Source organism: Pseudopodoces humilis, chromosome 1 (assembly GCF_049639895.1).
Source record: "Pseudopodoces humilis isolate 2021_Gansu_Grassland_sample_001 chromosome 1, ASM4963989v1, whole genome shotgun sequence".
NCBI classification, from domain to species: Eukaryota; Metazoa; Chordata; class Aves; order Passeriformes; family Paridae; genus Pseudopodoces; species Pseudopodoces humilis.
This window is the reverse complement of record NC_142200.1, coordinates 82,501,185-82,572,374: the sequence shown is the minus strand read 5'-3', so window position 1 is coordinate 82,572,374 and position 71,190 is coordinate 82,501,185. Positions and strand designations below refer to the sequence as shown.

The following is a 71,190-nucleotide window of genomic DNA, read 5'->3' as shown; positions in this document are numbered from 1 at the left end:
GAATTGAATTTTGTTCAAGAAGATGCCCATCTCTAACTGAATTAATGGTGAGCTGGATTAACACCTAAGTATCAGAAAACTTGCCTCACCTGCATGGGACAGCAGTTGCTTCCTTGGTTTGACATTTTAAAGAAGCAGCCCCAATGTCACCCTAAACCCTAATTTCTATTTCAGAAAGCCTAGGCAAAGAAAGAGGTAGGCAGCTGTACAAGAGAAGGACTGGCTATTTATCACTATACACCATATTAAAAATCCTTCCCCAAAAGAGGGTTCCATGGATTTTGTTTCCTGGCAGAAAAGAGTGTACCCTATTGCCCGCCCCTGTCCCCCCCAAACACTATGGGAATATAAAGAATTATTTATCAGAGGAGGTTTCTGGATCAAAGCCCTGCTGCAGCCTGAGCTCAGTGAGCTTCATGTTTAGATCTTGATTCCCACCCTTGCATTTCTCTGCTTGGCTTAACCTGCTCCTTCAAAACTGCTGAGTAAATTGTATGAATGCAGAAGCACTTTATTACGTGCCTTTGCAGTCCATATTCTCAGTCCACCTTAGATTCTGTGTATAAAATACAAATTGAGGACTTAGACCTACAGTGGCATAGCATGTATGATGCCCCTGTACGAAACAGCCTTTCATAAAGTCTGATGGGCACTTTTGCTGTCTGTAAACCATCACAATTTTCAAAGCTCTGCTCTCCAGGTTTCCTACCCAGGTCGTTGGAACACGGCAACCCTGTTTGGTTACCAGTCAGAAGTGGATGACCTGCTTGTTTATGGGGTTGAGGAAGACCCAGCAGCCTGATGATTAATGGAGTCCTGGGAGCAGCTCCTTTAAAGCCACTTTAAACTAGCTTTTGTTTTCTGCCTGAGCTGGCCCAAAGAACTGGGAACAGTTTGGGCTGGTTGTACTTAGCCTGGTGCATCCTGACAGTAATATGCTATATCCTGTCCTGCTGGGCACTGGAGGCAATGCAAAGCCAGTCTCTCAGGAAACAGCCTGGTGCAGCCGTGATGCAAACAGCACAATACACATTAGCTCTGAGCAAGCAACACTGGCTGAAAAGAGCTTTTTAAAAAAAATCTTCTTCCAGTATTTATAGTATGGCCATGACTTACTGCAAATGATGAAAATGTAAAGGAGTTGAATTCAACATGTTTGTATTTGCCAATCTTTTTGCATGGTTGTTTCTAACTAATCTGGGGGTTGTTCGGTGAAATTTAGCTTCTTTTTTTCTTTTCTACCCACCAGTTTTGCTTTCAGGACTTAGGACAAAAAGGAAAATTTAAAAATATTTTCCTTTATAGTGTTGGGTTTGAGGAAAGAACCACAAGCATTAGTGGTATTTTTTTCTTTAATGTATGTTTGTGTATGCATTTATTGTTTGTATAATATGTGTCTTGATTATAATATGTATGTTGAACCAAGTTTGTCCCTCTGGTGCCTCTTTCATCCTGTTTAGTCAAACTTGTTTTTTTTTTTTTCTGGATTATTCTTGTGGTTATTTAAGTGTGAGTGGTCTGATATTTGAAAAATATTAGTCCTTTAGCTGGACACAAATACCACAATTTTACATAGTCATGGGTATTTCTGCATGAATGGGCTCAGTCTAAGACACTTAAAAGAGGTTTGAGCAATTTAAGGAAGTGATGAGAATTGTCCCTCTGTTATTTAAAGATGGGTTGGATCAGATGCTGGGGAACTAATGAATCCCTTGTGCTCACATCTCAAAACCCCTGGCTTTCCATAAGTGACATGTGGTTGTCCCTAACAACAGCCAGATAAAATCTGAGTTAATGGTGTAAGAGGCAATTTAGCTTACAGTTATGTGCATTTTATTTAGATAATTGTAGGAGCTGCAATATGCTCACTAAGAAATGTGGAGACAGCTTACATTTACAGGCTCATATGTTCATGTAAAGAAAAAACTGGGGATATGGTGTTTAATTTCCTGAGAAACAAGCACATGAGTCAGAAGCTGAACACCAGCACAGCTCATGAAGGGTTTCAAAAGGGAAAACAAATGTCCCAAGGTACAAATATTCTGGTGGGTTTTTTTTAAGTGGAGCTTTTACTTAAGCTTCTCTTCATATCCTAGTTACTTCACTCAACAACACCAAAGTGGATTTTAAGATTATACTCTTTTATGAAAACAACTAGCTTAATTTTACTCCTGATGTCTTTGATGTATAAAGCACCAGACTTTTAGGTGATAGTTCTCCCTTAGGGTAACAGAAGTGTGCAAGAGCTTTAAAGGCCTTTAACCAAAGCCAGTGTGGGGAATCCCTGCATCACCAAAGTGTTTTGCTAGCACAGAATGTCTACATAGAACACCTTACCCCAGTCTACCTGAAGGAGAAGTTTCTCAGAATCATCAGAAAAAGAAAACCCTTGTCCTGCTGACCTATCTGGGGGATTTTTTCCCATATGCTGGCTTCACAGAAAGCAGTGCAGTTGGGATGCTGGTTCTCCCTGGAGTGGTGCTGGTGCTGGCAGCCCATGAGCACTTCCATGGATACCACCCTACAAGTGCTCCTCTCTGCAGCCATCCCTCCCCTCCCTGCCCTCCTCCCTGCAACCTCACCACTGCTGCTGCCTTGTCGCTAGAGGACATGAAGCATGAAGCAAGGGTTTGACTCACTCAGCAGTCAGAGATTTATTTCATGAGGCAAAAGCCTTTATTTTGGGGTTTTCAACCCTTTTTGTAAGGTGTTCTGATACAGGTTAAGCTGATTGGTACAAGGAACAACACTTCCCTCATCCCATTGGTGGGACAAGAGAAAAACACCCTCAGAACATCCGTGTCTTTGTTTTGGGAAACCAAACCTTGTTTTTCACAACAGTCCTTGAGAGAGGAAAAGGTCCCCAAAAGACTTTCCCTTGGGAACAGATCAGCCCCTGAGAGCTTGAAACTCTCTCAGGTTCAGAAAATCATGTCCACACTGCCTCCCCTCTCTGAGGTACCACTGTTGTTGGTGAGGCACATGAGGTGATGACAGTATCACTCGTGACTTTCAGGCTCTTGGATTTTGGGCTGGAGGTGAATTCTTGCTGTCAGTGTCACACATTGCCAGTGTACGAAGGAATGGGGGCATGTGGGCAGCCCTTCTGGCACAGCTCTGTGGGTTCCCTTCCCTGCCACAAAGAGAAAGGCATATTTATTCTCATAGGTTACTCCCAGAAAACCATAATGTTGGTATTGAAAATACCATTTATCTCCACAAAACCTGAAATGGCCGCTATTACATACTTTGCCTGCCATAAAATGCTGTTCACCTCCATTTATCAAGGTTTATAAGTCAATGATACTGTTGTTGGCTGTTGCTGGTGCTTTGCTCCTCTGTTGTGTGACTTGTGTAAAGGCAGCTACATGGCCTGGGAGGCAGATGCAAAGGACAGGTCCATGCAACCCAAAATCATGTGCATCCATGTGACTCGGGGTGATGCCTAAGCCTGGACACGTTTTAGTATGATATGTATCATGCCTTTGCTTATATGTGTGTTTTATTCTTTGAGGCTTCTGTGGAAAAGGGCCATGAGCTGGACCATCACACCGGTTTTGGGACAGCTGATATACCCCATGGTGTCCATTGGGTCTGGGAATGTGTTTATTCCCAGCATGAGGCAGGGACCAGACAGACAGGGACTGTGGGGTTGGGAGAGGAGGAAGGAACAGTTCTTTACCCCACTAGTAACTTCACAGCCATGTGTGTGGCAAGCTTTTGATCCTTAGTGGTGTCTCCATTGATTTTCTGATGTATGAGTGAGCCAGTATCATAAACGTGTTTTTTCTGTTTATTTTTTTTATTTGGTTGCTTTTTTTCCCCACCCCAAAAGAACATGTATAGGACATTCCTTTCTCACTAAACAGGCAGAAGGGACAGTAAGGTCTATCTTCTTTTAGTAGAGTCTAGGCTAGACAAAAACACTTTGTATATTTTCTTGACTGTATTCCCAAGACCCTGAGATTATAATAATTATAATAATAATTATAATAATAATAGTAATAACAGTAATAATAATAGTCTCAGATGTGGTCTATTATAGGATACCATGTCATTCACTATCAGACTCATCCAAATGCTGGTCAGATGAAGCCCCTCCTTGAGATGCAGTTTATTAGAAACATTTCACAATTCAAATGCCAGTTTAGCACAGAGCAAGGTTTTCCTCTGTCTCTTGAGCCTTTCACTTCAATCAAAACACCCTAGGAGCAGAGGTGGGGCCTGGCTGTGTGCTGCTGGTGGGTCCCTGCAGAGTGCTCCAGCTGCCTGGGGCAGGGGAATTTTTCCCCTCACCCTGCCTGACTCCGTGCCACTGACCCCAAAACAGAGAGAGAGAACAGCCTCAAAAGTCAAGCCTCCTCACCCAGCTGATGGAGTCTCACATTTTTTTGTTCCCCTTGGAGGGATGACCCTAGCCATCACACCTGCCTTTCTGCACCTCTTTGTACAGGGTGGACTGTTACCTGATGACTACAGCAGTCAGTCCAGGTGACCCCAGTCTCACAGGGCTTCTCTGGGGCTAGTTTCTGCACACTGGTGCTGGTTCACCCACAGAGTTTGGGTTGGATGCTGGTGGCTCCCAGTCACCTTTGCACTGCCTGGCCCAAAGTGATGCCTCCTGCACTGCAGAACCCGAGGTGATGCCTCTGCCTGCAGATCATCCAGATCATCACAAGCTAAAGCCCACTGGCTTCACCAACAGCATAACTGAGTCATTGGCAGCCAATTTAAAAAAGAAACAGCAACAAAATAAAATAGGCATGAGGCTTCTGTGCCAGCTGAGGCCAGAGAGCTAATTAGAGTAGCTTCCTCAAGGAGCTTCTTCAATGAGCTCTGCAGAGACATCAGTCATGGTACTTCATGTCTACAGCCAAATCTTCCTCTGGGCTTCCCTGGCTCTGCCTCAATTCACCTTAATATGGGCTGGCATAAATGAGAAGAGAATTTGGCCTTTGCTGTCAATTGCATTTTTTATCTACGAAGTATCTTAAGGCCACTAATGAGCTCACACTAAGGCCTGTGAGGGAAGTGAGGTGTTATCACACTATCTTTTTAGGGGAGCCAAAGAGGCTAAAAGAATTGCTCAAGGCCAAAGACTATCAATGCCTGACTATGTATGAGTTCTGAGCCTCCTAAAGCTTTGTCCCAATGGCAGGGTCTCAGTTCATTTTCGTAGTGTCTTTACCCACAAATTTTGCATGAATGAAAGCACCTGGGTTCTTCAACATCCTTTACTTCCACTCCAAATGCAGCCTGATGCTTCCTGTAACATCCTCCTTAACTGCAAGCAAGAGCTTGAAACTTGCCCATGATCAAAGGCTGCATTTCGACAGCTCAGGTGCAATTAAATGTGAGTATCAAGTAGGGTGCCTGCAGTTTATTATTAAATCTATGCTGAAGTGCTGGCAAAACACTAGAGCCACAGCACTTCCTTGCAGATCAAGAAGTTAGATATCTAAATGGGTGCACTTGCAGGCAGGAAATTGTGCTTGAGCCATTGGAGGCTCGGGTACATCCCAGCTGACACTGAATAGCCAGCCACTCCTAAAACAATGTATTTCATCACACATATAGGTCTCTCACCCTGCTGAAAGAGAGCCGGGGCAAGCATTCAACAAAAAATTTTCTTTAATCATGGACCAAATATAAAGGAGCAGAGAGCTGCTGGCTTTAAAGCAATTTTGAATTAAGAACATTTGCTGTATCCTTGGTATTTACCCTCAAAGGCTTCTCTTGGAGCAAATATCTGCAAATATCTGAACGTTGAAAAGCAAGATCACATATGCTGTTGAAATCTGTTCTCTGGTGGATTAAAATCATAAATGTTTAATCAACTTAAAAAAAAAAAAGTGGAGAAACTTATATTAAGCAAAATGTCCAGTGGGATCCAGATAGAATGAATACCAGAAACCTCAAATGTTTGTTAAGGTAGAGGAGAAAAGCAGTTGTTCTTTAATTTCCTCAGCTCCTGAAAAAAGCACTCTTGGCTTCTGTTCTTCTTTTGTAAGGCATCTTTAAACATGTTCAACTACAAGAGAGAATTGATGATGACTCTGTGAATCCAGATCAGTGTTTCTGTGGGGTTTACAAGACATGCTCGGACACCGGAGTGACAGGTAAGGTTCCCTCTGAAAGAAATACCTCATGGTTGTCCTGTCCACTATTGTTTCTCCTTGTCTCTCACCAGAAAATAATAATTTGTACTCTCTCATGAAAGTAATGAAAACCTTTTTTCTTTTGCTGTCACCTTTCTTCCTGGCTGGATTGGGGCTGTTACAGCCGCTGCTGATGTACTGAGGTTAAAACTCAATAGCAAGCTCAAGTCAGATTTAAGGAAATTAGTCAATAAGCAGAACAGGAAGTAAGAACACCAATTTAAGCCTAGAAAACCACTAATACATTTCTTTGTACTGTGAAACTGGGGGCATAAACTTTCAGGTGCAGTGGCTGTGACGGGCAGGTTCCCACTCTGCCTCAAATCAAAACATATTCATTACAAAAAGATCAAATTGGCACGAGGCAATTGCTCGTGATGAGGTAACATGAATGTTAAAATGTGATCGAAAGAAAAACTGTCCTGAAGGGCTGGAGGAGACAGGGGAAGGGAAGATGGCATCAGTACAGAAAGAGTGAAATGCCAATCCCATGCATGGATCATGTGGCTAGAGGATCCTGTGCTGGAAGCTTCCACCTGAAGGTATAAAAAGGTATTCATTTAAAACCTGGAAGTTTTTAAATATAAATTTGTGCTCAGCCCACTGCCCAAGTGGTGAAGTGCTGTCTGTAAATATTGAAATAATAAATTGCCTGAATGGGCTCACTGAAACGCTACCATGAGCAATGTGTTTGTCAACATTACTGCAGGGGAAAGTGAGCCAAATTAATGACAACTGCCAGAAAAGTAGAGCAAAAAAGGTATACTTTCCCCTGTGTGTCAGAAGCTGAATTTATGCCAGGGTCTGTCAGGATGTGAAAGAAAATGTGCTCAGAGGCAGCAGAGTCCCACAAGAAATCTTAGTTTCCTGCTCTAAGTATTTTCCCCTTTATATTTATATTTGGCCGTGTGTAAGGGATGCTGATAAGGACAGCTTCATTATTTTGTGCAACAAGGAGGAAGACAGGACTGCTAGCAACATCTGTTAATTTGTATTTGGTGCCTTGATGCCACTTCCTCGTCTCATTGTACCAGAACCAGCCATGGGAGCTGAAGAAAACTTCACTGCACTTCATGCCCCAGTGGTACCTTCCATGCAGGGGTTGAAGAAAGCTTGGAAGACTATAAACAAGTTTTTGAATGCACCAGAAGGTAGCTTTTATTCTCTCTGGTTTGCATATTGTGAAACTGGAGCACTGAAAAGTTGATTTTCAGAGTCTTACTGCTCAGTACCTGCATGAAAGGTCAGCATTTCAGAAGCACCACGACTGCCTGGGAGGAACCAAGCTCTTTCTCATGACTTTTGAACAACAGCCACCTCTTTGTTAAATTTGCTAGTATGCAAATGCTGCAGAAAGTCAGCAGTGATGTTGATTAAAGCAGAGTTTGCAATCTGTTTGCAGCACCTGATAGCACCTCTCGTTATCACTGTGGTTTTACCCTCCCTAATGACTTAATGTGCTAGGAATAAATCAGCGACATGTAAACTGGCACATTTTTCAGCAAGAACAATCACCCAAGAAACTTGCATAATTTTTCTCCTTCTCCCATTCTGCCCATCTTTCCCTAGGAAACTGATTCTTAGTGGGGAGGATAATTGAAGGTGCTGGCAAATGACTCAAATAAAGTATTATGGACAGAGATGTCTCCAAAGGCCAGCTTCTGGCACCCTACTGCTTGGGCAGTGGGGTGAACAGGAATTTGTATTTAAAGGCTTGGTCTGTGAATAAGAGACACGGTTGCTGACATCAGTGTTTTGTCTCATGACATCTCTGGGCAGGGAAGAAGCAGTGTTTCTGTGACCCATGATCATGCCATAATTACTCCAGGTGTAAATGAAGAGCTGGAGCCACAGTAATTGAAATTGAGTCAGTGGCAGCAAATTTCACCTGACGTGTCTGGTATTATTTTAGAACCAGTGACCCAAATTGAAGCATACAAACTGCTATGTATTTATTGCATAAGCATATATAAATTTTGGACAGCTGCAATACGGTGTGTACTCCTGCTGTTGTTTTGACAGTCTTAGCTCAGTGAAACTACTAACTGAACTTGCAGTGCTGAAAATAATACAGCCATATGTGTAACTGCAGTGTGTACTTCATAAATGAGATGGTGCCACCATAAACTGTGAAAATAATGCAGCTGTATAAAATTAGAGTGATGAATGTGCATTGGCCTGCAATTCTACTGTGCCAGCCAAAGATGGTACCAAGCTGCTCCCTCAAAACCGCGGGTGTTTAAACAAGCTTTATAGGGCAGCAGTTGCTTACTCTGCACTTTCACGGGTGAGATACAATGCTGGTTTGTTTTTTTTTTTTCCTCCCTTTCATCCAAATTTTTCTGCTTTGGTAACATTTCTATTATGATGGCTGTCCACCAATGTAGTTGGGCTCTGCTTCAGTTTTGGAGAAAAACACTCGTTTCAGGTGCTCCGGATGGAGGGAAGATGAGAAATGGGACAAAGCAAAGTATGGCAATGGGGGATTTTGGTTTTGCTGTATTGTCCTTCTAAGGACAGAGAAAATCCTCAGTTTAGAGGGTTGTCACCATCACAGGCTCCTCCCGTCCCGCTCACACATCTCCTCGAACAAAGGACAAACAGAACAAGGGACAAACAAAGACCGAGGCCATCAAGGGCTGAGAGCAGAAAGACAAGGAACATGAATAGAGTCAATGACACCCAAGTAAAGAGACAAAGGACCGGGAGTGAATTCTGGTGACTCACAGAGGAGGGAGAGGATGAGGAGGCAAAGACCGTGATTGCTATCAGCTCCTGGAGGGAACATCCCAGGCACATCCCAGGCTATCACATGGTGCCCGGAGGGAAGAAGCCAGGAGAGTTGTTGAGGACTGGTTAGTGAGTGAAACACCTCTTTGTGATCAGAGGCAAGCCTGGCCGAGACTGCTGGGACCTTATCTGGAGAAGACAGTGGTGATGAAACAGAATCAGGTTAGGGGTAGTTGTGGTGTGGGGTTTTTTGGTAGGTTTTTTGTGTGTGGTTTTTTTTTATGTATATATTTTATTATTTTTTTTTTTAATAAAACAGTCTGCAGCTGCTACAGCATTGCAACATTAAAAGACGAAGATTTAGCCCAGTAAAATCCCTGGCCAGTATGAGTACTCTGCTGGATGTTTCCTGAAAGAGGCACACTCAGGATAAGGGGAGTCAAGCCATCAGCAGATAAACAGAGATTTGTCAGCTTCCAGATCCAGAGCAATCGCTGCAGGCGAGGGTGCATCACTGGCGGGTGACTGTCGCTGCTTATCGATCTTGATAAACATGCAGAAACCTCTGTGGACAAGCAGCAGCCATGGCTCTTATCACTAGAGCCACAAACCGAGACTCTCCCTCTGATACTACTCCACAGAAAAAACCCCAAACCTCTACATCCCAGAAGTGATTAGCAGCATGTGAGAGATGTGTAGGAAGCACCGGTGAGTCCGTATGCAGAGCCCTATGCCATAGCGCGCTTTTCTTGCCTAAGCTTACAGGTGGCAGAATGAAATGAGATGGTGCACTACGTGTACTCAGCAGAAAAAGATCACGCCTCACAGACAGTCCGAATAACCTTGCTCTGTAAATATTCACTATTATAAATTTCATTTTTCATGCTGTGGCAACACCACTGCACCCTCTCTGCCTTAAAACACAAGAACACAAGAACCTGCCTAAAATTAATTCACAAGAACCAACCCGCTGGTGAGACTGTGTCGGGGCTTCAGCTGCAGACATGACTACGTAGCATCAGCTCCAAAGAGAGGTTTGTCATGCTGCCATCAGCACTTTCTTGTTATATGGGATGTCTGGACAGGTAGGACTTTGGCATTAGGCTCTGGCAAGTAGCAACCTGCAACTGAAGCTTTTTCCAGAGCTCAAAAGTAATTCAGTGTGAGGCAGGAATTGGCTGCACTGAGAGAAGCAGGACCAAGGCATCAGAGGTGGGCTCCTCCTCACCTCAGATTTGTAGCTTGGTCCTCCTTGTCCAGTCAAGCACTTCTGCCAAAAGCCACCTGGCAGTCTCCTGGAGCCACCATTGCACATCAGAGAAGTTTTCTTCATAAATTAAAGGATAGAACAAACTGGCTGGGGCTGGATCTGGATCTGGATGGATCTGGATGCTGTCATTTTTAAGATTGCAAGGATGAGGAATGTGGTTAAGGAGTTCAGGCCGAAGAATACACTTCATAGCAGCAGGGAAGGAATTAATGGGCCATGAGGTGGAAAGAATAAAATAAAATCCTAGCATTGAGAACTATGCTTCTTGATATAGCTTTGATAAAGCCACAGTGAACAAGACTGAAACTATCTGGGCCAACGAATGTCCTGTGGTGAGCAGCCTAATTTGCCCAAGGCAGCTATGATGAGTAGGAAAGGTGACATCCCAAGCAAGAAAAGGATTTGCTGGAGTTGGTATCTCTCACGAGTCTGTTCAGGCATTGCCTGAAATATACCGATCCTGAGTTCAGAGCCTGCAGACCACTTGATTTTTCCACTTCGGATATAGTGCAGTAGATAATCTGTGTTTTCTTATCTGTCACTAGCACCACTGGTGTAAAAACACATTCAGAGAAAGCAAAATACTTCTGATTTTAAAATGGAATTGAGTTCTGCCACACATAAGCAAATCTTCATTAAAGTTGGGAAGATGATGATGAAAGGAAACATTAGCAGAGAAAAGAGTAAGATAAAAGAGGCTTGGAGGTCTGCAAAGAGTTACATCAGAATGGTTTTAAAAGATCAAAAGAGAGAAAGTATTAGGAAATTAAAAAATGGAGAGGGCAAACTTGCAGGTAAGGAGAAAACTGCAGTTTAGGCTTTAAAGGAAGAGAGATAGGAAGAGAACTCATGATAAAAACTAAAACCAGAGATGGCTGGAAGGGAATTACAGCATTAGAGGGAGAGCATGAAGAAAGTTGTGTAATATCAGGCCTAGCAAAATGTATTTTCTTTATTCATGGTTCTTCTGGATTATTTTTTGCTGGCAGCTGCTGAGGGTCCCATTGCTGCACATTCCCCTCTCTCCATGGAGGGCAGCCAAGCACTTTTCTTTTGAGGATGATGAATGTGCAAAACAGTTTTGAACGCTTCAGCTTTAAACAAAGCACTCTCCAAAGACCCCTTCTGCCTTGGGCAGCCAACCACAAGTCTCCCTGGTGGAAACCTGGCAGCTTCCATGAGCTCCTTTTGCAGGTTGGTCCGTTATTAATAGTGAAATATAGATACTGGGATTAAAATAAATGAGAATCAGGCAAACTTCCCTTGCAAAAAAGAGAGATGTAATTTACTCCCTCATTGCATGTGCTGTGCTCACTCCTTGCAGACAGGTGGGCGGGGATGTCAGGTCCCCCAGATCTAGAGCAGCTTCTGTATGAGACCCTCCAAATCCGGTTGTAGTCAATGGAAACTCCACCACACACTTTAATGGGACTTGGCTGCCAGGCTCACAGCCCACCTGCACCCAGTGGCCTCTTCAGAGAATCTGGAAAAATTGGGAGAGGTGTGAAGTTGAAAAACAGCCTAATCCTTTTAATTCTTTTCCTGAGTAGGGGAAAGCCTTTTCCAAGCCAAACAGAGTGTTGAAAAGAAAAGCCTTTCTCACAGGAAATTTTTTTGCAGCCCAAACAGTAATACTGTAAAATTTTCAAAAGCTTTAAGGGTGTAAGTCCCATCCGACTTCAGAAATAAGACTTAGGCAGTTTTTTGCCTTTCAGCCACATCTCTAAGGAGGTTGGTACTCCTTTAAGGAAGGTATGAAAATAGGGTTATGAACACCTCTTTTAAAATCAGAGTTACATGTGTAAGGGCTGCCATGTTACAGGAGTGACGTTAGACATGGATTTAAGCAAACCTTGCAGCCCACAGGTCTGAACTGGGAACTCTGCACTTATTTTCTGGCAGCAGTCTTACATGAGATACAAGCACCGCTGTTCTAGAAAACATGAACACACTTGACTGGATCTCTAGAAGAGTGAGTATTAATGAGACTCATCTATGAACTTAATAAGAAATTGATTCTCTCAGACCATAAGCAAGTTGTTTGAAAAAACAACTACTAAATGAGTGAGGCAAGGAAAAGACTGTTTTGAAGCTCTTCCACTGCAGAAATTCCCTCAGAATCATCTTATATTTGGCAGGGCAGGAGGTGGGAGCCCATGTGGACATTGAGCAGCAGCTGTAGTCCCCCAGACTCTGGACACACTGACATAGGTTTGAATGTGTCTGACTTGGCTGGTATGTCCTGAAGACACTTGCTTGCATAAATAAATTTCAAATTAGACACCACTGAAATTCACCAAGCTTCTTCCAGGGGTGTAAGGACTGCAGGATGAAGCCCTGAATGAAAGACTGCTATGCAAGGTTATCATCAACCAGTGTAGTTTCACCAGGTACCTCTGTCAGGGACAGCACTGTTTTTGATGTATTTCATGCCTACCATCAATGCCCTCCCCTCTGCAAGGCACAGACAGGATGCTTTCATTTTCAGAAGCCTCAAAAAACAACAAAAAAATTTACTTCATATATGCATGTACTTAACTAGCCACAGTGTCTATCCCAGGAAATCTGTGGGGTTTCCTAAGGAGCTCTGCTGCTTAATTCATTGTAAATGGTGAGGAATCTGCAGCTGCAGTGTTAGTTATAAATGATGTAATTTTCAGGAAGTGTCAGGATGAAGTGCAGTCACTGCCATGCCAGCACCCAGCACATAAATATCCCAGTGTGCTTGTTTATCCATGTGTGCTTCAGAATTGACTCTGAAATTCCAGGCCTTGGTTCTCATTCTGGTAACAGTTTGAGTAAAGTTACTCAGCTTTAGGATGCTTCAGATTAGCTTGTCCTGGAGGTAAGAGCTGGAAAGATCAGCCAGTGGCTTGGAAATGTACGGTGTAAACAAGTCAAGAAAACAAGTCTGCATAAATCTAGAGACTTGCATACCTGACTATTTTCTCTGCTAAAGTACGTGATGACAGACACGACGTCTGGATGATTGCTGGACTTTGTTGGACAGGGGCCTGGCATTCTGCCTGGGGTAACCATAGGGTTTATAACACCAGTCACAAGGTGTAAAGCACCCTGAACCTGGTGAATGGTTCTAATGGTCCTAATGAACTATATTTAAAGTGTTTACACAGTGCAATTTCATCTTCTCAAGGCCCGTAGTGTGAACTGTGGACTCTTACTATCCTAAGGATAATATACCTGGTATTTCTGCTAGGCTAGAGAAAATAACCTTTCTTCTGCTCAGTTTGCTTTAATTAATACCAGAGTTGAATTGTTGAATTGCACCACTTTTTTTCTTTTTTTTCATATTCTGTAACTTGTTTAAACCCTAATTTCTTTTGGGTTAACATTTTCTGTGCCAGATGAATACCTCAGTCTGATTCTGGAGGGATGTTTCTGGCTGTTCGGCTCCTTCTATGACATTTTTTTTCTGTGAAAGACATAGCACCACTGAATGCTTGAAACCAGATTTTCTACATAATATTTATCACTACCTGGTTCTGACTCCCTTTCCAAAATGCAAGAGAAAAAAAACCAGTGGTGCAACTCAACCGTGGCTCCTGTGAAAAATACCCAGATTCAGCTAAATTATAAATCCTTGGAAAATTATGGTTTGCACACTCCTAGCAGAAGCTTCTGAGTGTGGCTGCTGATCTCTTTGATGTTTCAGTCTGTGGACACTTGTGCTCTGGTCCATCTAAGGCTGCAGGGACTGAGTAGGAGGTTTCTGGCAATGCTCTTCTTAGTGCCTCCTGGTACAGCCATGGAGACTTGTGCTCTATGTCAATGACCTCCAAGAGATGAGGAGGAAGGGACCTGACCTTTATTTGTAGAGCTGGCATAAACAGGTGGACTAAAGCAGCCTGCAGTGAAAGACTGGAACTGGGGACTTGGAGTGGAGAAGGTACTTGGGCCTTACTGTAAGAAATCTGGTCTTGGAGCTGGGGTTGGAAACTGAGGCTGGAAACTACTGGGATGAAATGTGGGTGCCAGCTGGACCAGGAAAATGGGGAAGATGGTGCTGAAGAGTAGAAAGTGGCCTATCAGGGCTGGAGACCAGGAATGAGGGAACAAGGGAGCCTGTGACATGGAACTTGGGTGGTACAGGAGAAAATGACAGAGGAGGTTGGCACTGGGGAGCAGGAAGCTGGGGCCGTGCTTCTGAGATCCCATGCAACTGAAGGGAAGCCCAGGGTACTGTGAAAAGCAGAATGCACTCATGTAACGGAAGCATGTGGTTATGGCAGGAAGGACCTGCACAGTCAGCCTTAATTTGGGTGTTTTCTAATTTTAAATGCACATGTTTGCAACCTCAGTTTTCTTTTTAATTGAGCTTTTTGTCAGTGATAGGACTACCTGTATTTACTCTGTAGAGCTGGTGCCAAAGGGCTATCATGATGCTTTAGTATGCAAGTCCTGAACAGTGAAGTAGTTGTTATACTTAGTAAATTATGATGAAATATCTTCATGCTGTGGTGCTGTTTGTATATGAGGACTGTAATTCTCTTAAAATTCATCTACTTCAGAGGAGAATGAATTAACATGGATGATTGAGGGGCTGTCTAACTAATGGACTTCCAATATAGTTAGTGCCCAGCAACAAATTCAGTGTTGCTTTGGATAACGAAAGAGTTAGGGTTTTTAAAATAATGGGGCTTTGGTAATTGAAATTCACTGATGTGAAAATATTTTTCACATATATGTTTTCTCTTTTGTTTAATATACAGTGAAGTATTAATCATTAAGAAGATACAGGCATGACTCAGTACAGTAAAAAACAAAGACTTGATTCGTATATTTTTCTAAATATCGCCTTGTGATGGGATAAGGGGAGAGAAAAGTGCAGCTCTGGAGATAATTGCCAGAGATTATAAACCACCCCTCCCTTTCATTTTGTGACAGCTGCAGCAGCAGAGACAATATCCAGGAGTGTACAGAGAGCAACTGCTGCGGTAGCACCCCTGGTGTGTTTATCCAGCTCTCTGTACTGGCAGTAAATGTTCAAAACGCAGCAGGAGACAGCCCTGAGTGCCCGGCTGATGCTGCCCCTGCTTTGAGCAGGGGGATGGACAGGAGGATCTGCAGGGGTCCCCTTCTGCCTCAGCCGTGCTGTGCTGATGTGGGTAACACGTCTCAGGCACATCCACACGTGGTGACACTGTGCCAGAGGTGGGACCCTGGCTGGTGGGATACAGGGTTTGTGGCTCTTCCAAGGTGACTCACTGAGCGGAGTCCCGGCTGCCCCTGTAAAAGAAGCAAAGGGATGTGTCAGCAGACCCAGGTGGTCCCCAAGATTGGGAGCCTCAGGGGGCTTTTTGCACTGCCCCCTTTTTTTAGTACTGGGTGCTAAACTTCAGTGCAGGAAGCTTTCCTCCCTATCTTATCTGTGGAGGGAGATTAGCCCAGGCAGCAAGAAGGTGACTCAGAGTATGGATTTCTGCTCTGAATCACCTCCAGGGACATCTCCCCTTTGAGTGTAAAGGCAGTCAGCTGGTACTGAAGGAGCAACTTCCCTACATTTTGTACTTACAGATGTCAAATCACCTGACATGTCAATGCAGGATGAGAGAGTTGGGATTGTTTGCCTTGGAAAAGAGAAGGCTTCAGGATGACCTACCCTTCCAGTACCTGAAAGGAGCCTACTAGAAAGAAGAAGAAGGGTTTTTACAAGAGCATGTAGTTACAGGACAAGGGGGAATTGATTCAAATTAAAAAAAGAGTAGGTTTAGATTGGAAATTAGGAGGATGTTCTTTGCTGTGAGGATGTTGAGTCACTGTAACAGGTTGCCCAGACATGCTGTGGAAACCCTAGAAATGTTCAAGGCCAGGCTGGATGGGGCTCTGAGAACCTGATTAAGTGAAAGGTGTCCCAGCCAATGGCAGGTGGAGTTTGGACAAGATGATCTTTAAGGTCCCTTCCAACTCAAAGCATTCTATGGTTCTATGATTCACTATGAAAGTTATGATTAACTGATAAGCATTTACAAACTATTGCTATCAGGAGAAAATTATTGATCAAATTTCTGCAACCCAACCCAAGGACAAAAAGTGGGCAAAATGGCACACAGGTAAATAGAGACTTTGTTACTCTCTTAAGGCAGGCACATTGACCATCTTCTCCTTCTTGAAGCTTTTAATCTTAATGAAGGGGTGAGGGCTCTCATTAACTTTAGGGTGGAGTTTTTTTCTTTTTCGAGGGAGACTGGGATTTCACAGCAATTTATAAAATGGAGTTACCACAAATATGCATCCTTTTTACGTGCCTGTTTTCAGGTTAGTGACCTATAAAAATACTCACTCTCTTGAATCTTTTAAAGCACACAATAAAGCAGAGTTTTATGGAAGAGAACAAGGGAATGTGTATGAGCCTGTCAGATTTCAACGAGCCAAATTGTTCATCGTAATTTTATCACCAGGTATCAATATGAGAAGTGACAATTACCTGTGATCAGCGGGGCTTGAAGCTGTTTCCACCAATAGGTGCTTTTTAAATCACTTTTGTCTCGCAGCTTTAGGCAACAGCCTTCTGCAAAGCTTTTGTGCAAGGTGTGGGGTTTGACAGGCCTTGACTCAGTAGCAATTTTAATGCTCAATGTAATTTTCCCCCCTTAGTCCCAGAGCTCTGAGATCATAGAAGTCTTCATTTTTTTCCACTGAAAGATGTTACCTGAGCAGGGGATATTATGAAGTTTGGTGAGGTACTGCTGTCTCATGCATGTCTGCTCACTGGCTGCTGGACTGAAGGGAAAAGCACTGAACTCTCCCTGCCTCTTGCTTGGGGAGGGTTCAAAGAAGCTTCTTTACCCCATTCCCTCAAAGAAGATTTCTTTGTCTCATTGATTTAATAAACAACAACAAAAATTAGGGACATTACTGTTTCATTTCTTCTCCTCTGACAGTTTGGTCAACTGTTTCAAAAGCAGCTGAAAGAAAACAGGAAGATAGAAGGATACACAGTGAGGTTATATAAACTTTATTTCTCTAGGAAACTGGGCTACAATGAGTTCCTAGGCTTTTTAATGACAGAATAAACATTGGAAATATTATTTAAACCTCCAGTGTTGACTCAGAAATGAGAAGGAATGGATCTCCCATGTGCTGATTATTTTTAAAACACTCTCGAGCTCCCATAAAACCATTCAGTTTTATGATTATTTGGTGGCTTGTTTCTGGAACTGAAAGTTTGACACTGAGGTCTTACATACATATTGTGTATTAGAGGTCTCTCAGGCGATCATAATGGAGAAACCATGAGTTAGCTACCTTTGTTATGATATCCCAGTGCTACCCCAGCACTTGCAGGGATTGCTCCTATTATTCCTGTGAATGATAGGTGTTCCCACCTCCCTGGTACTGGGTATGCTTGAGTGAGTGTGTCTGACAGCAGTTTGCTCTCATTGAGTGTTACATATGATGCGCTTATAAGAATTGTTAGAAGAGTCCAGGTGGGGGAAAAAAAAAGTCCCCATATCCAACCAGACTGGTGAGAGGATAGCAAAGGGCAGAAGAGCACAGCTGCCTTTGCATGGCAGAGTGCAGGGCTGTCCTTTCATCCGTCTTTCGACGACTCTGGCACTGGATGAATCCTTTTGATCCTTTTTATTCAGGTAGGAACTGAAAAGGGCAGTACCAAAGAACTTGCAGCCTTTTACAAATCCATCTCCTTGTGAAAAGTTTTATTGAAATAAACCATGTGAAGCAATATGAAGATGAAATCTATTTATCTTTCTTTTCTTCTTCCCAAGACTATTGCTGTGAACTTTTCAAGATTTCCTCCCCAGAGACTTACAGACTCTTCTCATAACAGGTGCAGCCTGGGGAACGATGGCAGCAATCCAGGGATCCTCCTGGGAGTAATTACCTTTTCCAGTTCCCCTCATCTGCTGCATCTCTCTGGTAGAACTTCTGCCAGGAGCTGTGCACGGTAATCCATTCAGCAGAGGGAGTCAGATGCTAAAATCTGCGGTAGCCCCTCCAGAGCAGGACCTTGTGTTAGCATGCGGGATCTGAAACACTTGATTCTTTGCTGTCTGCCTAACTTGGATGGTGGTGTGTGGGGTGACCTGGTCTCAGCTGAGCTGGCTAAACTCTGCTGTAATGATACAATCACAGCAGCAACAGCAGCAGTATCATCGAGTCATTGTGTAAATGCTCTTCAACACTGCCCTGCGAGATCCATCTCGGCGAGTGTGTGATCTTTTTCTACATCTGTGTAGCCCCTCTGCCTTATGTGTGGACATCACCTGCAGCAGGCCTGACCAGTGCAGAGTTGGAGGGACATTTGATTCCATTTTGCAATGCATTTTCCTCCCTGGAGTCCATGGAGATCTGGTACCATAGCACTGCCTGTAGGCACCAGATGCCACTTTTTTTCTGAGGAAGAAAGGGGAAAATGGCCTAGGAAAAGGTAGGGACTTGGTGCACAGAGGCATGTAAGGATTAATCCCTCCCAAACCTGGTATGTCTCTTCGAAGACAGGATGTTACAGGAATTCACTGATGAGAATTTGGCATAAACATCTTCTTAACTTGTAAAAGCTGTACAGCCCCCCTCTCCAGCATCTCAAAGGCTTTTTCTGAACAAAATCTGTAGAACCTTGAGTGGCCATGGCAGGAAGGTGTGGGTCACAGCAGGTACCGTGGGCCACATCTCATCCCCAAGAGTAGAGGGAAGGATGGCAGGAGGCCCCTGTTCTTTTAAGGGACACCTCAGAAGCATCAATTTGGATGTTTGCTCTTCAGATTACTCAGCTGGGCAATGGAGGGGGGGAGAGGGGGAAGGGGAGATCAGCAAAATATTTCACATAGTCCTTCTAGCTGATCAACAGAGAAGCGAAAGTCAGCTGCATGTGCTAAAATGATGCCTGTGGTGTAAAATACATCGTGAGAGGTCCGAGATGGTAGTGACTAATACTTAAGAGACACATGAAGGGGGAACCAGAGTCAAACTGATGGCTGAAATTTGACCTATTTGACTTCTCCTGTGTTATCTCAATTATTTCATTAGGAAGTTTTGAATCAAGAAGCCCTGTGGGATGCAAAAAGCTGCTTCAAACGTTCATTGTGAGAATGGTAATTGAGTTTTAAATATTTATGGCAGAACCTGGAGTTGTACTAGTGAATGCATTATAGGCTCTCCCTAGTGGTAAGCCTGGCTTGCAGGAGACCTTGCGCTGCAAATAGCCCCAGTACAGTGAGGAAGGGGAAAAGGAATTTTATTTTCTGAAAATGATTTATTTAGCTGATTTTAGAGGGCTTACTCCTTCCTAGGCAACACTTTGAACGTGGAGCTACAGGATATGGGGAGGAGAAAGGTGTTCTAAACAAACCTGGCACCTGGATAACCTACAGGTCTGTGTTCACACCACTTGCAACTGTTTGTCCCCAAAAAACACTGGATCTGCAAAAAGATGAGGCCATGAGGAGTGGAAGCCTCCTGCCTACTGTTGCCATTTGTAGCTCTTGCCACTTGGCATTACTGATCCCATGTGAGACGCTAGGAGGTACGTACGCATTTTTTTCTTTTACTGCTGATGGAAATAGGATTGTTTTCTCTGCAGGGAGAGCAGAAACGAGTCTATGGTTCTGTGCTCTGTTGCCGGCATAGGCCTTGGTGCAGTGGATAAAACCCAGGCCCTCGCCTGGCTCTGGGTCCGCTATGGTAAGACAACACAGCACATGCACATATGACTTTAAGGTGCACTACTAACACGGCTCTAAAGCGCCAGCTGAGATTGATGGTCCTCAAGGCACTTGAGCCGGAGAGCCTGCCTTGCGCGGGGTGTCCGACAGCCCCGCGTTGCCCGCGGGAGCAGCTCCGCAGGGCGCGCGGGGCAGGCGCCGCTCTGTCCCGCCGGGAACGCGCTCAGGTGCAGCCGTCCCTCACCTTGGGCCAGGTGGCACAACGAGCTGCAGCTTAAAGCCGCAGAGTCCTTCCTCAACCCTGAGGAACCCCCCGGCCGCCGCATGCTCCCTCGCCCCGCTGGCGGGCCCGGGTGGCACCGTGCGGGGCACGGGGTGTCCGCGGCCGCCAGCCCGCCCCGCTCCGGCCCCGCTGGGCAGCCCAGCCCGCGGCCACGGAGCAGCCGCCGGCCCCGGCTGGGGCGGGGTGGGGCGCACCGGGGTCCGGGGCGGCTCCGGCGCTCCCCGGCGCCTCGGCCCCGCCTTCCTCGGCCCCCCCCCCCCGCGGGGCGGGGGGGACGGGGGGGCGGCGCCGGCTGCCGGGGCGCAGGCGCGGGCCGCGGGGGCGGGCGCGGGGCTGCCATCCCGCGGGCGGGCGCGGCGGCGGCGGCGGATGGCGGCAAGGTCAGTGGGCGCTCGCTGCCCGCCGGCCGGGCTCCCCCGGGGCGGCCTCCCCGGGGGCGGCGAGCGATGCTCTCGCGCGGTAGATCCAGCGGCGGGGGCGCTTCTCCCTCCTCCTCTTCCCGGCGGGGAGCGGGGCCGCCGCGGGCGCGGATGCCTCCCGCCCGGGCGAGGGGCAGACGCGGCTTTCGCAAGCGCCTGTCCCGGGCGGCCCCGCCGCGCCGGGGTGGCCGCGGCAGAGCGGGGTGGCCCCGGGCGGTGCCGCGGCGCGATGCGCGGTGCAGGTGAGCGGCCGAGCAGCGCCCGCCGCCGCCGCCGCCGCGTCCCGGGAGGGCGGCGGGCAACGAGGTTACTTCGAAACGCGGCGGGGTCGCGCCTGTATCGCGCCAGCGCTGCTCCGCGCGGAGGGGGGTCATCCGTGTGCTTTGCGAGCAAGTAAATCCAGATAACTTAGAGTCGGCGTTTGGTGGGGTTCTTTGTTCCAGCGGGAGGTTCGGTGGTGCTTTTGCCTTGGGTTGGTTTTTTTTTTTGGGGGGGGGGGGACTGATTTCCCTTCCTTATGCCGGCAGTTAGCGGAGAAGATACGCGGTAACTCGGGTGCTGTCATTTAGTGCCAGACATCTCGCCGGGCTTTCAGAAAAAGGTTTTAATTATTTTTTTAACCAGCCTGGAGGAGAGGCGTGAAGCCCCCTGTCCAGGTAGGAGCCCCGCTGTACGGAGCGGCAGCGCTCAGAGTTCCTTACGGCGTAAGATACCGACCCAGCTGAGGTCGAGCTGCCAAAAATGGGATTTACGGACCCTGCCGACATCCGTCACCCAAGCGCTTTGTTCCGATACGCCGTCCGGTGGAGGGACTTCTCCGGGAGCAGCTCTGCCTCTTCCTGAGATGTGGATACACTTAGGATATGTGCGCCAGGGTGTCAGCCGGCGAGGCATTAAGAGTGTGTGTTTGTGTAATAGGTGTCTTACAAAAAAAAAAAAAAGAAAAGCAAACAGCCTTTTGATGAGGTCCCATTAATTGAACTGTAAACATAATAATTCCTCTGCGCTTGTTTGCTCACTGAAACTCTTCCTCCTTCTCATCGATACGGCCCATGCTTGTTTTTTTTCTCTTTTTATTTTTGTTTTCAACTAGTACATTTTAGAGAGCTTTTGATACAGGTTTACTTAGATTTTTTGCCTGATTTAGGCTGTTGGAAATTATTTGTAGCCTTTGCACTTAGGATGAGTATGAAGGTCCTGTTCTCAGCCCTTCTGTACCACAGGCCTTTGTGAAATGCCCAGCGAGTCTGTACTAATGTAGAGTGAGCCTATGGGATGACAACAACAGCAGTCTAGGAAAAAAGTCCTTCTGCTGCAAACTCTGCTCTTGGCTATGTAACAGTGTGCGGCTTCTGGTTGCATGAGAAATGGAATGTAAAAGTAGCCCTGGCTGAGGAGTGCGAAGGTGGGACAGCCTTGTGCTGTTGCTGGCCGTGGCACTGGCGTGCCCATGGCTGTGGGGATGGGGCTCTGTGGAAAATTCCTGCTATACACAAGCTGGCAGTACAGTTAAAAAGCCCAAGCCTCTGGCTCGAATCTCTGAGGTCTCTCAGAGGGTTTGGACAGCTGGCCAGGTATGTGAAGACAAATGAAAATTATGCCTGTTTTTTGCTGCTTTTGTGGGGGGAAGAAAGTTGGTTGGACCACATACCTGATAGAAGTCTTATATGCATGTTGTGAAGTCTTCCTGGGAGTATTGGACAGTGCTGTCAGATATTCAGAAATGCCAGGAAAACAATAAATATTATTTTGGCCTTAATACACCGTGTTTAATTTATATGTGGAAATGCAAGAACTCAGAATGAGCTTCTTTCAGGATCTGCTGTGGCTTAGGAGAGTGCCCAGGGAATGGGCAAGTAGATCCTTCTGGGTGCTGGTCACCCTTTCCAGAGGGACTCACTTGGTCATTCAGCTTTGCCAAAATCCCTGGATATATTTTTGTCATACGTGTTCTTGGCTTTGGTTCAGGGCTCTCACCTTGACCCCTCGATGATCTAGATCGGCAACTCCATCAGCTGCAGTCTGATGGAGGCTTCAGCACAGGTTTAATATCAGTCATGTGAGTTTCCCCTTAGAAATTAGAGGGATACTTGAAAACAAGCTTGCATGTGGAGATTTCAAGCTCAGGATTGTCTCTTACAAGCTTTTTCAGGATGTGAACTGCACATTGTTTTTCCTTTCATGGGACTGAGAACAAGTGCCATATCATGTTTAGGTTCCCTCCAGAACAGCTGACCATACTTGGGACCAATACTGGCAGAGTAGGAGCAGTGGTGGTTCTTTGCTGGAGTTTTATGGAGTTCTATTACTTTATGCTTGGGGCTTGAAATCTTGCTGGAAGCTAATGAAACTTATACTCCTAAATGCTCAAGCCATCCTTTTGAGCAGAATGTAGTTTTCTAAGTCAGTGAAGTATTTTTCAGATTGTGACCTCAGTCAGTTGATGGGGCCTGGAGGATACAGGTCTAGTGGTGTGAATGGATCTAGATGATGCCCTGATCAGCTGACATGACTCTACCCAAGACCTGGTGATTTGTGGTTCTGACCACATGGCTCTTGACTTTGGGACTTCAGCCTTTTTATAGACTGTCCTTACACTGCCTTTTGTATACCTGTATTTATTTGTCAGCCGCTTCTGCAGCCCCCTTCCATACACTGAATAGAAGATATTCAGGCAAGTAATGTCACTGACTTGAGTGGGGTTATTCAGCTGAGTGAGTGGTGTGCAATCCAAGTTCAAAGCAGTAGATTTTGGGTGTGAGTGCTCTTTTTGTGGAATATATGGGAAACTAATTTCTAGAGCCTGGGATCTTGGCATGCCTTAAATTTTCTCCTGTTCTTACGCTTTGCCTCTGTCTGGTGGGTGGGTGGGCTGGAAGTCAGATGGAAGGCTGGGCTTTCCACCCCTTACAGAAAGCAGCTCTTCAGAGAAATTCCACAGCTGTTTGTGAGTCTGTCTGGAGTTGCCTTCTTTGTCGCTGCTGTTTCCTCCTGCTGTGCTGTGCTCGGAGCAGAGGAGTCCTTGGGACTGATGCAGCTCTATAGAATGATCTGTCACACCGAGCTGGGTTAGAGGAAACCCTCCCAGCCTTCATCAGTGCAGCCTCTCCCTGACTCCCGGACAGGCCAGGGCTCAGCATTTGCTGCTCTGACTGCAGCAAGAGCTGCTCCTGCCTAAAGGCAGCGATGGTGGCCAAGCACCACCAGCATGGGTTGAGGGACACTGGGGATGGCAAGCAGAAAGATGCTGAGGTCTCCAGGATGAATTCATTTCCAGGGTTGTGAAGGAGAGCTGCTTTCACACTGAGATCTGAGTAATAGTCCTTCAGCCCTGACAAAGCATTTCACCGCTTTCAGATGCAAATCCCCTTTCCCTGTTTTTCTGCTGCAGAAATTACCTGTTCAGAGCAACCCCCAGATGTGAGTTTGAAATTTGCCCCTTCCTGCTCCAGATGTGTAACAGCTGGGGGTGGTTACAGAGCTGAACTGCATTGTGTGCTATGCAGCTCGCATGCTGGGCTGAGCAAGGCATTTTTTTTTTGGGATGTAGCAGAACATGGGAACACCACTAATCAAACATCATAGTTTTCATCTGGTTTTATTTTATTTTAACTTAGTTTCCCCAGGAAATGAGTGCTGTTTGTTTCCTGTTTGGCCAGTTTCAACCAAATTGCACCAATGGTTGGCAGTCTGTAAGATCGCTAATTTCCCACTTGTGTTTGCTAAGAGTAGTGAGTGGCTGGGAAATCTTTGAAGCAGTGCTCTGATGGAAACTAGACTGCTTCTCTCTGCTCTGCCTGGTAGCAGCTGCCCAGCCAGGCATTGCATGTGTGTGGTCAGACACAGCACCTCTGCAGCCCTGGCCAATTTGCAGGGTGTGTGTGGTGTCCAGGGCAGGGGTGGATGCGAGGCAGCATTGAAGGGAGCTGCAGGGGCAGGAGGGCAGAGGACACAGATGCCCCACAGATGAGTCCTGTTTGTTACTCTTCCTTGCAACATGGCTACCCTTGGGTTTGTCAAGCTAAAACTGCCCAAGATTTAGGAAGGCTTGTAGGCTAACAGCCACAACTTGGACAGGCCTGCTTTCTCTGACCTCCAGGACACCTTGGGAAGTGAGCTTTGGAGCAGATGGGAATGTGCACACTGGGCAGGACTTAGCAGAGGTGTGTGTGCATGGGCAAACTCGCATGTGTGCAATGGCAGCCCTCTCCCCAGAGTCGCCTTAGGTAGGTGTGCACTTGGGCTGAGGTACTGCTGGGAGATGTCAGGGTCATGCTTGTGTGTTGCTGAGCATCCCTGTATAGATGCAGCTGGTTTGGCATGGCTGTCTTGATGGGTCTGCCTCAGAAATGTGGACACCACTGTACAAAGAAAAGCAGACTTTACCCTCACCCAGGCTGTCTATGCTAGACAATATAGCTGTGCTGGGTGTGGTGAGCACATTTCTTCCAGACTTGGGCTGAGGGAAAAGACAGGCATTGACAGTAGAAATAAGAGTGTCAGAGGTGTTGAGCATTTATGGGTTGCACATGCAATTCCTCACCATTTTGATACCCTTTTTGTTGCTGCTGATTGTCAGACAGTGCATACCTGTTGTCTTGGGGCATAGAGCATGGCCCTGCAGAGACCACCAGTGTCAGGCTCTAATGTCAAAATATTATGTGGCATATTAGAGAGCCAAGGTAAATCTCAAACACCCTTACAGATCTAGGTAAAACCGGAGGCATCTGTCGAGGTGAGGTGAAGGGAGGAACTGTGTGATGGCTCCCCATCATGGTTTACAGAGGATGTGGAGGCAAAATGTTATTCTCTTTCCCCACACAAAATCTTTGCCTAGCCGTCTCTGGCATCCAAGTGTAATTCTCTACACTGTTAGGGATATGTCACTTAGTGAAGCAGAACATCTCTTGCTTCCCTTCTTTTCCCCTCCATGAACACCATTTCTTACCACCAGTAGCTTAGCATGGTAGATGACTGTGGTAGGTAAAGAATGGACTCTTGGGCTTGGACAAGACACTGCAGGTCCCTCCTCTGAAGGTGCCAGCCACCCAAGCTTCTGTGTCGTAAATGCTGAAGCAGGCAGATGTGGGGTAGAACACGGCTGTGGTATTATCTTTGCCTGTTCTCATTAGATGTATTGTGCTACATGTATATGTTTGGGGATGGTGCAGTGCTTTCTCTGTTAGCTTTTAAAGCTGAACTGAGCAGGTTGCATGCCAAGAGGGAAGGGCTGCAATGTTTCCATTACCACAGTGGACTTTTCCATGGTGGAGCTTTTCCAAAAGATGTGTACTGAGAAGAGCTGGTGGTGACCCGAGTGCCTGGGACACTCCAGGCTCTGGCTGACTGCACCTCAGGGACTTGACAGCTCCAATTTTTGCAAGCTCCGCTCTCTGAGGATGGGGAAAGATAGAAGTGAAACTTGCTTTGTTAGGTGCACAAGATCATGTCAAGCTTTTGGTACTCGCTGCCAGCACCCCACGGACAAGGCGGAAGTACTACTTAAAAGAAAGGCTGGGTGTATGTTTGCAATTGGGTACATACAAAGGCAAACAAGACTTTTTAAAAAGCATGAAGCATGCATGGGGAGCATGCTGTCAGATGCACTGCCTCTTGCCAGCTAATGCCATCTGCAAATAAAAGAAGTTAGGTTGTTGCTATTGCAGCTGCTTTCCCTCACAAAGCAGGCTTACCCAGACACTGAGAAACATGTTGGCAATTGGCCTGAAGTCGGAGGTATGCAGGGTAATTTCCTTAAAAGACCCAATATAACAATTATCATCCAGGATGAACACATACAATTGTAATGTTTGCTTGCCAGTTGTATTTTATATGATGCTCTCCCTGAAGTTGCTCACTGACTGCATCTACCAACTAGCACAGAAACACAGCCTTCTTCCTTGGGCTTCTTCCCTGACCTGCAGTTAGGAGCAGTGATTACACTTACACAGGCTTTATTTTGGAGGTAGGAGGGATTTGGTAGCTTGGGAAGAAGGCTGTTAATGGGGTCGTTTGCGATCAGGCCTGGGGAGCTTTTCTTCTCACTTGGGGCAAAGCACACCAGCTGCTCGGCGCCTCTGTTTAAAAAATCTGATTTGTGACAATCAGCTTCAGAGTAGGTGATTGATACTGGTCTTGGTTTCCTCCTCTGAAACAACCCCAAAATCCCAAAATGTTTGTGCATGTAATTAAAGCATAAAAGCTCCCTTTCTTCTCCTTGCTGTTTACCTCAGATTAAGGTGGAAGAGAGGTAGTTGTTCACAGCCATGTGCTGGAGGGCATCCATCGTGTTGGGAGCAGAGGCTGCTGGTTGTTCCACATGTTATTAATGATGAAAAGATCTAAACATATGATCACATAATTGTGTTGCATTTCAATTGCTTACAAAATTATGACATCAGGAGAACAATGGGGTTGCAAAATCAGGCGGACAAAAGCAATGAAGTTCCAGGACTAATGTTGCAGAACTCCCCTTTGCATCTGCATTATGATACAATCTTTAATTCTGTAATTGCGTAATTTTTTCCCTTTCAGAGTCCTTTTTTTCACTGGATAGGTAATTGCTGCATAATTCATTTTCTCTTTTCCACATTTACTTTTTCCATGTGGTTCTACATCTGTTTATTTTACACCCTACCCAGACCTTGAACTGAACAATTGCTAATTGCTGGAGGGCTTTCTCAGATGGGGAAGTTATTCTTGCAGCATATCAGATACAGGTACTGTCTTTGTTTTCATAGTTGAGGAATGAAGTCAAAGAGCAAATCAATCTCGGGTGATTGAAACACCTTAAATTTTGGCTGCGTCAGAGAGGTACTTGGGTATGATTTTATTTTTCACTCATCCCAGAGTACCTGGCATGATGTTGCAGTTTATCTGCTGGAAGCACAAGGACGGCTGACCTCAGCTGCTGGTGTCTGTAGATTAGCCCTAAATGCCTTAAGGGTGGAACTGCCCCATTAGGGGTCACCTGAAGAGAAAACTGGTTTCAGAGACTTGCTGAGCTTCTTAAAAGATTGAGTGTGGAGCCAAGAAGGAAGTAATTCCTGCCTGCAGGTGATATGTCCAACTTCCTCAAGCAAGGTGGTTGTCTCTCTTCCTGCATTGCTTTGTTCACAAATATTTCTGATCTTCACTGCGTGAGGCAGGGTTTTAGGGACAGCTGTTGCTTTTATCACACAACCTTACTGCCCTTTCTTTGAAAGCAGCTGATTTCCAGAGCTCAAATGGTTTGTGATCATTGAATTGGAAACAGAGTCAGTGCAGATACATACAGAGGCTGGGTGAAGGTTGTATGGGCAGTATTCGTTGCGATACGTCCTAAGTTTGAAGTGAGCAAGTTTGCAATCTTTGTATTAAAAAAAATAACATAGCTAGGTTTAAATGTAATTTTATAACTGTACAAAGGGAAAAGCAGGAGATAAATAAAAGGCCTTGTCATGTGAATCTGCAGTGGCCTGAGTCATCCAAAGAGCACAGACCATTGGGATGTACCATTAATTTCTAACCCATGAGATAAGGGCCTGGTGAGGAAGCAGTGTTTGGCTATGGATGGTGGTCAGTGGCTGGAGTGGGATGACATGCTCAGCAGGTTGTCTGGTACTGTACTGGGGGGTTTTTCAGCCCAGAGTCTGGATATACTCAGATCCCAGTTAAGGATGGGGTAGACAGAATTCTGATGCTTCCCAAGTCCTTTCTGACTTGCCTGTGTCTGTTCTTCTCTTCACTACATGGCAGCCTAGTCATCCCTTTACACTCTCCCTCCCCAGTCCTCCCTCCTTTCACCCTCTGTTTCTGTGTTCTCCTAACAAATGCTATCTGCTTCTCTCCATGTTCTTGGGTAACATCACTTTAGCCTCTTGTTTCTGGTGCCGCTTATCGTTTTCCAGAGGTCCCAGATAGCCTGGTAGGGTTATGAACAATCTAGATTCCAGTGTAGATCTGTAATTTTTGCTTGTTCAAACTGTAGTTGAAGGCCAGCCCAATACCTTTGAAGCATTTTAGAGGATTCCATCTTCCTTACTTTTAGACCAGAGCTGTTACTATAGGATACTTTGAGATCAAGCAGTAGGGAAATACTGCGTTAAGTCAACTCTGTTTACACCTTATATCTAAAGAATATGCTGTGTTCCACCCTGTTCCTCAGTGTTTTGCTGTATGCAGTATTGCTTGATGTCACCTATTTTTTGTGGGGTTAAATACCGTACTGAAATTACAACAGTTCATAGTGAGGAGCACTAGTTGCTCATGCTTTTGTATTTTCTGGAAATGAATAGCAACATGATAGTGCAAGAAAGAGTGTGCAGCTTCTAGAGGCTGAGCTTCCAGCTGAAATGCAAGTTAGTGAACTTGGCCACTTTCCAGAAAAGTGATGTCTGTTGTTCCAGCAAGTCATTAGATGTCTGCACTTCTGTCTTCTGACCAATTTGCAGTGAATCTCTTCCTACATCTTTATTCAGGGGAGGGGGGTGGTTAATACCAACCTCACACAGCAAAGGAGGATGAAGTAGACTATTTCTGATTGTGTCCAAATGGCTTTCTTTATGTACTTTGGGATTTTTTTGTTTCATTTTACTAGATGAGGAAAAGTGGATGTACCAGCAAAGAAAATATGCTTGCCAACAAATCTGATGTTGGAACAGACCAGGCTGACCTGCAGTGAAACAGTTGGGATGATAATAATTTCAAAGTTAGACTGGTGTTCTTGGGAGTTTGTGATATAAATCATGGCTGTGATCACTATAAACTGTGTCAAACTAGATTCATAAAATAATGTCGAAGTGTCTTAGAGTTTCAGATGACTCAAAGGATTGTACACCTTTACAATTAATAAGGCTTATATTAATAAGCCAGATGCTAAAAACTGGCATCAACCGGTTTTTCTCCTTGCATTGCCACTGTGTGCAAGTCCAAGAGCCAGTATTTGATTACTGAACTTCATGTATTTGAGGACAGACAGTTAACAGGAACACAGGACTGGTCTTCAGCTCTTACCTGAAGGTTCTTGGGGTTCCAGGGAATTTGTCAAGCCTGTGGAAGGTTACTGGGAGAAATGGCTTGTATCAGTGGAGACATCTACACATCTTTAAGAGGTGGGGGACAGGTTTTGTGTGTGGGAAAAAGTAAACAGCAAAAAACACTGCGCACTAGTGACCTAGGCATCTCCAGCCCGGAAGGCGGTGGTGTGCCTGTGTGCCTAGGATTTGGTCTGAGCTTGGATAGGCTTCACTTAACCCCTGATAGAACCTTGTTCTCTGTGTGGTTTTCTTTTGAAGTAAGCATGTTTAGGCAGACCTTCAGCCACTGTAAGTTGCCATAGCTCCCCTGGGAAAGAAGCAGCTCCTCTGTGGGTTGGGCCCCGTGTTAGGTGTGTCCTGCTGGTCTCTCTCCAACCCTGGTTTGCCTCCCTCCTCTCCCCTTCCTCACAGCATCTGTGGTTAGATGCTGAAAGGCAGGGACAGGGCTTGGAAAAAGCTGGCTCAGCAGAGGAGGTGGAGAGCCAGCTGATGCCACTATTAATGTTCTTTCAAAATTGATGGATGAGACGATTACAGAATTGCAGAGGGAAGTTAAATTTTACAGGATCTGTGTTTTAATTGTATTCTGGATTGTTTTCAGCAGCCAGCCTCTGAGATGCAGGACAGATGAAGCATTTTTGTGAGGATGTTAATGTGGACTGCACACTGTACTGTTTTTAAAGAAAGAAAAAGATTGGGCCAGTCTGTTTTCCACACTCTGCTGCTCTCAGTCTTCTTCACTTGCCCTGTGTGATAGTATGCTGTGTCTAGACAGTAAATCAGATCTGAAATACTGTCCCGATGCAGCTAGAGAAAAAAGAGGCTCTTGCAAGCACCTGTGGTGTCAAGGTGCTCAAGCCTATAAGGGGTACCTAGGTTCTGGACTTGTAATTTCCTCTGTGTGTCCTTCATCCCTCTGGAAACAGTGAGGATGATGGAGCTGTCTGGCTTGTGGGTGACCAGCAGTCCCTTTAACTTGAGGGAGATTCTTTATCACCTGATGAAGCCCTCCTGCTCAGTCTGCAAGTAGCAGTTGCATGCTGCATGAGGTTTTCTTCTGGACAGGTGTTTTGCTTGAGTAAACTTCATCCAGCATTGGACCAAAACACTCTTCTAAGTTTTGTTTTTCTTCAGGCTTTAAATAAACCAATTTTTCTTCTAGTATTTTTCCTAGCTTTTCTTTCCTCTGTGACTGAGAACTTCTCCCCACAGGCTCCTTAATTCAAATGTAACTTGCTGTAATTCTGCATATTTTTAAAAATTAGTTGTGTAGGTAGTTAAGAGAAAAAAGTATCAGTTTTTTCACTTGCCTCCTCCTGCTTTCTCTCATGTCAAAAGCTGAGAATGGGACACATTTCAGTGGTCTTTAAAGTCCCAGTCTCAAAGTCTTGGCATCTTTATTAAAGAGACATTCTTTTCCATCAGCTACAGGTAGAGTTGTGTAAGAGAAGGTGTCCTCAGAGTCTTGGAGAACTGCTCTGTTTCTGAAAATTAATAATTTGGGGTGGAGATGATCTTCTGCCTCAATGCTTCAGCATGTGTGTTTCTTCCATCTCTCTGATACCTTTTTAAGTATTTCTCTTGGGCAGAGAGGAGCCTCCCCCATTTCTCCCTACTTACCTTCATGGGGCAGCAGCTGCCATTCTAGTGGTGAGGTTTAGAAATTGGTTCCTCCGGCTTCATTTCCTGCTCTGGAGCTGGTTGGTATTTTAATGTCTGTAAGCTGACAGTAGGCAGGGCAGCACACTAAGGAGCTGGACTGCTGTAAGAGGACAAGTTCCTTCCATTTTTGCAGAGAGCAAAACAGGCTTGTGAGGTGTGGTCGTGATCCCTGTGAGCTGCAGAGGCACCTCAGCTGGGCAAGGCAGTAAGTGGGGAAGATGAGCAGCGGATCACAGCGGCTTTCCGACATCCTAAAGGACACAAAATCTTTGCAGTGTTTACTCTGAAAATATTCTCTCTGCCTTTCCAGAAGTGCACTGTTTACCCACACGCAAACACAGAGATTTTGCAGTGTACGTAATTGCGCTGTTTGTGCTGTGGGCACAGCTGGTAATGCTGATAGGAGGGTTTCTCTTGTACAGAGGCTTGCTGCTTAGAAAGTAGAAATTTGCTGAGAGTGGCACTGGAAGCCCAGCAATTCCCCTTCCAATGGGGTAGGGAACTGCTGGTGGGGGCTGAGCTGTGCCACAGCAGGACCAGGGGTGCTGAAGTGCTGGCATTGTTATTTGGAATATTTAAATCCTTTAAGCTTTTTTTTTCCCCTTAGCAATACTTTCCAAATCTATTTATTTAAAAGAAAACCTGAAATATGCTATTTTGCAGATGCTTGGGAGCCTTTTTTTTTCCTTCTGCCATGGTAGATCTGTTAATGTCAGTGACTGCAGCTACAAGTTGCTTGTCCAGGTGAAGATTGTCTTTGCTTTTGTGGTATCAAGACCTGTTTGGTATGTTTTGATCTGATTCTCACAGAATTTCCTTTTGTTTGCTGCACTGTTGTGTATGCCAGTTTCCCTGTAAGTGTTACGAGAACTGGCAGTATGGGCCTGATGCCAAGGGTAAGGGACTAATAGAAATACATTTATTTTTATTTTGGAAGCTCTTGCAATTCACACTTCGCTGGCAGGGTGGTAATGATGTTTCACAGAAGAATGCCTTTCTTTTCATTTTGATTTCAAAGTGCTCTAACAGGGTCCATCCACATTCTTAGGCATGGCAAATGATGCACCAGGATCAGGGGCTATTCAGCAGCAGGAGATGGGGATGGAGGTGGGCCTGGGGGCATAGGATGGGTCTGAGGTTCCTCCAGGATAACAGCTCTGCTGTGGCATCCCCAGAGCCGGGTGTGATGTCTCTGGGGGGTCTAAAACAAGGTCAAGTTTCCATTTTTTAGTTGCCAGGCCAGTGCTGTAGCTGTTCTGCTGTGTTGCTTATTCAGAGTTTTATTTTAGGGGGCCTGAAGATGCGTTGCTGTAGCTGAACAAGGCGTCCTGTGTGAGATCCGAGATGCCTGCCTTTGCTGTACCTGGCTGTTTGGGGTGTGCAGAGCCAGGGACAGAAGTGGCTGTGAGCCCTTGGGGCAGCTGAGGGTTTGCCTTGGCTCGTGGTGCGAGGCTGTGCTCAGCAGTGTGTGTGATGTACAGAGCATTGTCATGCCGGGGCTCCTTCAGTGGGACGCGGCAGCTTTGGCACCCAGGGCTGTGCAGGCTGAGGGCACAGTGTTTCAGCTGGAGAGACACTTGATGGGAGGTCAAGATGGTTATTTGCATTACTGATGAGATGATTAGTAGATGGTGTTCATGGCTCTCATTAGAGACCTGTGGAAGATTGGTTCAAACAGAAGGATCTCTGTGTGTGCGTAATTTATGAGGGCTGCAGCTCAGACCTTCATTCGTACACTTAATTGTTGCACAGTGGCAGTGGGGAGGAGAAGCTGGAAAATGCTAGTTGTGTCCTGTGCTCCCAAAATGGGAACAAAGGCGGCCGTGCCATGTGGTCTGTAGAGGCTTTGATGCTCCTCTGTGCTGTGGATCAGCAGTGTAGTGCAGGGGGATCTGATTTTCTTATCTTCTGAATGTCTGTTTACAACTGATGACTGGCTTTCTTTGTATAGAAACGCCCATTTTTTAAAAATAGCTGAAATCTAAGGGCTAGGCTCTTTGGTCTAAAACTATTTGCTCTTGTTATTTTGTCACATGCTTAGTTGATTGAATTAATCAAATAGCAAGTGCTTTCTCCCAAACCAGAAAACTTCCATGAAAAGAAATGTACTTCACCTATTCTTTTAATTTAAAAGAAAAATAGAAAAATATCCCTCTTCTCTGCTTCCTTCTCTCACCGTCTTCCTTCTATGTTTGTCTTGGTGGCAAAATGAGAAAAGTAAAAGGTTGAAGAAAATGTTTTGTATGGTCATTCCCACGTGTATGTATGGAGGAAAAACCCCAAGTATAGGGGGGTTTTTGACTTACCAAAAATAGGCTAGTGAAAAATCAGTGATTTATGTAAGTCTACTTGTATGAAAAAGATGCATTCTAACAACTTGCAGTAACTTGGCAAGTTATTCCACTTTGTATTCTGGTGGTACATAAACATAGGCTTAATTTTCCACTTTCTTGCCCCTGCATATCCTTTTCTAACTTACAGCACAGTTGCTGTTCATATAAAAAACTAGTCTAGGGTATTGAATAGCCTTGAGTAATTAATTTTCTTTCAGCTCATTGGCTTTTTTTTTTATTATTATTTTTATTTTTGCTATTAATTAGTGCTACAGGTGGTGGCAGCTCTTAGTTCTGAAGTGTGCAATGCACCTCTTTGAGCATCCTGACCTGTGTCACAGTTTGGGAGCCTCTCTTCTCCATTTCCTTCATGACACGTGTCTGAGCAAAAGCCAGCGACTGCGTTAAGAGGGTCTGGAGTCGTGGGTGTGATGTCTTGCATACTTTTGAGATGTATCAGCTTCCCCCTTTTGTAAATCAAATCATCCTGTGATAGATGCAGATCCTTTTGTATTTCAGCATGGCTTGCTTGTTCAGTGAAGGGGATGCATGCAGTTGTCTAGGTGGATGAAACTTTGGGTGTTTCAGTACTGCTACACATGACAGAAATTCTGAACTTTTTATGAAATGTGTCTTTTCCAAGGGAGGAAAGTCCTTGACTGTACTTTCAAAACCTGTGTTAAGTAATTACTCTATGACCACATTTTCTTTTCTTGCCACTTTTCCAATTGTGGCAAGATTTGCAGGCAAGAAAAAAGAAAAGTAATGTCAGGGAGCAGATAGTTTGGGGGTTTTGCTTCTTTAGTGCATCTTATCTGCATCTGATTTCTGGCAGCATTTTGTGACCTCCAGTGGTTCTCATGGGAGTTTTCCATTTGAAGCTCCAAGCAGGCAGAAACATAAGCCAGAGCACTGAAAGCTCTGAACTGCCCAAAAGGAAAAGCTTCTTGCATCAGCTCTTCCTCTTTTCTCTTGTGTGAACATTGAAGACAATTGTTTAAACCAGCTGAGCTTTACTGCAAAAGAAAAAAAGGGAAAAAACACAAAACTGTCAACATTTGGAGAGAAGTACAAAGAGGACTGACCACTCCTATTCCTCCTCAAGGCAATCCCAAATTTATTGCTGGTCTTATTTCAATACATTTTTAAAGCTTTTGAAGATCAACTTCATCTGAAAACAGAAATATGGTTTGGTTGTAGTGCACCTAGGAAGTGGGGATTAGTCTTGTGTGTCAGGATACATGTGTTTAGGCTATCTGGAACTTGAATATTCTTGGAATATTCTCAAAGTGCAAGCTGGGGGCCATCTAAGCATTAGCTGAAGAAGAAAAGGTTTTAAGTTGCAAGAATCATAAACAGAGGAAATGCAAGTTGCATTTCTTTAGTGCTGCATAAAAGGAAATAGCTAAACATGTTCTTTGGTAAACACATGGGTTCATGAACTGTATTGTATTGCCTTTTTTTTTTTTTTTTAAATGCCCCCATTTCATCAGCTTATCTTATGTTCTAAGATAGATTGCTGGCACGTTACCTTCTGTAGCCAAAAATCAAGAAGAAAGAGGTTTGTAGGAGTAGCAATTTCAACAGACTGCCTGCAATCTCAAACTGCTTGTTAGGTTTCTTTGAATTATTGGGTGATGTATTTGGTAGCTGGTGCTTTGTATCAGAAGTACATAATGTAAATAAATTTAATTAGAATATTGCTCATATGCTTTCTGTCAGTCTTTTGACTGGATTTTGATAGCTTTGTAAAGCACAGAACTCCAAGTATTGGCAAAATCTCTTCTTGTGAACACCTTTCCTATAAAAAGCTGGTGCAGGGTAGTTCTGTCCTATCAAAGGGAAAGACTAGGAGGTGTGCTGCTGCTCCTGAAACAACGCAGGTCTCTGTGCTACTTTGAGGATGCATGTTGATGATTTAGCTCTTCCTTCATCACAGTTCAAGGCTCCCTCTTTCCTGGTGCCTTGGCTGCCCCTGCAAGGCCTCCTTACAGATCTTGCACCGGTAGAGGGAGGTGCCCCTGCCCTTACCTGTTGAGAAAGGGTGCTCAGCATCTGGAAGGCACAGACACCGTGCAGCAACCCTTGCTCTCCCCAGGAAAGCTGAGGCAAACCCAAAGAGCTGGAGAAGCAGGGTCTGCAGTCCACACAGTCTGCTTCCTAGGTCTTCGTACAGCAGCTTTTTGGAAGCAATGAAATTAGATGGCCATGTGCCCAGTGCAAGAAATTATTCACTCCACTGTACTTATTTTTATAGTGAAATTGCATTTTCATATCTCCGTGAGAGAGACTGTAGCAGGATACAAACCCAGTGAAGCATTTCTTTTTGTGGACATAGCGACTTTGGCACAGCTGTGAGTAAGCTTGCTACTCTCTTCATGAAAACACACTGAGCTGGGAATACTGCTGGTTTGCATCCTCTCCGAGGAAATTTGGCCATGAAGTTGTGGTGTGTGGAGATTGTGTTTTGTCACACTCCAGACTGACATTGCTGTGCAGGAAGAGAAGCGCCGGACAGGCATAGGTTTAGTAAAGTTATGTGACCGTGATTTCACAGTGAAACAAGGGATTAAGAACGACCTAGAAAATAATTTCATTTCACTTTCTAGTGACTCAGGAATGCGAACACTTTAGATTTGAGGCACATTTCTTAAAGGGGTTTTACTTTCAGTGCGTTGAAATTAATATGCATGTAAAAGCTTGAGAGTATGAAGTCTGTGCTTGTGAACTGGGCAGTTAGTGGTTTGGCCCACCTGCATTTTGTGTTTACATGCAAAGTAATTTGCATTAGCAGTAGAGTATTCCATGTGCATGTAGCATGTGTTACAACTAATCTGCACATGAACAAAGTAGTTCTGAGAAATACAGGAGGCCATGTAGTTAAGACAGGCTACTTGCTGGAGATCACTAGATTATATCTTGTCTTAAAAACAGAAGAGGGGAAAAAAATGAAGGTGAGATGGTGGGGGTTATGTGATTGTTGTAGTTCAGATCCAGTCCACTTCAAATAATGCAGCCTGCTGTTGATGTTACAGAGTTACTCAGGGCTCTGTTTCAACTGATCTACAAAATGACTCAGTGTAAGAACTGAGGTCATGTGGATTTTTTTAAAAAGACCTATTGGACTAATTAGGCTATGCTATGTGGCTTAGTATTAGTTAAGCATGCCCAGAGTTACTGGTAAGAGTTCAACCTTTAATTTTCTGCTGGAAGCAACTTCCCTTCAAAATCCAGAGACGTACAGCAGTTGTGGTGAGAGATTGTAACATTCAAACCCCAAAGCATTGTAGAAATTATGAGGGAAGGAAAGAAACTGGAAGGGGTGTTAATTTTATGACAAGGGATCCACTGAAAAAGCAGATGGTTTAACATTCAGTGTTGCAGGGAGAAGATAGATTGTATGAGTATTTAGTAACTACTTTGAGTCTGTTCATGTGCATAAAATATATATATATATAAAAATTGTGGCTGCTGTGATTATGTATAGTGGCTTATTATGTAGCTGTTAGAACAAGGCAGCAGAGAAATAAGACTCCCAGATGTACTTCTTTTGCTCATTACAAACATTCAGTTCCTCTCTCTCCACCTCTGGACACACCAGTGTTGCTTGCACGTTATCTGTGTTCCCCCTCGCTTCCTGCTCACTCTGTCCCTACCCACCTCCTGCCCCTGCCCTGGCCTCCAGTTCCCGTAGGGAGTCTGGTGTCTTTTCTCCTGATGCCTTCTCCATCCTCTCCACACATTTCCTAAACTTCAGTAAGGGAGATGTAAATCAGGCAGATTTTCAGTTCCCTCTTAATTTGTCTTGCATATATATGTATGAAAGATTTAAAAAAAAATTAATACAGGTCTTCATCCAGTGTTTGTTTCCAGATACTGTAAATGATTGGTGAAGACTTTAGATTATTTCTACAAGGAAACTCTCTTAGTATAAACTTTGCCAAATTTTACATGGCTGAAAAAAATAATCTCTTGACCCATAATTCCAGAGGGGTAATTTTACTGAGAGGTTCAGACTCAGGTTTTGTATTGTAGGAAGTCTGTGTCTGCTAAGGAAGAGCTTTCATCTATCACAAACTGTTTACTGTCCAGAGGCAAGTTTCAAGTCTGGAAGTGTAAGGCCATGTGCCATTGTGAGGGTTGTCTCAAAATCAGGTCTTTGTATTACCAGACCAGAGGGCAGTATGATCAGATGAGCTAGAACATGGCAGTGGGGTGTTTTTAGTGATGGAAGTTCACAAAGCCTGCTGGGCAAATGCACTGAACCAGTAAAAACATCCAAGCAATGCTGTGTTTTGTGCCTGTGGTGTCCATGGATGAATGTTGGGTTGCGTCAAGACCATCTTTGTTTTGTGTGACACTTTGGCCTTGTGCTGGCAAAGCTTACAGGGTGGCATTGGACAAACACTGCCTGTTTGTCCCAGCATGATGTTCAGTGTGGTGTGCTTCCTCCAGCACAAGGTTGGCTTGGCTTTCTGGTTGGATTTTGATCGAGAAGAGCCTCCATGCCTCCTGCCACCATGGGGTGGGTACAGCGTGGGTGTTGTACACAACATGTCTCTACACTAGGCCTGCCTGGTTTAGTGGTGGCCAGTGCTGAGTCCAGAGGATTGCTTTCCTTTTCAGCTGTGCTTGGTGTTGGCACAGCATAAGCTAAACTTAAGATGCCTGAATACCAGCTTAGCTAACTCATTGTTCTTTGCTACTATTTGGTCTTCCCAGCACAAACATAATTTCTTCTCTTCAAAGGCTGTTGTTACTCGCTGCTTTTTTAATTTCTTCCCTCCCCTCCCAGTGACACTTCCAGTAATGTTTCATTGCCATGCAAAAGGAGGAAAGCACTTTGTCAGCAGCCTACTTCAGGCAGAGAAATTTATATCTTTGAGAAGCATATCTACAGAACAGCAATTACTCAGATCATCAATATTTATATAGCAAATAATAGACATCATGGACAAGATGAATATTGTCACAAGAGCAATAGCTGCTGGGGAGGGGGGGAATGCAGAATATAATTGCTAGATTTCTTTAAATGGGATAATTATTTAACTTTCAAGTGATTGGTGAAAATAGCTTAGAGTCTGAATTAACTGTGGGAGTTTGTCTGCTTCTAGAAAGAAAAGCCCCCCTCCTGTCTACCCTCACTTCACACAGTGAAAGCTGCCTGGTGTATTGTCCCTCACATGTGGCTTTAGCTGAAGGCAGTAATGGTGCCACTCTCTGAATGAGGAATCATATAAAATAACAAAAAAGTAATCAAGCAGCTTGTTTTGAAAATTAATTTTTGTTACGTCTGCTGTGGATGGACACTTGCGGTTGAGATGGAGACACAGTCACACGTGCTTTGATTTTAAAAGCTGAGCCCCAGTGTTCAGGGAATGATGGCCATGCTGGGGCAGGTTTTTTCCCAGAGCTTTGCAGCATCCTGCCTGCCAGCTGATGTGCTGCTGGCTGCCTTGGCGCTGCCTGATTGGATGGGCAGCCCAGTGAGTCCCTGTCCGGCCCCTGGCCGGAGGGAGAGCCCAGGTCATGGCTTCCTGTTTGCACAGGAGATGCAGCTCCTGAATTCTGCAAAGAGAATGCCTCTGCCCACCCAGCCTTTTTAACCTTTTTATGGCAGTATGATTATTTGTAGGGCTTTCATTAACTGGCAAGAAAATATGCTAGCTTGTCCTGTTCTTGAGATGTATTAAATCAAAAACTAACTGCATGTGGGCTGTTTGCTACAGATAATTTATTTGCTGACTTTTTTCTTCTGCTTGTGAAATGCCTCTGAATAGCTCCATTTTTTCTTTATACTGACTAACTCTTCACTCTGTCTGTGGCTTCAGATGAGTATCTGAAACTCTGCACCCTCCTGACTTCTTTCAGCTGAGGGGGAACAGTGGATGGGAAGGTACAGTACTTTATGTTCAATGTCTGGCTCAGTTGGGTTGGCTGTCATTTGTAGCATTAATCACATGGTTTTCAAAACATTAAAGCAACTTGGGAACATTTGCAAAAGAGCTGGTCCACAAAAGATTTAAAGTACTGCAGTACCAAACCTCGGGGGACTCTGTGTTCTATGGGATGCATATAACAAGTTTCTTGTGCAATGCTCAGAGAAAAGGTGGAATGGGATTTGCGAAAGCTGGCATCCTAAATCAGGACACACAAACCGGCTACAAGGGAGGATCAAGATGAGGACTTGTAAGTCAGTATCCCTCTTTCTGTTGCACAAAAATCAGCTGAACTGCTTCTTTGTATTCCTTCCTGTTGAGTTGTAAGCAGTGGAGGAGCTAGGGCTTGATCTCTCTGACTTAGGTCTGATGCTCGGCCCAAAGGAAGCTAAGGCAGCATTCCCACCTTTGTCTAGCAGCTTTTGATCATGGATCTTTTTCTCTTCATAGGTAAACCCATTAGGCTGCCTGGATTCTAGCCCCTTTTCAAATTAATTTTTAATGTAAAATAATTAAACATTGATTGGAGCAGGAACAGGAACTTCCTTCCCCTCACACTCACTTTCCTTTCTGACCTGGATATTGAATTATGCACTTCAAAGTGGAATGGGGTTAAGGAGGAGACATTGGTGAAGCTCTCCTGAACTACTGAAATTCCTGGTACTTGAAACTTTAATCTGGGAGAAGTGAAAAGAATATTGTAATTTAGTCAGATTCACCCTTAGTGAAGAAAAGTTTCCTTCTGCTGTGAGCATACCCAGGTTCTCCTGTGGATTCACTGAGTCTGCTGCTGGCATGTGGCTTGGGGAAGTCCTGACCCTGTGGCATGCAGCTCAATTTGAACTGAAGGCTTGTTTGAAGCTAAATTTAGGCCAGCTTAGATCTTGCTATTGCAGGTAAAGCTGAGATCTCCATTAATGTCAGTATTAATAGTTTAGATGCTCATTCCAGTGCATAACTGTAGTAATACAGTGGTTTCTGAATTGCAGATCTCAGGCCCAGTATTTCAACTGTGCATGTTTCAACTTTTTCTAAAGTAGTACCCCCTAAGCTTTTGATGGTGGTGATGTAATCTTCGCTGGGAATTTAAACCTGCAGTCAACAGACTCACTTTCTTAGTTACCTTCCCCAGATCCCTTTGAGGCAGCCACTCTTGAGATTCTGTTGAAAGATTGTCTGCAAAAGGGTTAATTTAAACATTATCTTTGGTCTGAGGTTCTTCCTTGAGGAAAGTAAGCACTAGATACCTCTTGGAGAGACTGCAGTAATTCTCAAGCCAGCCCCTTGCATAGGTGAGCTAGCCCTGTAATGGAGGCATGCTTGACACATTCATTGCTTCTCCAGGTGCATTGCAGCTTGGAATAGCCTTTTTTCAGAATAAGGAGAAGAACAAGGGGCCATTGAAAAGAACAGGTTATCAGCATGACTGATATGCTAGATTATTGGATTGTGTTGAAATAATGAGTTTTTGCATCAGGCTAGATTGTTTGTACCTAATTCTCTGAATAGTTTTGTTGTTTGTTTTTTTTTTCATTGTGGTAACTTGCACAGAGATCCTGGAGATGATGAAAAGGCTTGCTTTCCCCCCCATGTTTAATGAGGTACTTGCTGTGTTTTGTCTATCTTGTCCCATTGCTAAGCCGTGACATATTTATATTCTTATTAGAGGACAAGGTGTTAGTGGCATGAGGAAATGGTGAGCTTGCAGCATCCAGGAGCTGTGACCCTCTCTTAATTCCATTGCACTTCAGTGTCAAGCACTGGGGCACCACCATGAAGACTACATCAAGGGCTTTCTGTCAGGCTGGTGCAAGCTAGCTAAAGCTGTCAGGGCTTAGTGTGTAAAGATCCAATCCTGTGTAGTGATTGTCCTTTAAGGCAAAAATGGGAAGAACTGCATGGTGAAGGATGGGATCAGGGATCTGTTGCTACAAAGGTTCAAGAAAAAGGTTCTTGGAAAAATCCCTCCTCCTTAGCTTCTGAACAGTACAAGGGTGGAGCTGTTTGCCTCTTCAGTTGGTTTTTAAGCTGGTTTGAAGATTTGCCCTGCATTGCCTTCTGGAAGAGTTTTTCTGCATCCTAATTTTGTCAAAGTTCATTGGTTTATTTTATGGAGGGACACTGCCCCCCCCAATATCCTTTCACTGAAAAATAGAACTGAAGTATTAGATTTAGGAATGCTAACACCATATCCCGTGGGAACTGTAATTAGCATACTTTATTTCCCATTCTTCCCTTGAGGTTTGGCTTTATAACTGACTTCCATTTCCTCTTTTAAAGTTGAGTTGCCATTGTGGTTATGGGAAATACAGTCTAGCTGGGAAGCCAGATCCCTGTTTTGGAGGTTGGGAACAAGGGTCATCCTGTATGCAAATAACTTGAGCTGGAGTGAGCAGCATTTCACAGTTCTGAAAATGGATTGCCAGATTTCCAGTATTTAGTAGAAAGACACCACTTCCATTAATGCAGGTGGCATAGCTGTTCATTTCATATAATTCATAAGGTGTTAATTTGAAAATTCATAAATTTTTATGAATTTTTAATTCATCATCTTGGCTTAATTTGCAAGCACAAAGCACCACTTTTAGGGGCTTGTCCCACACTAGTGAAGTGTGATTCTAGGATACTGCAGTTAGTTCTAAGTTCAAAGTGTAGCAAGTAGGGGATGTGATATGATTTGCCTGAGGTGACCTCTTGTTTGGAATAAATATTTCTGACATGTGGAATGGAGCTAGACTGAGAACAGGAATAAACTACTCTTCAGACTTCAGATTTTACTTTCTGAAGTAGATAAGATTCCCTTCTTAAAATAGAAATCAGTAGAAATGCTGAAATTGTTAATTGAACAGGCTGATAGTCAGTAGATGTGTCAGTATGAAGTTTATCTAGAAGAGAGAAGCTGGTCAGCAATAGAAAATTAGTTAGAATTCAGTGAAGTTGTTTTACTCACAAATTTGCTTTCAATAAGCAATGAACTATTTTTACAAGGACTGTTTACAACTGCTACTTTTATGGTTGGCTAATTAGCAACTGCCTTTGGAAAGAAAAATGACCCTCCTGAAAGTCTTCAAGCATACAAAAACTTGGATTTTTTAATCCTCTCAATTTCACGGTGTCTTCTGCCTTTCAGTTTACAATCTCTTGGAAGCTGCCACTCTCCCTGTTTGTGTGATTTCTACAGAAAACACAAGTAATAGTAGTTGAAAGGGAATTTTAAAATAGATCATGAAATCTAGGGCATGTCAGGATGATTTTGAGGTGGTCTTAAAAAATCCAGTGCTTGTCTTCTTTGAAAGCTTTTGTGGAATGTTTGAGATTTAGTCTTCCTCCTCTTTATCTAAAGGTTGGCAAAGTCTGTTCCTCTCAGACAGCACCATGTCACATGTGCTGGCATTTGGGAATTTGACCAGGACGGCATCTCCACTGGAAGGATTCCTGGGCAAGTCTGGCTCAAATCTGCTCTTGAGAGCGGTTGCTGTGAAAGGAACTTCACCCAGCCCAGTGGAACCGCATCATATGGAGTGGTCAGTGGCAGAAAGAAATGCTGGCAGAACTGGACCCAGGCTGGTTTTCACAGCTTTAAGGAAATTGTATGTTCACCTACAAAATGTCTGTGATACGTTTCCTTAAGCTCATGTATAAATTTGTAATTCTTTTCATGCATAAAATAAATTAATTCATGCTATTGTATTGGTGCTCCTGAATGTCTTTGCAAAAAGGCAAGGTAAATAAGTGAAAAGCATTTTGGTAAGAAAATGTGCATTTTAAGAGTTTATTTTGCCCACGTTCAAAAGCAGTTTAGAGAAGAAGCTCCCTCGCATTGATTTACCTCTTGGAGCACTGACTTACTGTGCAGATCTCTTCTAATGCAGCTGCATCCCTGACACAAGAAGGTGTGAGCTGGGCTACGTATGGTAGTGAGGAGTTATTTGAAGAAAAGTTAGAATTGTGTGGCATACTGGCTTTCCTTCCTTGTGTCCTTCTGTTTGGAGTTAGTGTGACCCAAAGGTGACGGTTTTAGTGAGGGGCAGTGGAAACATAATCCCACAACTACAGGAATTTTATGGATGTAGCTCCTGGAGGAGCTGCAGCAAAAACCCCTTCATATTTTGAGGAACCCGATTCACTTTTTCCAGTGTTACAGGTTTACATGCGTGTGCTGCTGCTTCCTCTGCTGGCTGAAACTCCTTTGTTGTCCACTGGAGAAACTCTCTGCTATGTTAATGGGTGGTTATGAAATGAGAGCAAGAAAAATTAGGGATCATGAACTAGCAATTTTAGGAAGTGATAAGAATCTACAAATTTGTCCTTTAATAAAATTATAATACTGTTGCTTTTTCAAATGAAGAGGGACACAGAGGTCCATAACCTGTACTTGTGCATTTTAAAATCAGGATATAATGCTGAGCTGGAGTTTTTCATCTCGCTCCTTTCAAGGTCTCATTTTCTAGCATTCATGCTGATTTCTTTTGTGTCATTTTAAACAATATACCATAGCATTTTTCTATCAGGAAAGGCCTGTGCATTTCAGTGACCTTTGCTGCTTTCTTTAGAGCGGTTATACACTCAACATATGGGAATGAAAATATTTAATAGTTTTTTTTTTTCTTATAAGATGTCTTACTCCTTTATTCTTATGATGGTACAACTCACCTGTGTCTTGCACCTGTGCTCTTTATTTTGAGGAGCCTGAAAGTCTGCTTGCAAAATCTGAGTTTGAGTTGCAAAAATTAGGCTAAAAAAATAATATAGGTGGATAAAATTATTGCTTCTTTAAAGCAAGAAGCTTTCATTCTAATATTCCTCCTTTGGTGTCCCACTTCCATGAAATATATGATATTTTCTTCCAGATTTCACAGAATCACAGAACTGACAAAGGGATTGACCCTTTTCCTGTCTATTGACTAGTCAGTGCCAGAGAATTCTGTGTGCCTTTCTGAAACTACTTAAAGTGCACTTGCCTGCTTTTTGCTGCTTGGCAACATTAAAGCTCCTGAGAGTCCACACTAAGTGCTATCTCCTCACTATGAGATGGAGGTTTATTGCACCTAATAGCAAGGAGAATACTGAAGCCTCATCACCCCTTAGTTCTGCTTCCCTATCAGGTGGGAGGGATATTGAGGAGAGCATCCATGCATGTGTTCAGGGACATCCGTGGGAGCAGGAGATTCGGGTAAGTTCTTTGAGCAGCAGCTGTGTGACTTGCGAACTTGGAAACACTTGTGGTATTAACCAGGCAGTTACACACCTCATTGCTGCTCTGGGTATGGGTTACAGTCATGCCTCATAATTTGTTTTCCACAGGTGAATATTTGATGTTATATCCACAGAGAGGCAGCAGCTAGGAAGGCAGAGTAAGCATGAACAGTTGCCTCATTCTTCTTTCCATGCCGTCAGCCCATCTTTGTGTATTAAAGATAACTTATTCTGAAAACATGTTTTGAGCAAACTTGTGTGCAGAGCATAGAACACATAAACTTTGCGCTGAATTGTGCCTCTTTCAGTGGGTGATACTAGTGAACCATCAAGAAAAAAGGTGTTTATAGCTTGTGAGGAAATGAGTTTGAAATTCTAAATACAAAGGAATTTCCTAAATGCAGTGGATGTCATGGCGCTGCTTGTGGGCCCTGTTCTGCAAGAAGGACAAATGACTTTGATTTTATTTGTTGCTCATATCCACAGATATGACCTTAAAGTTTTCCAGTTTAGTGTCTGTTTATATTTGGGGTCCAGTTTGGAGGGAGGGGGCAGGGAAATGCCAGTGATCCACTGACATATACAGGAGAGGAAAGGAAATTACTTTATGACAGATCTTTTCTGCTATTTTCACATGAGCAGATGGATCCTATGGTACAGCTTTGCCTTTAAGGAGAGTTTAAGCAGTAAATACTTGGCTTATTGTAAGAGGGCTAGTTATTTTCCATGTTTGTATAGGTTTTAGATAATTCTTAAAGACTTTTGATAAAAATGCAGGCTTTTTTTTTTTTTCTGCCCACTTGTATGACCCTTCAGTACTTTTAAACTCTAAATTTTTCCAGGATAGAATGATGTGAAAATTGTATCTTTGTCAACTGAAGCAATTCATTACCTCTCTAAAGGCTGACTGTTGTGCTTGATGCCCAGAGTTGGATAAAACAACTGTCTTACAGTTTTTCTTCAAAATTTCGTTTTCTAAGGGAGTGGCACAATCCTTCTAGGTTTAAAGATACCTCCTTCTGTGTACTTCAAGTTGCACAGTGTTTTAAAGGGCCTAATTTTGAGCATTAAAGGATTGGGAGTGTTTTCAGCAGGAGCAAAATAAGCGATTGCTGTTAAGAGTTGTATGAGAGATGCAGAAACCAGGTGGGCCACTGCTCTTTGAGGTGGATTTATTCTGGCTGCTGGAAGATCTAGACAGAGGTTTTACTGGCAGTCAGTGTTTGATTAGAGGAAGTGTGTTAGTGTGACTGGCTTTGCTGTGAGAGGTGTACAAGTGTTGGCACAAAGCAGACAGTTCAGAGCAGAGTGGGTGTCTTCATCCTGGTGCCTTGGGGGGAAGCATCTGTAGTGACACTTCCTAGCCATGTAGGTGAGCGCTGGCTGTTGCTGTTTGGTGTGTGTGTAGGGCACAGGTAAAAATAAACACAAAGGAACAGGTCTTCTAATTGTTGGGATCTGTTTTTTTGTTGGTGGTGCTGTCTTAAAACAGAAAAAGCCAGCATTCTTTCAGCTCTGTCCTGTGTTGGGAGGAGTGTAGCAGAGTAGGGGAGAGGCAGCAAGGTGCTGGCACTTCTGCATGCACAAGGTGGAGAAGCCTCTCTACCTGCCCTGTGGGAGCTCTCCCCTTGGTCAGGGAGAGAATAATGAGCTCAGTGCTTTGGGTGTGCTGATACCCCTTACTTGCTTCTAGAAAGGACTGCACAAGATGCATCCCAGCCTGCTGGTGCATCCCATCCAGCAGCAAGGTAAAAGCTGGGACTGGCAGCACTTTTCCTGCTGTTTGGGAGAGGGAAGGTGGAGATGGTCATCCTAAACCAAACCTCCTGAGAGGTGATAAAGGTGTAGTGGGAGCCAAGTAGAACTGGCTTACTTGGTTCTGCTAGCCCTCGTGCTTGGTGGTTTATATTCTGGAGTGCCACCTGCTGGCTCTTCTCTCTTCGCTCTTCTCTAGAGGCAGCTGCTCCAGAAGATGAAAACAGAGTAAAGAAGCATGAATGTTAATAATAGGAACAACAGTGTCAATTATTTGTATTGATCTTTACATTATTTTTTTAATCATCACGGCACTTAAGCATCCTGTTTATTGGCAAAGAACACATTCTGGCAGGTGTTCTGCAAGCTTGGTATGAAAGAAACTGGCAGAGGCTTCATGGCTTAAAAAATAGAGAGCATAGTGTGAAGGAGGGGTTTAAAAAATAGAAAATTAATTTTCCAATCCGTGCTGTTATTTGACAAAACATGAAGCATTTTTTTAAAATTTATGGCTTGCTTTAGTAAAATGTTTGGATCATTTTTGTGGTTGGCAAAAAAAACCCCAAAGCAGTAACCATTCCATTGAAAGACACCTGACAATGCAGGCACTTAGGCAAAAGTTAAGAAAACACTGACTCAACTTTAAAAAGTGAAAATTAAGTCAGTAAAATCTGAAAACCTTTTGGCTGTAAAGCAAGAGATACTGTAGTTTGTGCCACAAAGCAGATCTGGGTCCAGAGCTGAATTTTTTAAAATCCTAGCCAAGAACTTGTTTTGGCAGTATAAAAGAGACAGTTTTTGATTATGTTTTTTAACACTGATTTTCCATCCATGGGTCAAAGCCTAAATGGGTGTTAAATCAGTGTAGTGCCTTTGGCATCAGTTTGGTTGTGTACATTGGCAGTGCCAGTGTTCGGTGTGCCACTGTAAGACACAGATACAATGCTATAACAAAAATGAGGTAAAGAACTCAACTGAGTGGCATATGGTCAGATCTTGCAGATATGCATAAAGCTGTGTGTATTCACACCTTGCCTTAGATAATCACATCCAGTGCAACACACTCTAGATTTTTTGCCTTTTCCCTTCCATAGTGAGCTGTCCCTAAGGCATCTCTTCAGTTCCTAATTGCTATTCTGTGTGATGTTGCATGGAATAGAATCACAGAATTATTTAGGTTGGAAGAAACCTTTAAGATCATTGAGTCCAACCATTAACTCAGCATTGCCACGTTCACCGCTAAACCATGTCCCCAGGTGCCAGATTTCCACATCTTTTAAATACCTCCAGGCACAGTGACTCCACTGCTTCCCTGGGAAGCTTGTTTCAATGCTTTACAATCCTTTTTGTGAATAATTTTTTTCTGACATCTAATCTAAGCTCTCCTGGTGCATCTTTAGGCCATTTCCTCTTGTTCTGTCACTTGTTACCTGGGAGAAGAGCCCAACCCACACCCCACCACAACCTCCTTTCAGGCATTTTTAGAGAGTGGTAAGGTCTCCCCTGAGCCTCTTTCTCTCCAGGCTCAACACCCTCAGCTCCCTCAGATGCTTCTCATCAGACTTGTGCTCCAGACCCTTCACCAGCTCTGCTGCCCTTCCCTGGACACACTCCAGCACCTCAATGTTACCCTTGTAGTGAGGGGACCAGAACTGAACACTGAATTCAAGGTGAAATACATGTTGGAAATGCGTGTTAAGGCTTCTCTGATGTAAGGCCTCAAAAGTAATTAATGATCTTGGGATGTATGCTGAAGAACATTGGGATGAGTGTGACTTTCTCTTTTTTTTTTTTTTTTAAGAAATCGATGAACCATCTGCCTTTTTGCTATAAGATCCTTCAGATTCTTTACAAGAAGCACTTGTGAAAACCAGCAATCCTGTTGACCACATAGGTCCTCTTCAGCTTTTGGTCACATCGTGAAACGTAACTTGTATGTTGAAAATGCTGTATGTTGAGATTTTTTTTTTGTAAGCCAGCAACCAAAAAAGCTGAATAACAATTGTTGAAAACACACTTCTATAGAACTACAGCTGATAGTTTCAGTGTATGTCATTTGCCTTTGTTAGACTAGGAAAGAAAAGAAAATCATGGTGTATCACTAGACAGTAGAGCAGTGCGAGAGACACTTCTGGCTCAGCCAGTGGCTGGCCATCTCAGAAGAAAAATTATTCCAGAGTCCGTACAAAAAGCTTTCTTTGCCCTTTACATTACCTTTTTATAAATTTCTTCTGAAAGAAAACAGTCAAATGGAAATGGAAATTGAAATGAGCTGAGGTGTTAGTGGAAATTTCCATTTTTGCTGAAGGAGAAAGTATTTGCATAATTTGATCTGAAACTGCCAATGAATTTGTTCACCTCAAAACTTCATTTCTTTAGTTAGCTCTAACTCTCATGTAGAAATCACAAGACTGGTCTGCAAACCGGAGACTGAAATTTAAGGGTACTACCTAAGTGGAATCTGAAGTTGATGTTTTCAGGCATCTCTTCAGATAAACGGGACTAGCAGCCTTCTTTTTGCAGAATATTGACTTGATTGCCCATACTCCTGTGAGCCTGGGAGTCGCTGTGGCCACAGACTATCAGGATTGTGATGATGCGTTGAACATTAGCAGCGTTATGCTAGTTTCCTTGTCTAAGTTTGTTTTGCTCTTACATTGCAAGGACTGCAGAACCAAGCACAAAATTAAAAGGTGTGAAGCAGTTTGCTTCACTTTGATTGTTTTGCTCTAATGTGGCTTAACACAGTCCTTTCTGAGCCTTTGCACTCCTTCATACAGCAGAAATACTGTAAACTGTTAATTTAAGTGGTGCCAAATGGAGGGTATTTTCACACCAGGATGTTTCAAAAGCAGATTTTGACTGGCAGTAGTATGATGGCCGTGTCTGGCCTAAACTTTCAAACTCATTGTAGATAATTAAATTCAACATAACAAAACTTGACAGGTCTGATAAACTTCATGCAGCTACAGGAGTGGCTCTTGGAGTTGAGTACCATCTCCGTGAAGGAAAGCAACAGTGGGTTTCACATAATGTGGGCAGGAATAGTTCATCTTCCCATGCCTGAGCATTTGAGCAGCCAATTGCCAGTCCCCACAGCAGCGTGTCTGCCACAGCAGAAGGAGTAGCAGCTCTGAGCTCAGGTTCCCAGAGCTGTCATTTATCTCAGCCCACTGGAGAGGGTTGTGGTAGTGCTGAGTTATGATCATTGCCCTTGAAGAGAGCAGCTTTGCTTAGCTGCAAGAATACTTCTGTCAGAAAACATGTGCTGGTTCTTACGATGGAGAGACTGGGTGCCAATCCCCTTGCTCTGTTCTAGGCTTCTAGAAGTCCATCCTTGGGAATCTTGTTGCTGTCATGGGCATGCCAGTGCCCACGTCCATGGGCATGGAGAGAGCCAGCAGCCTTTCCTGGTGTTGAGTTTGTTGTCTCATCACTAATCTGCAGTTTCACCTGGTAGTACTGGGGCTTTGTGTGACTGTGTGGAGCTGGTTGGGATAGTTGATGTGTAACCAGTTTGTTTAGTTGCAGCTATTTTAGGAAGGTTGCCATTGTGTTTCTTCAGATCACAACTTTTCAGTGTGGTGTAGGGGAAGCAAAGGTGTCAGCACTTGAAATCACCTCGATCTGCCTGTGGCTTCTGGCACTGGGTTCTGTACTGGTGGTGTTGCTGGATCGGGTTAAGTATGTAAATGTGCAACTGACCTCAAGAGCGTGTGTCATCCCATTAACTTCCCTGGATAACATCAGGTCATGTGCTTCATAACTTGTCTCAACTGGAGCTTGTGGAGTGTATAGTCACAGGTAGAAACATGGTTTGAAAAAGTATTGGAAGTACTTATTTTTCTGGTATAGCCTGCCGCATCTCTTTGGAGGATTTTACTGGTCTAAAGACAGAGAGATAAATCATGAAATAGGAAATAATCAATATTTTGCAGTTCAGGCTTGATCTAACTCTGCTTGTGATCTATATTTGCAGTGAGAGTTGGCCTGTTCCCAAAGTCCAGGAAGCGAGGGTGGTATTAATATTACTAGTTGACAGAATGTTACAGGGTGAATGATTAGTTTCCAATAAGAAAGGAGCTTTTGGATCAGTTCCAGTTCCTTTTGATGTAACCTGCAAACCAGAATGACCGGTGCTGTGACTGGAGTATCTGTAGCACTTATCAGAGGCCAAAACTTCATGAAGATCATGATTTGTCTGCATTACTAAATGACAGAGCCGTCGACCTTGAGGAGGTATATTAGTTGGCTATCTTCCCCTCTCTTGTGAAGATAAACTCCTGGAAGTGGTGGTTTGGCTTTGGCACAGTTGTTGTGCATTCTCTGTTGATAAACAGGGGGCTTTACTTCTTTGTGCTGCCCACTTAGAGGATTGCAGGAGAAAGATAAAAACATGAACAAAGCTCCCTGTGCCCTTCTAATCTCTTTCAGACCTTATTCGACCAACTATGGTGTACGAAAGAATTTCCTTACTTCTTGTTCTGGGGCTTTTAACAAAATATTTTCCAGTTTCTTACTTCCAGGCCTTGAGAGCAACCATGTGGATGTGGGTCACATAGTTGTGTCCTTGGGGAAGCTGAGCTGGATGAGTGCAGAGAGCAGAAACCATGTTAGGCAGGTGGGGGAATACAAGGTGGGGACACAGAGCAGTCACAACAATTAAAACTGTTGTTTGAAGTGCTTTTGTTTCCTGAGGTTAAGTGTGAAATCGAGTTTGCAGTTTTTGCATTGTATAGGCAGTGCATGAACATGTGAGCATTGATTCCTTTCCTTACTGTTTGGGCTCATAGACAGGTAGATTTTTATCCTAGTTTTATCAAAAACCTCTCAATGACCTTGGAGAGCTGTAGCACTCTCTCCTGTAATTATAGACTAGTGTCTTAATAGACTCAGTCACCGACTGACCTGTATCAGTGAGAAAAGTCTGCATTCGAGCCTTATTTAAAATTAATTTTTTTTTTTTTACAGTGTATTTTGTAAGTCTAATACCAGATCCTCAGGGGAGGGAGGGAAGAATCTTTTAATTAAGTTTCTATTTAGGTATCAGGCAAATTCTGTCAATGGCAGATGAAGCATAAAGCTCTAATGGGTGAGTAAAATTTGTAATTTAAGTGATCAGGTGCTTCGTGCCTCTCTCAGCAGTTTGAATGCCACAGTAGTATGTCATACTGCTGTAAGTGAAAATCCCTTAGAAAGAGGATTTAACATTGCATTTGAAAGGTGTTACCGAGTGTGAGTTAAGTGCCAGTAGCTCCTCCCCGTATTTTGTGGGATTTTGGCCTCAGTGACTTGTGACCTCACTTTAAGTTAGGCAAGCAGTTTCTAAGTCTCTTTGCCAACTACCTAACCACTTGCCCCTTATGTCCTGCTTATAAATAGCTACTGGTGCTGCTTTTATTCAGGGCTGAGAGGTAGAATTCTTTTCATACCACACCTTCCACTGCCATTCTTCAATGAGCAGCAAAAGGATCTATCACTTGGTAGTGGAAAAACCTAGCTTTTCATTCCTCCTATCCTGAGGTTTAGAATTGAGTCAGGCATAATTAAGAGCATCCAACAAAACTGAGGAAGTGCTAATGGCCTTGCAAGCATTGTGCTCAGAGTGGGCTGTAGAAATGAGCATCATTCCCTGGGATGCCTTGAATGCTGGAGATTCTGTTTATTTGCAAAATGTGAGGAACCTTTTTATATCCTGTGCTGGAAAATTTTCAGATGTGATAAGACCGTGGTCTTAGGACCACAGTCAGGTCTTTCATCCTGCTAGTGCATTCCTCATGGAGAGAAGGGAAACTTAGAACAGCAGGAATGGTGAGAAGTATCATCACACTCCTTTTAGCAGGGCAGAGCTGCCCCTGGGGGTGCTCTGCCAGGATGGAGGGGGACCAGAACATTTAGAGAACCATAGCTCTGGGACAGCTTGACAATTGACCTTGTCAAAAACCTGCAGACATATCAGAGTTGGGCTGGTGAGGACCAAATCATGCTCCCACCTCCTGGCCTCTGGGATCACCTGCACAGAGGGCTGCTGAGAGAGGCAGGAAAGCTGTCCACTCCCTGCCTCAGCCTGTCTGAAATAGGCATATTTCTATGAAATATTTTAATTTCATATAATGTTTTTCACTTGTAAAGTGCCTCATGTGAAACTGTCTGATGAGCATATCACAGAGAAAGCTGTACTGTTCTGCCTCAGCACGATGAAATGTTTGCTGACCTGGCACGTTGCAGGTGATTAGTAGTGTTTGCTGTTGGAACAAAGTGCAGCTTATCCTGGTCATATTTGACCAAAATAAGGTCTTTGGAGGCAGGGAATGTGGACGTGTCAAAGTTTGCAGATAAAAAGAGGGAGCAGCGCGGCTGGTGATGTGAGATGGAGCACGGAGCAGCATGTGAGTTTCTCTCTGTTTTCTCTAAACACCAGAGGCTGGTGTTTTCACCTGATCTGGTTTTGCTTCAAACCCATAAATGTCTACGTGTCATTACATTCCTGTAGGTGACCTTTCTGCCGCTGTCTCCTCCTCTTAGGGCTGGCTGGTGACAATTTCTAAGGTAAATGCTGTGGAATGATACCTTGCAACTAGGCTTCTTCTTTGTGATCCACCACTGATTTCTCAGCTGCCTGAGAGCCAGGACTGGTGTTCTGTCTGATGGGTACTGTCGGGATCATCCACAGCAGGTTCTCTTGCTGCCAGCATGGATCCCCTGGTGCTAGTTCATAGGATATTACAGACTCAGTCAAACTCAAATAAAGTTTCAGTCAACTTTATTTTTTGTGGCTTTAAGCACCCAGGACTGTGCATACCAAGATGCTCATCTGGGCAAGGGCTGGACTAAAGCTAAAGAAGCAGTGACAACTTGCGCTAGTTAAGGCTTTGGCTAAATTAAAATAATTTCCTTCTGCAGTATTTCTGTGCAACTGTGAGTACGAATGGAAAGGATAGTGGGTGTAGGCTGCCTGGCTTACAAGAAGGTTCCTGGAAAACAGGTAATTCTGGAGAGAAGAATGGATTTACTTTGTTGTTTTATTGTTAGCTTTATGTCCCTCAAAATGCATAGAGTCTCTATTGTAATCTGCATGGTGGATGAACTATGCCTGTGGAGATATGTAGCTTCTGGGGCACAGGCTCTTGTGTTTTTCATAATCTGTGAAAAAGCTGGTATGTTTAATGAACCCCCCACCCTGCCCCCCCAGTCACAGGCATACCATGGGGATCCTGCCAGATGAAAGAGGTAGGGGAAGACGTGTACATTTCTGAGCTTTGTTGCAGAAAAGAATCTGTCATCTCTGCCCTATGGATCATGAGGTGAAAAGTAGATCTGTGATGAAATTGTACTGGAACTTTGAGGCAATCTGGGTGGTGCTTGCATGACCTTGGACCAACTGCTTCGTCTCTCAGTGCTTCCTTTCTTAGATGATGAAAGAATATAATGATGATAATACTTGTCTCTTAACAAGGGTGTTCTGATGAATAAATTAATTGTTCGTTGTGCTGTTCTCAGTTACTATGGTAATTAGTGCTACAGAACAGCCTAAAAATAAATAAGATCATTTAGTGAAGGATATTCAGGGGAAATCAGGTAGTACATCCTGGGCATTTGCAGTAGCCTGAGTGTGTTTTGTCCAAATGTGAATTTGTGAGAAACGTTCACTGATGCTGAATTTTTGTAGCAGAAGTTCTTCCAATTATCTTTTTGGAAGCAGCTCTAGCACACATTTCCTTCCATATCTGTGGGCACATGATTCTTGCAATTAGTTCTCCTATTGAGAACAGCACTCCCTTCTCACCCCATCTCCTTTACAGCCTAAGGGCACCTGAAACGAATGATTCTTTCTTCTTCATAAATCATACATACTCAGTAATACTGCCAAAGAATTGCTAATGTGTTTGGGGAGTTTACATAATGAACCTTTCTCGGTAAAGGTGAAGTATTGTTGATGCACTGCCTTGCTGAAATTCTGTTATAACCTTGCCGTATGGCAAGTAGACGGCCTAAATCCGTGTGTAAGTCTGTGCAGTTTTTGAGGCCTTGTATCAGTGATCAGTTAACTACATCAGTATGCCCCAGAGCCAGCTTTTTAAAATGTTATATGATGTTTAATAATCTGTGAAATGTATTGGATTCCACAGGCATCACTGAAGTATATTTTTGAGATTTTAAAGTTAATATAATTTTGGGCCCAAGTAAGTTAGGAAGTATGTCTTAAGGCAGTTCTGAGTCCTTCAGTGAAGGCATCACCCTTTCAAGGCTGTGGTTTCCATTGCTTAATATCACAGGGGCTGTCCTTACATAGGAAAAATATCATGTTGCTAGGCAAGGATTTGCCATTAATTACTGTGTTCTCAGACTTTATGTACAGCTCTGGGCTTGGATGTTCAGTGTCTTCCTTTGCACTGGGTTCCCAAAATAGCTTTCTTTTCTGACCTGGCCAGTTGGGGACCAGTTTGTGGTTAGTGTTTGTGCAGAGCAGAACTGTGCTTTCTTCCTCTCACTGTCACAGGTACAGCGACTTTCATCTGTTCACCTCCTGTGTGCCTCCCCACCTTGTGTTGGGAAGATGTCACTAGTAAGAGCAGCAAATGCCCCTTCTGCTTCTTCGGGAGTAGGAAGCTGATGCCTTGGCATTCCTGGCCTCCTGCTCACCCAAAGAGCACTTGGGTCATTGCTGTGGTCTCTGGTGAGGTACTGGCAGAACAGATAGCATGACTGAAAGGCAGCTGTAATACTTGCTTTATTCTTCTGCTCTTGAGTCATAAAATTTGAAAACTCACGGCTTTTGCAGAGAGCAGCCCAAATCTGCAAGGAGGACCTTTGTGCCAAGTTCTCAGCCACCTACCTGCTGCAGGGGTCATCAGCTTTGCAGGTTCCTCCTTGGGACTCTGTAACATTGTGAATTCCTCGCCAGCAAGCAGCAACCTTGTGGATACTGGGCAGATGTACAGAAAGGGAAAGAAAGTGCAGGGCAGGCAGAGAGGCTTCTTTTCATGGCCTGGCTCTTCTTGCTTCCTTTGCTGCTGCTGCACCTTTCTGATACATGAGTTTTCGAGCTTGGATTTCCAGTTAGTTATTATTTGTGTTACAAGTTAGATCTCAGCCCTGAAGAACTTCCAGTTGTCAGGTTTGTGCCAGGCAGTCACTACTTGTAGCTGCAGTTGTGTCTGTGTGTGGGTTCTCTATTGTAGTTCCCACTGGGTGTTCCACATGTGTGCCCCTGTTCATACATACACATGTGCTATTGCTTTTGCAGAGACCTGTGGGTATCCTTGACAGTCTTTTCTGCTTTTTTTCTCTCCTCTTTGCTTCCCTCTTTTAAGAGTCCCTTTGTCCACCTTGAGTGTCACTGTGTGATGAAAGCAAATGACACAACAGTGGTTTTGGCTGATACCTGACGTCAGCCGTGCCCTCATGTGCAGTTCTGGCTGCCTCTCCATCTTTGTGCTTGAAGCACAGAGAAGAGTCCAGTGTAAGCTTTGCATGAGCTGTTCACCTGTGACAGCTCAGTACCTTCAGCTGGTGTGAGGGTGCACTGAGTGCAAGCTAAAGAGCTTGGTCTCCTGTCCGAGAGGAAACGTGCTCCTCTTGGCATAGTTATTAAAGTGAAGTGGTAGAGGAGTACTGAAAGTGCTCCCATGGATTTTTCCTTCTCGGGTACGTAGTGCAAATTTTTTTCAAACAGGTTCTTACTTATTCTAGATGATAGCTTGACTTTCTTTTGTCCTGAAACTGAGCTGTGGCAGGGTGCAAGAGGGAAATGGTTGTATGGTTGGAAATAAAGTTGCATTGCACCTGTGAAGCTACATGTCCAACCTTTGAACCAAGGCAATGTCAGCAAAGGCCAAGGGGTTAGGTGGCTGTGGCTACTCTTTAACTTGTCTTTAGTTACGTTCTGAAGGAATCATACTAAGCTCTCTGCTTGTTGGCCATTACTTCTGATCAGCACCTCTAATTATTATTTGAGATGTTTTGGGAAAGTATGAACAGTTTATCACGTGGGTGGTGCGCCCAATCCTGACCTCGCAGAGATACTGATTTACATCTGCAGAAGGACTACCTCCACTCTGCCCTTGGGCAGAGTAGTCACGGGACAAGGGGAAATGGTTTTAAAGTGAGGGGAGGTTTAGGTTAGGTATTAGGGAAAAATTCTTTACAGGGAGGGTGGTGAGGCACTGAACAGGTTGCCCAGAATAGCTGTGGATGCCCCATCCCTGGAAGTGTTCAAGACCAAGCTGGATGGAGCTCCGACAACCTGGTCCTAGTGGAAGGTGTCCTTGCCCACACATGTGTGTTGGAACCAGATGATCTTTGAAGCTCTTCTATGATTTTATGATAAACCTTAACTTCTGAATTTCTAGGCATTGGGATTTTTTTCTTGTAACAATACTGCAGTATTATACCTGAGATTTTTTTTTTTTTTTTATTTCTAGATTTGCAGGTAATAGTTGTGTCTTGTAATGTCTGAGCTCAGTTTTGACATGGACAGTCTGTAACTGCAGATTTTGGATGAATACTTCTGTGCAAAATACAAATCTGCTTGTGGCTGAAAACTGGATCTGGCAGCTTCGGTGATTCTTTTCTGAGTTTCTATAACTAATTTCTATTCTGGCCATTGTCTCTTAATTTTTTTTTTTCAGCCAGAAATTGCCCAACATCATGGGTATCTCTCTTTCATTTTTCTGTCTCAGCTGCATGCTAGTCTATTATCATGTCAGCTCCTTTCTTGTTAGTCTTCCTTTGTGAGTGCCTGTACCATAGGCATATGGAGGTAGTAATGGATAAGGAAATAAGGAAGATAAAACCTCTTCTCATTTTCTTCCATTTTGCCTTGGTGTGGCCCACACACAGCAAGCAGATGTGTAGCCCCTTTGGAAGCAGTGTTCAGCTCCTCAGCACATGGAGTATCTGTTGATGCCTTTGTGGGGCATGGCACTGGTGTGGAGCAAGTGTCTCATGGGCTTCATGATAGTGGGGGTCTGTCTCAGCAGTGGCCTCTGTGCCACATTAAGATAAAGCATCCCAAAAGTGCTGGGGTGTGCCAGTTCCCCCTGCACCCATTGTACGTGTTTCAGGAGCTCCTGCCTTCTTGACTGCAACCCCTGCTCCCTCCCGAGTCAGGATTATCACTGTGTGTTTGTTGAAGCATCTTGTGAGCCAAAATCCACTGATGTTACAAAATCAGCAAGCAGGGCCAGTTCTGCCAATGTCAGAGATACCAGACATCAGCATCTGAAGAGATTACGTGAATTTTGTTTTCCCTATTCAAATATTGGGAACTGCCAGAAGTAGGGTACAGTACAGTGAGGTCCAGAGCGCTGTCCTGGGTTGCAAACCCCACGTCTATGCCTGCCTTCTGTTCTTAAACTATGGTATTTGTTTTACTGGTATCACCCATTGATTAATATGTTACAACCTAGATGTTATAATCTAGAAAAGAGAGCAAGAAATTACAGGATAGAAAGGAAGAAGTCCTCTGAAAGCTGTGGTCCTTGGGTGTTAACTGTATTTTGACAACATTGCAGTAACAGATCAAAGGCCACCCTGCAAATATTTTGGGTTTTCTTTATTTTCTGGGAGCAAATTCAGGCTGATACTTCTTCAAACACAGGAAGGAAGTGAGTTTAAAATGTTGTAAAACTGTCACCTCTTCGTATTAATTGTGTTGGAGTGACCAAAATCAAACAAAGCTAAACTACGCACTGTGCAGATGCCTTTTTTTTGGCAAAGATGTAAGTAATAAGTGAGAAAATGGAAATTGTAAAGGGAATCCCTTTGGAAGGATTTAGAACAAGATTAGTAACAATTGTAATTCAGTGCACTATCTTTCTTTCTGTTATGATTCTGTTTTGTTTCTGTTCTTCGTGGTATTCAGTGGTCCTGGGTCTAAACAGAGCCTTTTGCCATGGGTGAGGTTTTCATTAGTGAGAAGGTTTATGTTTGAGGGCCATGTTCAACAAGCTGCTCATGTAACTGGAAAACAGTTAATTTGACTGAAAATGATACCATTCCTTTTCATTATGTGCAAATGTAGGTCTCGCAGTATAGTTGCTTGGTTGCTCATTCATGCACAGGCACAAGTTCAGGAGCCTGTGGAAATGCTTCCATTTAAACATACTTTTTCTTTCCCCTACATTTCATGCAGACTTAGCAGTTGGGCCAAATAGCTAAAAATCCTCAGGGATTTAAAGGATTAAATGAGAACAATTGTTTTGGTGCAGGAAGGGCTGAAAAATCCTGAAAATATGACTGGAGGTTGTTGCTGTGGGACCTGGCTAGTGAACTGTACAGCCACCTCTGTTAGGGGCATAAATGTAACAGAGAATGATGGGTTGATGGGGGTTTGCTTGCTGGGAAAATTAGGATTAAAAAAAAAAGAAACCTAGTGATAATACTGATGACTGACCTGAAGGTTTGCCTGAAGGTTGGGCTGTTTGGTGAAGGTGGTGGGACGGTACTTTCTAGTGAAGGATAGCAAATCTGTTTCTTCCACCAGATAACGAACTCAGTGCTAGTTTTCGTTCTCCTTTGGCGGGACTCTTCTGTTCCCATAGGCTCCTGTGAGTAACCTGTTCTTTCATGTTTTTCTGTTTGTCTCAGGTACTGAAAGTTTCAAGCCAGAGGTTTTCCTGTGCTCTCTGTAGCTGCTGCCCGGTGCTGTGCTGAGGAAAAGCAGCGTTGGGAAGGCGAGTGCTGACCTGAGGAGAAGTGGTGGGAAGGCCGCTATCCCTTGCCTACAGGGTGTCAGGGCGAGGGTCACCACAGGGCCTGCTGAGCTTCCCTGTGCCGGTCACCATGGAGACCTTATCCCAGGACTCTCTGCTGGAGTGCCAGATTTGCTTCAACTACTACAGCCCCCGCCGACGGCCCAAGCTGCTGGACTGCAAGCACACCTGCTGCTCCGTGTGCCTGCAGCAGATGAGGACCAGCCAGAAGGACCTGCGCTGCCCCTGGTGCCGTGGGATCACCAAGCTGCCTCCGGGCTACTCCGTCTCACAGCTGCCCGATGACCCCGAGGTGATCGCCGTCATCGCGATCCCCCACACCTCGGAGCACACCCCTGTCTTCATCAAACTCCCCAGCAATGGGTGCTACATGCTGCCCTTGCCTCTCTCCAAGGAGCGGGCGCTGCTGCCGGGAGACATTGGCTGCCGTCTCCTGCCCGGCAGCCAGCAGAAGTCCCTGACGGTGGTGACGATCCCCGCAGAGCAGCAGCCGCTGCAGGGCGGCCTTCCCGCCGAGGCGGGGGCGGAGGAGCCGGACCGGAGAGGCGCTGTGAAAAGCTCCACCTGGTCAGGGGTGTGCACTGTGATCCTGGTGGCCTGCGTCCTGGTCTTCCTCCTGGGCATCGTCCTCCACAACATGTCGTGCATTTCCAAGCGCTTCACGGTGATCTCCTGCGGCTGAGGCAGCAGGGGCTGCGCTCCCCCGGGGGTCAGGTTGGGTCGGTGGTGGTGGCATTGAGCGAGACAATTCCGTGCAGCTTTCCCCAGTGACTGCAGGACGCTGTGCAGCGGGGCAGCGGTGCCCGCCTGGCTGCGGCCCCCGCAGGGGTGGCATCAGGCCTCTCGGTAGCCTGCGGAGAAAATCACGTCCCGTGTCTGGCGGCAGTGGCACTGAGGAGGACTGCATGTGTCACCGCAACCATTTATCAAAGGGACTGCAACTTCACAGTGATCTTTTTTTATTGTATTATGAGATTAAAGACCTCTGTGTAGCTGGTTATACTGTGAAGCATACAGTACGGGCTCTTCTTTAAACACGGTATATTAAAATCCAAACTGCTCCACGTAGAATGAAATGAGAACTGGCGCACAACTCTACGAGGTGTTCAATACCAGTCCACACATGCATTATTTTTTAATGAGGGGAGGGAGGGAGGGAGACTCGTAAAACAAAGAAATCATTTAGCTGGTAAGGCATTTTATATGTTTTAAATGGCGTATTAATGAAACCAAGTTAGGGAGTTGTATAGTAGTTTCTAAAAGGAAGCATTTTACAAGCAATCATTTCCTTCCTTGGTGTCTGTTTTTTGCTTCTGTTTTTCCCCATTTCTTTCAACTACAGGGAAGTGGTACTTCCAGCATCTTTTGTTTGAAGGAGCTTTCAAGAAGGGATGCAAAATGGGCTAGAAAGAATACCTAAAAGTGCAGTCAAAACAGTTCTGCCTAACCAGCTTTAGAGGAAGGATGGCTTTGCATGGTAGACATTGCACATGCTGTTTTACCTCCAGTCTGGCTGCAGACTTCCTGGTGACCTGGCTTTCATAGCCATTAGTGAAGAAATGGGTCATGAGAAGTCCTAGGACTCCTGCATGGATGTGATAACATATTTCTCCTAATTTTTTCTGCAGGTTAGGTTTACTTAAATGTTTTTGAAGAATTTAGACCTGTTTTACCTCCCTCTTTCCTAGGAGTTGCAACTGTGCACTAATGGGTGGTTTGACAGAGGTGTTGCTCTGAGAAAGCTTCACCATCAAAACTGAGACCAAGGACTTCTGTGTGCAGTCATCTAGTAAGAGGCAGTGACCTATCTCAAAGAATCCAGGCCAGCCTAATCCCTTACTGTGTGGGCTACCCCTCCTAAACTGCTGTGGCTGTCCTGGTGTCAGAATGTCTGGGTGAGTGTAACAGAGCCTCTTCCCATGTTTCAGTCTTACTAATGTTGATAATTTCATAAGGACGGATTTGAAAAACAAACACAGGAAGTTTCTCCCTCCACCTGTGACTGTCATGAAACCCCAGTCATTTGCAGTTCACTTCTTGGGAAGAGCCAAATTCTTAAATGTTCACTGCAGTAGCATCTTGCTCTAAGCATTCCCACCAGCTCTAGTAGTACTGCTCATAAGTAAAATTGAGCCCAGTGTGAGTTTGGGTTTTTGGCAAGTCTGATTGCTGAAACTTATATGAGATTTAGGGATTGGAACAAGGGGCACATGGCAGACCTTTAATAAGACAGAAAAAACTGTTGATTTGTGCTGCTTCTTTTTTTGAGTACAAGGCATAACCTCCCTGAAGCGTGTCCTCTTGTTGTCTGTCTACTGCTCTTTCTAATTCTTGGAGATTGCTGAGTGCCATATTATAACACAGTTTTGACTATGCAGTGCCAAAGTTGGCTCCGTAGTCATCTTTGGTTTTCTGGTTTTGTCACAAAATCCAGTTGCTGGTTCACAATAAACATTCTCAGCTCACACTCTGTCAGGAACATACCTCTGACTTCATGCTGGATTTCTTTCCTTCCCCGTTTCTAAACCACCATTTTCTTCCTTGATTCCTGTTAATGGAAGAATAGAATATAGGGTGCTTAGTTGTGATGATGTGTGTATGGTCACATATGGAGAGGAACCATTGTGCTGATTTTTATCTACTGTTGTACGTATGCATAGCACAGGAAAAGAAAAAAAAGTTTTCAGATAATCCATTCAATGCCTTTTTTGCGCAAGGCCTGTGTGCAGTATGCCTTGAACTTGGCTTGCAAATATTGTAATTACATGGACACCTCTCCGCAGCATGTTTCATTTGGTTGCAGTAGGGAGCACCAGGTGTTCCCAAATGTGTCTTGTGAACGTGCTTGTCTCTTGTTGCCAGTAGCTAGCCAGATTTCCACTGACATCCATGCTACGCTGCTTATTGTGTAAAAGAAAGCCAGTTCCTGCCTTTTATAAGACTCTTGAGGAACTGACCAGACACAGGACTTGACCCTCTACTGCCTTATCCTGTAGCGATTGCTGGGTGTACCAGAAGCTTGTGGCATAGGTGAAAGATGCTCCTAGAACAGTGCTGGTGCATTCTGCATTTGTTTATCTGAGTTATCAGTGAATGCACAAAACCATGAGGCAGTCAGGGAGCAGGTCCTGGTGGCACAGTGGTGGTAATGTTGCCTCCTTCCAGCCATACCTGCCCAACTGAAGCTCTCGAGGCCGAGGATTCTCTGACATTGCCAAGAAAGGCCCTCTTCATCTTCATATGGAGAGTGCAGAATAAAAGAGGAATCATAAATTAGGTTAAAATACTACACTGCATAACACATTATACAACAGGCAGACCTGGAGTTTATCCGGAATTAATGACGTGTTATATTAGCAGAATACCATCCTGTACTATGTAACACAGTACATTGTTTCGTTAATATGAATTTCCTGTACTTTTGTGCCTGCTGAAATGCATGTTTGACCTAATTTCTGATCCAGACATTTGCCTGCTCACAGCCTTGTGTAAGAGCAATAAGTAAAACCTCAAGATTTTTGCCTGCGTGTACACGCATGGTGTGTATGTTCATTCCTTTTTATAAATAGGAGTTCTGGAAAAGTTTTTGTTCTGGCTTTAGACTGTGACTAGAATTTTAAATTTGAAGCTGTCATATATGTTAGATCACCTAGCTTTTTTGCTGACTTGTGTAGAAATGAACTAAATAGTTTGTTGTAATGTACAGTGTTAAAATGTTTCTCAAGTATGTCAATAGTCATAATACTTTAAAAATGCAGTGCAGTCTGTCCCATTCCTTGGTTTAATACCTGGCATTAAAAAGTGATACTGCTAATTTTTTTATTATTATTTTAAAAAAACCAACCTTGTCTTTGTAATTTTTCCTTTGTGGAGAAACACATTTGGACTTGTGCCAAAACCATCAGATTCCAGGTTAGCTTTTGTTCTCTGGTGTCCAGTAAGAAGTCACTGCCCCAGTTCCACCAAAAAGAAAGAAGCTTACTGTGACCTAGTACTGTTTGAGAAACCAAAATTTATGCTAAAATGTGTGGGTAGTAATTTAAGCACCTGCATTTTTAGAGCACATTACTCTGTATGAATGTGTATTTACTTGCTTGTTTAATAGGAAGGATGTGTGCATTGGGGTCCAGCTTCAGTTTTTTTCCTGGATGGTCCCTACTTCCGTTGTTGGCTTGTGCTTTGCTGGCAAACAGACTTTAGGGTTCACTCTGTGAAATTTTGTTTAGTGAATTTTAAAAATTCAAAATATCCAATTTTGGTATGCAGGATTTTTTTAGGAAATTGTGTGTTCAGTGATTGTTCATGCTTAACCACGATGTAAAGGAGCCTGTATGTTTTGTAAACATGGAGCAGTCATGAGTCCAAAGTTTCATCTTTACTAATGAAGCTCATTCTGAATAAAACACTAGCAGGAAAAGAATGATAGCAAGTGAATTATGGTTCCTCTGTTATTTTGCCATCAAATGAAGAGCGTGGAAGGGAATTTGGCAGAATTGCTCCATATTTTATGAGAGGGTGGCTGAAATTCATCACTCAGTGTTTAAAGGCAATGTGTAAAGTGTGGGTTGTGGTAAATGGTGAAAGGGCATTCACGTTTTAATGAGTATAGAATACAGAATTATAGCTGGTGGCTACTGAGCCACAAAACTTTTTTTCTGTCTCAATAAAATTAAAAAATTTCAAGTAAACTCTTTGCTTATAGGAATGAGGGATTGCTGGCCTTCACTTAAGCTTGTGTTGTGCAGACTGGTACACTGGTTCCCTCTTGCATTGAGCCCCCCTTCCCAGTCACATGATTGCTGGAGCCATGGGCAGACAGCTTTTTTCGATAGTGAGAATGATTTTCTGGAGTAGAGATGGTCAATACTACACACTGGTTTTGTTACATTTACAGCAGGGCTGAGCCAGAGCCAAACAATTAATACATGGCCTGAACTCTTCTGTAGATGACGCAGAGTCAAAAGCTCTAGGCACCAGTCTATCGTGTAAATTGAGCCAAGCCTGTGTTCTATGGATTTTTTCACAGCAGTGCCAGGGAGCACAGGATGTTGCTTCCTCACACCCATGAGAATGGATCTGTACCCACCATCCAAACTAAACCCAGGGAATGGGGCCTACTGGCATGAGACACTTGCATGAGTGCTGCAGTAGATGTTCACATATCGAGTGAATGCCTCTCTAGGGGTTGAAATGCCTCCTTATCCCAACTGCACAGATAGTTTAGCTTGAGGTTTATTTTTCCCAGACTTTTTCTATGGGTGGGTGGAGGGGGAAGGGAAGGAAGAAGGTACATGGCAGCAGATGAATCCCAACAGCATTTGGGAGGCTGCTGAATGATCTGCTGGCCCTGAAGGCAGTTTTTGTGCAAGAGCTTCAGTAGGACAAGATTGTCTGTAAATCCACTGCGATTTAGAACATGTTCGTGACCTTTCTGGTGCTGAACAGTGTTCACAGGCCTGACAGCTGGGCTTGTTGTGTTCTCTCTCTTTGTCACCTTACCTCTTGCATGCTCATGTCAACAAGCAAAGCCTCTTGCTTCAGCCTCACGTTGAACAATTTTCAAGATATTTCTCAAGTTGCCCTGAGCATCTCTAATAAAAAAAAAAAATGAACCTTCCAAGACCAGTGCAATTTAATGTTTAATGAATGTTCAGAAAATGCATTTGTCAAGCATTTCCTTGTGCTTTAATGTATTTTTATTGTAGGTCTAAAACCTATAATTTTTTGTGCTAATCATGTTCCTGACTATCAGAGTCAATTCAAGGGATTAGGTATGATCCACAGACAGAAGAAAACATTTCTTATCCATCCCACACTCCCCCTTCAGATCTACATAGGTCTGTTTTCACTCTCCTCATCCATTTCACACTGGAGCACATAATCATGGGGATGAAACGGGAATTCATGGGCAGGCATGGAGCACCTATGCATATGGACACAGGGACACATTCCCGTGCTGGGTGGGGGGCATGCACAGCACATGTTCTCATGTAGTCGAGAGGGCTGGTAAAGGAGTCTCAGGAAGGTCATGTACTTTATGGTGCTGGGATAGCTTGGTGACAAAAAAGCTTTGTTATGGCTACCTGGCTTTACAGTGGGATGAGTTGCCACCCCCTCTGAGCTGTCCTCTGCAAACCAACTCCTTCTTCTGTTGGATGGAATTCTGCTCCACAGCTGACGCCTCTTCTGGAGTTCAGGTGAGGAACCATATGTTCCTCTGTTCCTCCAGGCTGGAATAGTCACCCAAAAGGGAACAGCCGGATGCCCTGGACTTTCAGTTTATAAGGGGTTTGCAAGATAAACTGGAGTTCTTTCGAAACAGACCTGCATAGAGCACTCTTGCAAGCTGGAAGGCAATAAACAGATTTGGCCTAACTGGTTTGAGGGAATGAAGAGTGGGTGGAGAAAGAAAGGACACCTGAAAATGAGCACACGATTAGACACTAGCCTGGAAATTAAGATCTGTATGTGCAAAAACATCTACTGGGCATGTTTTACAGTTGCCTGCTTATATAATTCCTGTCAAATTTTGTCTCAAGAATGTCACTGAAACTCTAGATCTTGCTTTCTCTTCAGCACCTTTGAGCTGGGAAGCAACTAATTACAAAAGTGCAGCTTTTTACCTCACTGAAAGACTTAATGGATGTACAGAAATTTTTTAGGGTATTGAATCATGATGGAAGCTCAGGACTTTGACTAAAGCTGAACAGGAATTCACTGGGGAGAAACTGGGATAAAAAAGCCAAATCTTTAATTCTTAGTGTGTGCAGTTGAGTCACTTTGTTTAAAATAACTTTGCATGCGTGTCTCCCAGGACAAATAGTGAAGCTGACAAAGTTGGTAATGCCAAACAGCTGAAGACAAGACTTAATGAACCTATTAGATCTGAGAAGCTGAAAACAAACAAAAAAAGAAAAGGCTATTTGGTAGTTAGTGCACTCAAAATAAATGGTAGGATTAGGTTAGGGGTTTGTAGCTTTCTGGCTTGGTTTTCAAAATTAAGTATAAAAACCAAACCTGAACTGAGAAACCTGAGTGGTTTCAGGCTGAAGGTTACTAACATTCTTATCTTGAGAGTTATGAAAGGATGAGTGTGTTGTCACTGCGCTCATCAGTTTGGGAAGCATTGCCCTGTAGGTGCCTGCATGCCCTGACTTGATTTGAACCACCGGAATTTGCATCTGCTTGAGAGAAATCTGGATGTGCCTCAAGATGGGGATGGAAATCACCTTCTGCAAGATGGTTTGAATTCAGGTGTCATTGTGAAGTGTGTGATCTCACTGAAGAATTTAAAAGCGGTGTTGAATCTTACAAGACTGTCAAAGCAGCCTGCCATGTGGTAGGCACATGGGGCTGGCTGTGAGTATAACAGGGAGATCAGTTCCCAGGTATGGCAGATCTGCTGATTGAATTGTAAATTAATAATTTCTCACTTAATTTTTTTTTTTGAATAATGGTTGCAGTTGTTTCTTGAAGATATGCTTACGGAATGTATTAAATACTGGGGATACGATTCAGAAAGTATGCTAACTGAGAAAGCATTAAAGTATCAAATCTGAGGAAACCAAAGGGATTCAGTCACAGACGATTAAATACTTTCTTGAACAGAGAGGGACTTTACATTCACATATTTGTTTCTTGATGCTTGGCTAGTCTGTACAAATCTAAAGGAACATTTGAAGTAAAAAGCTTTGCTTTGGGGAAGGCTTGCTTTTGAAATTTGAAAGTATATTGACTAGGAGAGGCTCTTTAATACCCTAAGGCAGCTGTTTTCAAGCATTTGAGTCTAAAATATTTTATTTCTGTAGCTCCTGTTTTTAATTGCTTATTGCAACATTGCTGAGCATTCTTAATTTATGGTGGAAACCCCACAACTTTGCAGTTCAAACCCACACCAAAACCCACCTTAGGAATCCAGAACAACGATGGTTAAAAAGCTTGGGAGAAATAAACTGAATTCTAATCACTTATTTTCTGCTATGCTGAAATGCTGAGGGACTTGCTAAACCTACAGGTTCATAAAACTGAATCGCTGCTTAATGACTGTATTTGCTAAACCAGCTAACTGCAATGGATATATAGTGTGTTTTTTCTTTTTGACCTCCCCTGGTTTAAAGAAGACAAGATTTGGACAGTTGTAGCTGGATTGAACAGCGTGATAAGAGTTGTAAAATGTTACCAGCAAGGAGTGTGGTTTTGTGATAAACAAAAGATTGCAACAGTGAATGTCTTTCAGCAGCCATCCAGGCAGAACAAGCATGCAGCAACTTCAGCAAACCCCTGGGATAGAGAGAAATGTCAGGAGTAGTGCATAAATAAGGATATTTTTTAATACCATAGATACTGTCTGTTATTGCTGATGCTTGACATCTTTGAGTTGGGGTTCTTTCTTTTGTCCGTGTAACAAGAAACCTAAAAATCACTTTGTGCTGCTTCCTTAGGAGCATGCTGTCTCCTGTTTCCTCTTCTTCAGCCTGTTGTTTGGGCCATCCTGTTTCCTTACAGATTCACAAGGAGAAATTTCCCTTTGTATGAATGAGTGGCTGCAAATTTCTACTGCATTTTCAGTGATGAAACTGCTACCAAAGCCTTCACAGAGGCAGGAACTTCTCTAGGGCTCCCAAGTTCTATTCACAATACCCCTCTATCTGCTGTTATTATCATAGGTCCTTTCTAAATCAGCATTTTGGATTATTGTTTAATATAGCCCAAATGTTTTTGAAAAAAGCAACAGCAGAACAAGATAAAGCAACTTGGAGACCAGAGATTATTTGCACAATCTGATTTTTAAAATAGGATTATTTATTTACATGAGTAGATCATTAATTTTTTTTTGTTTGTTGGGTTTTAGGTTTTTGGGTTTTTTTTGTTCAGTGTATCAGTGACATTAATTTTATGACCCCACTTCCTTTGGTGAGGGAGGGAGATGAGGAAGAAGAAAATCCACGTTCACAGCTCGGATTACATCTGCTGAGTTTCGGAATGTGTCTATGTGCTTCTGTTTTGTAAAACCTCGTGCACCTCCTAACAACTGAAAACTGCAGTAGCACCAAAATCTTAATGAAATGTCACGTGCTGCCTATTAAGTTTAAAATGTCTGCTGAAATGTGCAGAGCCTGGACTTCTGGCTGTCGAGCACACAGAGCACTGTGTGTGGAATTAGTTGTGACTGTCAGTTGTCTGAGACCAAACTTGAGTCTTATGCCTCATTTAGAGCTGTTAGCAGACGGGCTCTGAGGATCTGTCGTATGTCCTAGTGGCAGCCCTAACTTTATAGATCTAAAGCAACCAGCCTTTGATAGGGAGACATTTACAAATTCTGAGGGCAAGTTATCCACCTCCTTAAGAGATTCTTAAATGCTTGATTTGGTCAATGAATCAGCATTTGCTAAAGGAAATGGAAATTTGGTTAAATCATCTGGGCTCTGCCATACCCTGGTGTTCTTTGCTTAGTGGCCCAGAGGAAGGAGATGTCTTGGGATGGGTGTTGAACCAGGTAAGGGGATGTGACCCACCACAAATCTGTGTTGAAACAGTGGCCCCATAAGTACATACCTCAGGTAATGCTCCTTGTAATGAACCAATGTAACATCTCTGGTAAGAGCATAGGATTCCTCTGTTGTAGATAGGACTTTTACAAGAAACTGTAAAATTCTGCAAGATTCCTTCAGCTGACAGAAATGTAAAGCTCTTCCTGCCATCAAGTCCTCTGCAAACTGGAGGAGCTGCTCTTCTAGTCACCTTCAGGTGAGGAAAGTCTTGAAGTAACCTGCCTTGTGGCAGGGCACTGTGTCTGGTGCTGCACTCAGGGTTAATGTGCTGCTCAAATGCTCTTTTGCGTAGCCTCTAAAAAACATTTCTCATCCTTCCCCTCCTCCCCTCACCCTTTTTTTCCTTATAATTGTTTTGGAAAAAATAAAAACAGATGCTAAGAAAAGCAAAAAGAAGAGTAAAGCTGTTCTTCATGCAGGCCACGTTTATACCATCTGTTCTGTATCTATTTAAACTCTGTTGGGAGAAAGCAGAGGTGCCCCTGAATTTCAGCTATGCTTCAAATGAATCCCATTGGGCTTCCTGTTTTGGAGACTGAACCTTGCTAAGCAGTGGACCTCTGAGAAGAAAAATTTTTTCAAGTCCCAGGGGTGAGCAGATGTGGTCGGTGGCTGCTGGAAAGAGGAGAGAGAGCAGGGGCAGTCCTTGCAGCAAGGCACTTTCCCTGTGCTTCTAGACCCGCAGGCTGCTGCAGCGCTGGGCAGCAGCGGGAGGGCAGGACTGGCTGCACACACACAGATTCTCTCGGGGTGCTGCTTGACAGCTTCCCAATGTGTATTTTGAGCTGCTTGCAGTTGGTATCCTTTTAAATTACTCCAGCTACTGTATCCCTGATTGCTCCAAAGACATTGCAAGTGAGCTGTAACCTAAAGCAGACGTGAAAAGCCCATCCCACAGGGCCTGTCCTTGCACTATTCCCATTAGCAAAGGTTTCTGCATTACTAGGGGAGATAGGGAGGAGTGAGGATGGTTGGGGTTTGTTTTCTTTTTTCAGTGAAGGCAAATAAACTTTGACAGGTGTTAAAACAAAAAGGCAAAGGAAAAATACTGAACAGTCTTTATGTCAGCTGAAGTGTCCTCAGCACAGCTTTGAAGTGAGAGCTAGCTCTCTATCTCAGTGCCAGCTTTGAAGATGTGTGTCTCTATTCACATGCTTAGTGTGTTAATTAAAACAAGAGCTGAATGAAGGTTTTTCTCTTATTTTAAGAATAGTTGCACCAGAAACTGGAAGGTTGAGTTTAGCCTCAGGCACGCAGGTAATACATGGCTCTCCTAGAGCTCTACCACTGTCTCTGCTCCTTGTTTTACACTCTGTTTTACATGGTTCCTTGCCTTCCCTAGGCTCCCTCCCCAGTCCTCATTAATTATATTCTAGCTAAATAAGCAGACTGGCAGTGTTCAGTGGCTGTGAACTAAAGTCCTTGATGTATTTCAGAGGCAAGAACACGTATCACTTGGTTTTACATAATTTCCCCCTTTTTTTCTCGAAGGGTCAACCAGCCTCTAAAGATCCAGGTCCTGCTGGGGCACCATGTCAAACCCTTGCCAAAGATTTACTTTATAAGTGTGAAATCAAAGTGCTGGATAAATCAGAAGGTCTGGAAAAGCATTCTTTGCTTGCTGTGTCTGCCCTAGAAGGTGTCTCAAATACTGCTCAGTTTCTAACCACCCCCTTCTCTCTGCCCGTTTTAATACATGGTACTTTTGTAGGTCAACCTCTGTAGTCTTGTCTTTTGTAGAGGTGGAAATGCCACTTTAATGAGAAGAGTTCAGACACATTTGCTATGATTAAAATTCTTTAAAATTATTTTCAATAGACTAGTGTGTGCTTTTTATAAAATACCAGAAGAAAAACTGGCTGGCACATTTACTCATTGGTTCCACTGAGAGTTTTAATAGAGTTGAGCAGTAATTAAGAAAGACTGAGATCCTCAGCCAAGTTTCAGATGGGTGGAGGTGACATTCAAGCCACTCTTGCAAGCTTGTGAGAGAAAGGGAGAAAAACAGTTTGCACTCCCCATATTTCTCTGGTCAGCTCTACCTTTTCCAGTTTGGTACAGCTTTGATCATGGCTTAGGTGCAAATCTCTGTCCTTTGGGACAGGAGCTGTTGTGATATTTCCCTATGAATACTCTGTGATGCCTGAGTTCACATGTGCTCATGCACACTCATGTCTATGTATGTCTATGTCTGTAGATCTAGAGATGCTCTCTTACCTCCTTAATTTACATACATCCTTATAAAGATGGAATTAATGGGCTACTGGTATTAATGAATGTAAATCCAGTGACTTCAGAGGATCTCTGAGGAATTGCAGCACCCAGAGTGAAGACCAATAGATATAGATAACTTTTTGTGTTCACCAGTCAAAAAAAACTTCACCAGTGAAGTTTCAAGTCAGGGTATTATTCTGAACAGAAGTACAGCTTACTTTTCCTTTTAAATTTTCCACTTTATAAAGTCTGATTTCCTGTGGAAATGAGACATGCTCCCACATACTCTGAATGCGTGTGTCC

At 43.9% G+C, this 71,190-nt stretch overlaps 1 protein-coding gene and 1 long non-coding RNA gene across 5 annotated transcripts in view; both read left to right on the top strand.

Annotated features, from left to right (window-relative positions):
* LOC148185139 (uncharacterized) overlaps positions 1–1,255 on the top strand; it is a 16,561-nt gene extending 15,306 nt beyond the window's left edge. For 2 of the 3 annotated variants that reach the window (XR_015773749.1, XR_015773751.1), the window contains one exon: positions 1–1,255. This exon is cut by the window's left edge and continues 70 nt beyond it. This is a non-coding gene — a long non-coding RNA (uncharacterized LOC148185139). The other variant, XR_015773750.1, reaches the window with a different exon arrangement.
* A 19,125-nt stretch (positions 1,256–20,380) lies between these two features.
* Positions 20,381–60,239, top strand: RNF152 (ring finger protein 152). 2 transcript variants are annotated; one of them, XM_005526471.3, is made up of 2 exons: positions 20,381–20,465; positions 58,998–60,239. In XM_005526471.3, the coding sequence occupies exon 2, from the start codon at positions 59,193–59,195 to the stop codon at positions 59,802–59,804; it is 612 nt and encodes a 203-aa protein (XP_005526528.1). In that variant the 5' UTR covers positions 20,381–20,465; positions 58,998–59,192; the 3' UTR covers positions 59,805–60,239. The 2 variants fall into 2 exon arrangements, with proteins under 2 accessions (XP_005526528.1, XP_087916556.1); XM_088060430.1 differs by lacking the exon at positions 20,381–20,465 and adding an exon at positions 20,849–20,897.
* The last annotated feature ends 10,951 nt before the right edge of the window (positions 60,240–71,190 follow it).

What these genes read in the sequence shown, in the direction of transcription:
- RNF152 (XM_005526471.3), top strand. Translation starts at nt 59,193, where the DNA reads ATGGAGACCTTATCCCAGGACTCTCTGCTGGAGTGCCAGATTTGCTTC.